The sequence below is a fragment of the Phodopus roborovskii genome, unplaced genomic scaffold (genome assembly GCF_943737965.1).
Source record: "Phodopus roborovskii unplaced genomic scaffold, PHOROB, whole genome shotgun sequence".
Classification (NCBI taxonomy): Eukaryota; Metazoa; Chordata; class Mammalia; order Rodentia; family Cricetidae; genus Phodopus; species Phodopus roborovskii.
Genome location: NW_026125326.1, coordinates 1 through 54,477, shown reverse-complemented (window position 1 = coordinate 54,477; position 54,477 = coordinate 1). Strand labels below are relative to the sequence as shown.

The 54,477-nt window shown below is 44.0% G+C and overlaps 2 protein-coding genes across 2 annotated transcripts; both read left to right on the top strand.

Annotated features, from left to right (window-relative positions):
* The first annotated feature begins 1,089 nt into the window (after positions 1-1,089).
* On the top strand, positions 1,090-11,292 carry LOC127213854 (acylcarnitine hydrolase-like). The gene is made up of 12 exons (XM_051174305.1): positions 1,090-1,295; positions 3,819-4,023; positions 4,684-4,825; positions 7,143-7,276; positions 7,362-7,620; positions 8,349-8,447; positions 8,723-8,863; positions 8,974-9,054; positions 9,224-9,368; positions 9,738-9,875; positions 10,639-10,711; positions 11,109-11,292. The coding sequence occupies exons 1-12, from the start codon at positions 1,217-1,219 to the stop codon at positions 11,290-11,292; spliced, it is 1,680 nt and encodes a 559-aa protein (XP_051030262.1). The 5' UTR covers positions 1,090-1,216.
* A 4,624-nt stretch (positions 11,293-15,916) lies between these two features.
* On the top strand, positions 15,917-31,733 carry LOC127213866 (pyrethroid hydrolase Ces2e). The gene is made up of 12 exons (XM_051174315.1): positions 15,917-16,013; positions 24,207-24,411; positions 25,660-25,801; positions 26,515-26,648; positions 26,735-26,993; positions 27,415-27,513; positions 27,784-27,924; positions 28,520-28,600; positions 28,820-28,964; positions 29,380-29,520; positions 30,150-30,222; positions 30,617-31,733. Exons 1-12 carry the CDS (start codon positions 15,941-15,943, stop codon positions 30,801-30,803), a joined length of 1,680 nt encoding a protein of 559 aa, XP_051030272.1. The 5' UTR covers positions 15,917-15,940; the 3' UTR covers positions 30,804-31,733.
* Positions 31,734-54,477: the final 22,744 nt, after the last annotated feature.

Below are 54,477 nucleotides of genomic sequence, written 5' to 3'. Positions count from 1 at the left end.
GTAGGAAGAGAAGAAGTGAAAGAGAGAGAGAACATGAAAGCAAAATTGGGGCTGGAGAGGTGCCTGTTCTTGCAGAGAAGCTGAGTTCCGTTCAGCTACATGGCAGCTAATAATCATTACTCTAGCTCCAGGAAATCCAAAATATTTTGGGCCTCTATAGCATGTAGGTAAAACCTTGAAAATAAATTTAAAAATTGAAAATATTTAAAAATCAATGTAGCATATGGAGAAGAAAGGGGATTCTGGGGATACATGAGAGTAAAAACATTGCATACATGTATCAAGTGTCATAAAAAACAATATTATGTAATAAAAAGAAAACAATAAATTGCCACAGTTGCAGTGAGTTTCACTGAATTAGCCATGGCTTCACAGGGAAGGTATGTGTGGACTTAGGATCACCACTGTTAGGGAGGAGGGACCTGAATGCAGACTCAGTGAACTATGACCAAAGAAAGCAAGGAGTTCTGGAGGAAAGGGTGTGCTCACAGCACCCTGTGCTCACTCAGGCATTATGCTGGCCTGCACCTGTCACCTGACAGAATGAACACGGGCAGTAACCTGGTCAGCATGCAGGTGCAAAGACCCCTCTAACAGAACGACCCTCACACACAAGTGAGCTATTTCCTGTTCTCTTTCCCCCTGTTCCCCTGGGGCAGACAGGACTTTTCCTGTATCCTTCTGTCCCCTCTCTGTCTCTCTGTCTCTTTTCTCTTTCCATCCCTTCCCTTTCTAATAAAACTTCTCACTTAATCTATGTCTGTCTGCCATGTTTCTCTCTCCACCTCGATCACCCTCACCTGCCATAGAATACACGAAGGTTCCTAAAGCTTTATCCTAACAGCCATGGCTTCCATGGCTTTATGTTCCTTCCTCTCTGCCCAATGCCCACACTGTGATTCCAAAGACAGCAAACATGGTGATTCCAGATTTGAAGTGAGGGCTGCAGGTATCCACAATGAACTTCTGAAGTCCTGCTGTGCCTTGCTATGAGGCCAAAAAAGGAATGCACAAGAGCATTGGCCCCACCTGCTGAACCCAGGCTCCTGTCAATTCTGTCTAGTCATCACAGCTCTCCTGCAACTTTGCCCTGCCCACGGAGCTCCCGCCTATAACCCTTAGGGTCCAAATATCTGTCTGGGCAAAGCCCACATGTTCGGTTTCCTGCTGATGCCACACAGTGCATCCCAAAGCAGCACAGACTCGGGCTTCAGAGATGATCACACCATGGGACAAACTTCCTGGTTGGCTGAATGTGGTGGCCTTTGGGCTTCTGTTTCTCCTCCGAGTGCAAGGTGAGGCTCCATATGTGGGTGGTGTGAACCAGAGTTGCCAATTTTGGCAGAGTCAGAGACTGAGACTGTGGTAGGGAAGGTAGCAAGTAGGGAGGAGCAGGTAGACATGACAGAGTGGGAAAGTAACCCCTGTAGCACAGAGTCAGTGATGCCTGAGGACTCTCAATAGTAAGGAGAGTCTCTGACAAGTACTGGGCATGAAAGTCAGAAGTACAGAGGGCTGGAGAGAGAGAGGCAGATATGGCATGCTCCCATCTGTGTGTGCTGATCCTGTGACTTTAGCTGCTACTGACCTGTGGATAATAATAAAATTAATCCACCTTTCTGCTGCCATTGAACTCCAATGTGTTACCCCACAAACAGAGAAGCATCCAGGTAGACTACTCCAAAAAGTCCTGGGAAAGTTTCCTGGCTCTCAGTCATAAAGTTTTCCTGCCCTACAACAGTTGCCCAACTGAGATCCCAAGCTTCCTGTCCCCATTTTTCAGACCTTTGAAAAAGACACAATTTGGCTTCCAAGGTAAAGGGAATGTGCTCTGTGCCTGACAGAAAATCTTCAGGCTTAGGAAAAGGTGAGCCACAGGGGACTGTGCCTGGAGTCTGTGTGCACCCCTGAGGCCTCTTCCCCACAGGCATTCAAGCCTGGGTCATGCTGACCTCCTGCCAGGCCTTCCCAATGAGATCTACCCTAAGGAGGCTACATTGACTTCACACTGTGACTCTTGCCTGTTGTTGTCCAGGTTCCAAGATTTAGTGGGGACTTCTGGGCAGGAAGATCTTCCCTACTCACACTTGGCTTATGTAACTCTTGAACATTCTTGTTTGGATCCTGGGTTCAGAATCACCAATAATTGTAAGAGGACACAGAATTTTATCCCATCCAGGCCAGGATCATCCATAGGGACCTCAAGATAATATATTCTGGGCAAGGCAGAGGGCTTCTCAACTGCAAGCCAGCCTGGGCTTTATAGCAAGAACCTATTGGAAGTGGGGAGTTAAATGTAGAAATGTGTTAAAACACAATGCCACAAATGCAGAATCATTACTAATCTAGAAGAGAGTACTTCTGGAAGTAAATTTGTATAGCATTTCTTACCACAGCAAAATCAGGAATTTAAAGTATCATATAAATGGTCAGATAGCAATCTAATTAATGGCATTTTGGTTTTAAATATGTCATAGATGATATTTGCTGAGATATAATTACAGGGTGATTTTCTACTACTTCTTTTTCACTTTTCATAGACCCCCTTTTTTTAATTTTCTGCTATTTTATTATTCTATGCAGGGAAATCTACTCTCACAGAAAAGTGTCTGATTGTCCATTGCAGAATTACATTGTACTGTATTTCCTTTCTTTCTTTTTCACCAATTTTACTTATTGTATCTACTTTTTTGTTTTTCTGGATGAGCCTGAAATGAATCATAAGATAAAGGCCTGAAATATAGCTTTATTTATGATCAGATCTATTGTTATCACAGAGGCAAATATAAAATACCATATCAACTACTTGGTCCTGTGTGAGAAAGTTGTCATTTTGTCCTAAAGACATAAGATAAAAGCTTCATGTATCAAACTCAATTTGTTGCTTAAAATATTCTTGCAAGGTTTTCTTTACCAGTCTGATGCCTAAGGGTTTTTCTTTCATTTATTACCTATACAAATTCCAATGACCATTCCAATGATATCTTCAGCTATAAGAGCTGAACGATATACTGAAGATTTTCATTCCTTTTGTTTGATGACTTATAATTCTTTCTGACTACATAGACCCCCCTTTTGTATATATGGCTGTTCCAAAGACACTGACTCTTGAGAAACCTACATGTATGATTAGAGTGGTGTATTCCTTTCCCCATGTGTCATTCTAAATCAGGATCTCTGTTTAATAAACTCCATGACCCATTTGAAACTGGAAAAGGAAAATGTGGGTGGATTTTTTTTATTTTTCACATACTGAGCTTTTCTTCTGCCTCCTGACTGGAAGTATACTTCACTTCAATATGTGGGATTGTGAGGAGAGCTTCTGTTGGTGGGTAAAACATCCTGGATGTAGCTTGACTCTTATCAGATCAAGTTCAGCAGGCTTTGTGTGTCACTGTAGCAGTGACAGGTATTAGTGACCCATGTCCTCAGTGAGCTATATGGACAGACATGTCATGTGGCATGGTATCCTGTAGACAGCATGTCAGCTGGTGACTGGGGGGAGTCTTCAACATTATAAAGACGTTGGCAAATTGACCCCTGGTCCCTAAGATTAGGTGCTGGCTTAGTTACCTGGTAGCATTTCAAGTAGAACCAAAGTGCAACCCAAGTTTATCAGGTGTGGAATATTCTCATTTCTTGTGGAAACAGGGCAGATCTGCCACATTCTGCTACACTGGAGCTTGATGCAGTGTAGACAAGTTTTCCAGAGGTACTTGGAAAATGCTGAGTTGAGGATAACAAGAAAGTAACAACATCCATAATGTGAAGGTAGATGATTGAGCAAACCCAACCTTGATACCATATATTATTTACAGGTGAAGACTCAGCCAGCCCCATTAGGACTACACACACAGGACTGGTGCAGGGAAGACTTGTCCACTTGAATGACACCAGAGAGGCTGTCCACACCTTCCTGGGAATCCCTTTTGCCAAGCCACCTCTAGGAAAGCTGAGATTTGCACCCCCTGAGGCTCCCGAACCATGGAGTGGTGTGAGAGATGGGACCTCCTACCCACCTAGGTATGTTCTCCTGAGACCCAGGAAACATCGGGCCCTAGACTGTGCAGTAGCTCAGACATCTGAGACAGACTGCAGTGCTATCTCCATCAGCTGCTTTCTCTCTGTGATGGGGATATGCTGCAGATGTCAGAGAAAAAGCCAAAATGATGATGGTTTCTTAGCAAATTCACCCTCCACAATCACTGTGCCAACCCATAAATGTCCAGGTACCATTGGCTAAGAAATAAGTATATATGTCTTCCAACTAGAGATTCTGCAAGAGAATTCAGTTCCTTAAGAGTGTGGCTATGAGGTGAAGGAAGTCCCACCACAACATTTACCCCAATAGCCAGGATGTAGAAAATACAAAGAGAAATGGTATAATTATACACAGCAATAGTTTTCACAGAAACTCATGGAAATGCCAACATCCCATCATCAGAAAGAGTGGGATTTAAGGCTCCTATCCATCTGGCAGCCTCACTGGAATTTAAACTCCATACCAGTTTTCCCAAAGCCTGGGACCTTACCTTGTTTGGAAGAGATTTTGCAGTAGAATCTCATGTTATCAGGACTTCATGGGACCACAGTGTGGGGATTTTGGTGGCTGAGAGCAAATATATACTCAGGGCCTGTTTTTACCTACTGAATATCTCATAAAATAATTGTCATTGTCCCCAGGTGCTTACAAAATTCTGAAACAGAGAATGTAAAGAGTCTGGCAATGATGAAACTCAGTGTGACTCCCATCTCTACATCGGAGGACTGCCTGTATCTCAACATCTACACACCAGCTCATGCCCTTGAGGGCTCTAACCTGCCTGTGAGTAGCAGACCATACTCAGTGCTGGGGAAGGGCATTTCTTCAGGATGATTAGAAGGGCCAAAATCAATCTGAGCTCCAAGAAGGATGGATCCTGTTTCTATATCCGTTCTGCTAATTTGTGTCTTTTTACTGGGGAATTGAGTCTGTTAACATTGCAAGATAGCAATGATGAATGATTGTTAATACCTATTATTTTGTTGGTGGTGGTAGTGATGGGAATGGTAGTGATAGCAGTGGTGGTGTTGGTGGTGGTGGTGGTGGTGGTGTGTGTGTGTGTGTGCAAGAGCCTGCGTGTACATGTGTGCATGTGTGTGTATGAGTGTGTGTGTGTGTTAGAGAGAGAGAGAGATTCTATTTGTTTACCAGTGTAAGATGATGTCCTGTGTTTTCATGTACCTAGTTCACCTCCTTGGTTTGGATTTTGCTTTCTAGAAACTTGTGTAGGGCAGATTTGTACATAGACACTGTTTATACTTGACTTCATCATGGAACATTTTAATTTCTCCATCTATGATTTTTACAAGTTTTGCTGGGTATAGTAATCTTGACTGGCATCTGTGACCTCTTAAGTCTGCAGCACATCTATCCAGGACCTTTAGTTTTTCCCAGTCCCCATTGAAAAATCAGGTGTAAGTCTCATAGATCTGCCTTTATATGTTACGTGGTCTTTTTCCCTGCAGCTTTTAATATTCCTTCTTTGTTCTGTATATTCAGTGTTTTGATTATTATGTGGCAAGGGGATTTTTTCTGGTCCAATATATTAGCTGTTCTGCATACTTCTAGTACCTTTATAGGCATTTCCTTCAAAATAGAAATTTTTCTTCTATGATTTTGTTGAAGATATTTTCTAGGCCTTTGAACTATTTGATATTCTCCTCCTTCCTGTACTCCTGTTATTCATAGATTTGTTCTTTGCATAATGTCCCAGATTTCTTGTTAGATTGAACATTTTCTTTGAACAATGTATCCATTTCTTCTATCATATCTTTCATGCCTGAGATTATCTCATCCATCTTTCGCATTCTGTTGGTGAAGTTTTCCTCTGTAGTTCCTATTCACATTCCAAATTTTTTCATTTCCAGGATTCCCTCAGCTTGTGCTTTCTTTAATGTTTTTATTTCCATTTTCAGGTTTTGAACAGTTTTATTTGTTTTCTTCAAATGCCCCCCATCACACACAGGCAGAGAGAGAGAGAGAGAGAGAGAGAGAGAGAGAGAGAGAGAGAGAGATAGGCTTTCTTTAAGGCATTTATTCATTTCCCCAATTGTTTGTTTTCCTGGATTTCTTTAATGGTTTATCCATTTCCTCTTTAGGATATCTATCATCTTCATATCATTGGTTTTAGAGTCTTTGTTTCAGCTATGTTGGAATATTCAGGACGTGCTGTGGTAGGATAGCTGGGCTCTGTTGGAGACATATTGCCCAGGCTGTTATTGGTTGGATCTACTCATCAGGGTTTAGGAGTGACCACAGGTCTCAGTATTGGTTTCTTTGTGTGGTGGGTGTTTTGTTTCTTTGTTTCTGTTTCCATTCTGGGTTTTCATAGTGTGTTGTCTCCTTTACTGACATGGTCAGCCAGTGTGTACACAGGGAATGATTGTTGGTGCTGGAGGCTGGGAAAGGGCCAGGAGGAAGATGATCTGTTGCAATGCTATGGGTGAACCTGAGAACTGGGGAACAGAGAGAGGGAAAATGGTCCACAGCAGTCTACCTGGTCACCTGCCAGGTATAGGCTACAGTTGAGGAGGGAATATCTGCACAAGATGGTGATTGGAATAGAGTAGTAAGTTTGGAAGGGAAAGCCAGTAGAGGGGCAGGGGTATGAGGGACTCACAGCAGTGGGAGACAGGTTGAGGGAAGCTTCAACTGGTATTCTGTTGCACTGCTGGGGAACCCTGAGAATCGGGGGGTAACAGAGAGTGGGGAAGATCCTTAGGCACCCTACCGGGTCCCACAGGTCTGGTATTAAAGGCTTACATCACAATGACCAGCTATGTGCCAATGAATTTTGTTAATAATAATGGAGAGTCACTGATGAAAACACCCCTCTTCATTTCAAAGGCTCTGAGAGTAAAGGTGTCATTATTCCATATTTAGAGACATTAATCTAGGCTTCAGTCTTTAGAGATGTAGAGGGGCTGGCAAGTATACTGATGATGTTAGGACCCTGTCTGTGGCCCAGGTGAGGATGTCCTGAGGAGTTTTGTCTGTGTGTCTATGTACACTGAGACAAAGCATGAGGTAAAGTAGAAGATACCCCAGGTGGAGTTTGAGCTGGGTGGGAAGTTCCTGTCATCTGACTTGATTTCCACAGGTGATGGTATGGATCCATGGTGGTGGACTAGTAACGGGCATGGCTTCTGTGTATAATGGATCCATGCTGGCAGCCCTTGAGGATGTGGTGGTGGTCACTATCCAGTACCGTCTGGGTATCCTAGGCTTCTTCAGGTGAGTCTAGGGCTGACCTGTGCTGTGCAATAGAGGATAAACAGAAATAAGACAGCCCTGTGATTCCTTCTCTGCCACTCCTCAGCACTGGAGATCAACATGCCAGAGGCAACTGGGGCTACCTTGACCAAGTGGCCGCCCTACGCTGGGTCAGGCAGAATATCGCCAATTTTGGAGGCAACCCTGACTGTGTCACCATTTTTGGACAGTCTGCAGGAGGCACAAGTGTGTCTTCACATGTTCTATCCCCCATGTCCCAAGGACTCTTCCACAGAGCCATCATGGAGAGTGGGGTGGCCCTGGTTCCTGTACTGATCTCCAACACTTCTGACATGGTCTACACAGTGAGTCTCTCCACCCATCCTACTGATGACCCTACAGCCTTAGTCCCCTCCCTCTGATGCTCTGGAAGTTTTATCAATCGGGAAAACAAGCAGCTTCTTTTGGGAGATTCTGAGAGACTCGTGGGTTAGAATCTACTTGTCTCTACGTTATACAGGCTGGGAGTAAGAACCATGCATAAGTACCTTGTAGTGTCCATCATTTTCAGAAACTAGTATGTGTGTGATGAAGATATGTCTAGATAGGTAAAAGCATTACCAATTTCCCCAGAAACCACAAAAATCTGCATGTAGTAACAAGTGTGTGTGTGATCTTATTATTCCAATGGTCAGATGGGAGGCAGAGACCAGTGAATTCCGGAAAGGTCACAAGTTAGATTGACTCTTGTAAGCAGGAAAAGGTAATAAATGTTCATATCTCGAACAAAATGGAAAATGAGGACTAAAGACCAAATGTTGTCCTCTGGTCTTCTCACACAAACCAAGGTATAGGTACTCCTAAAGTCACACACACTCATGGACATACACACATAGCTTATTTTTAAAGTGTTTAGGCAGAATGACCCCTCTAGCTGTCACATCTGAGCAACAAGAACATGGGAATTTCATACTAACTCTAATCTAACAGCACAAGGTATGATGTGGTATCAGGACACAATGCCATTCAACTAGGATTCAGAAAACTTCTCCTTGCATAAAAAGATGAATCAACTCCTGCTGGTCCCTTACAGACAGTAGCCAACTTATCTGATTGTGAGGCTGTGGACTCAGAGACCCTGGTGCACTGTCTGAGAAACAAGAGTGAAGAGGAGATTCTGACTATTAACAAGGTTGGTAGAATTGTGTGACTTAGAGGACCAGTTCAATGAGATGTGGGAGAATCAGCCCTTATTACTCTAAATAAATTATGGCTACACTATAATTTGGTATCCTTTATATCATGTGCATAAAATGAATACCAAAGTATCCTAATATATGTAGAAATTCTACCAAGGTGGAAAAGCATCTTGAGACAGTGAATGGGGTGGATAATGATTAGGATTTCTCAGTGGACAAATAATACGTATGGAATTGATCTTCACCATTGACCTTGGATGTCCCTCAGGTCTTCAAGGCGATCCCTGCTGTGGTGGACGGAGAGTTCCTACCCAAACATCCACAAGAGTTGTTGGCTTCTGTGGATTATTACCCTGTCCCCAGCATCATTGGTGTCAACAATGACGAATATGGCTGGATTATCCCCTTGGTGAAGCACACTTCCAATTCCTTGAAAGTCTAGGGACTCATAAGGTTGGTAGTGGAAACTTGATCCATATACATTCCACCTTACACTGAAAACTGCACCCTGTCTCCCAGACCACAGGGACTGCTCAAACAATAAAGAACATAACCAGAGAGACCTTGCAGGCTGTTCTGAAGAGCACAGCAGCAAAGTTGGTGAGACACCTTGGGTACTGCCTCCAATAAAAAGTACCCATACATATCCTTCTCAGACACCATGCCTAGAAACAAGCTTCCCAGCACTTTCCCTATTCTTCACACAGAGGCTGCTGCCTGTCAAAACAAACACCAGCCTAACTTCATTCTTCCTGATCCCCTGGTGTAGATGTTACCTCCTGAGTGTAGTGATCTGCTAATGGAAGAATACATGGGGGACACTGAAGACACCCAGACCCTCCAAATGCAGTTCAAGGAAATTATGGGGGATTTCCTTGTCATTATCCCTGCACTCCAAGTTGCAAATTTTCAAAGTGAGTACATCTGTAATGAGGCCAAGTTAGGAAAACTCAGATTTATGGGTCCAAGATGAGTTCTATAGTGTCCAGGTCCCTATCCATGTCTGGATCATGCCTCTGGAATCAAAACCAGTGTAAGAGACACCTTATCCAGATACAAATATGGAAATAGATTGGGAATACTCTATTGATTTACTAAAAATATTCACATTGCCATGGACATTGTTTAGCAAAGGCTTTGCCATAACTAGTACACCAGCCTGCAGTCACCCACTTAGAATTATGACATCAGATAACTTTATACCAACATATTTTGTCACCAAGGGTTATGCAGGAAAGCTCCAGGTAAGACAATACTATGTCACCATGTGTCCTTACTTCTAGATTCCCATGCCCCTATCTACTTTTATGAGTTCTGTCATGACACCAACTTCTTCAAAGAAGTCAGACCACCCCATGTGAAAGCTGACCATGGCGATGAAGTTCCCTTTGTTTTTGGGTCTTCCTTCTGGGGCATAAAATGTGAGTCTTCCTTGTTTTCCATGAGCTGCATGGGGCCCCAGATTGGTACCTGATGGGCAACTGAGGTCCCAGTCCAGTTGAGAAAATCAAGGCTCTCAGAGAGGATCATTTTCCCAGTTCATAAAGCTACGCCAAGAATAGACTCAGGACGCTTTGGAGTAAAATCTATTGTCTTAGTTACTTTTCTATTGCTGTGATGAGACACTATGACCAAGGTGGCTTATAGAAGAAAGAATTTATTGGGACTTACAGTTTCAAAGGGTTAGTCAGAGTCCATGACAATCATGGATGAAAGAATAGCAGCATGCAGGCAGGCATGACATTGGGAAAGTACCTAACTAAAAGCTTACATCCTGATTTACAAGGCATAGAGAGAGAGAGAGCTAACTGAAATAGACTGGAATTTTAAACCTCAAGCCAACTTCCACTAACACACCTCCTCCAACAAGGCCATACCTCCTAATCCTTCCCAAACAGTTTCCCTAACTGGGGACAAAGCATTCAAATAAATGAGTCTATACAAATCTTAACATTTGAGCCACCATGTCCATTCTAGATGGAATGAAGACACACTGGAACATAACTGAACCTGGAGGCATTCAGTTAGAGGTGTGGGTGGCTCTTGAATCTGAATCTTGACGGGGTAGGGAAAGAGGCCTAGAATTCAAAGTCAGGCTGTAGGAAGGGTGGTGAATATGGAGCGAAAATAGGCAGCTGCATCAGATGGATGGAACTTGGATCTTTGTCTTCCCCATGGTTACAGCTGACTTCAGCAAGGAAGAGGAACTGCTGAGTAGGAGGATGATGAAGTACTGGACTAACTTTGCACGACATGGGTGAGAGCATGCCCCTCCATTAAATCCCTGGGTCCTTATGTAAGGTTCCATTTGTGGTTAATGGCTTCATTAGCCTACATGGATAACTCATCACATGATAGAGTCCTCCTCTGCCAATGGCACACTTAGATACATTCTATTAGTTACTGGTCATATTGGAGTGACCTGGCTGGAGCTATGGTGTTATTCTTTAGATCTGACGTTTGAGAGAGAGACATGAAATTGGCCAGGTTGTCTAGCCCCACATGGAGCAGACACCAGTAAGTGACACTTGTGTCCCTATAGGAGGACACATGCCCCAACAGCGTCCTCAACCATTGGCCCAATTGGTCCACTGTCCTGACACTCACTGAGGGATTAGGCATTGGTTGAGAATGACCTTCACCATTCTCCACAGGAACCCCAACAGTGAGGGTCTACCCTACTGGCCTGTGTTTGATGACAATGAGCAATACCTGAAGCTGGATATCCTGCCCTCAGTGGACCAAGCCCTGAAGGCCAGAAGGCTACAGTTCTGGACCACTACTCTGCCAAAAATGGTCCAGGTAAAGAGGGCTCAGGAGAATCACTCAGAGTTGTAGTACTCTGTGAGTGGAATGGTGTGAAGGGTTGAGTAAACATGGGGTCAGCGTAACATTCTTAGAGTATCCTAGTTAAAGCCTAACAACCACATAACCAACCATCCCCTACACTTGCCCATTTGGCCAACATGTATGACAAACACTTGGTGTGTCACTCGTTACTCAATATGCTGGGACACCTTTTACAAGACCCACTATGTAAATGCTCCCATGACTGTGAAGATGTGTGGTCCCCTGAAGACCCACTATGTAAATGCTCCCATGACTGTGTAGATGTGTGATCCCCTAAGTGTTCCAATCTTCTTTCACAGTCTACTGGGACCCGGCTCCTCCCTTCCTTTCTTCTTCTGCTTTCATCTTCTCTCCTCTTCTCCAAGCCCCAGACATTCTTCATATGAAACAGAAGCCATGGGAGTGGGCTGTGTCAAAATCCTATGTTCTCTCAGCAAGTCTCATGTCTTTCTTATTTGTAAGAGTAACCAATAAAGAAACCTGATAACCCAACGTTCAATTATTTTGTTTCTTCCGGCTGTTATTCTGAGAGTTCACAGACTGCAAGCTGGGATCTATAGTAGGTATGTGTGGCCCCTGCTTTTCAGAGACTGAGACAGGAAGATTCATGATTCAAGCAGTTTCAGGTCAGCCTGAGCAACACAGTAAGAACATCTCATATATATCTGGAAAGCACATACATACCAAAAATTTGAAAGCATGTTTATGAACCAAAAAATTAAAAATCAATTGCCACCAGATTTGCATGTGGTGACAGTTAGGTCTCTGACTCAAAAGGTTTCATGTTACATCCTCATTGAATAGTATGAGAGAACAATGACACTCTTGATCTTCTCAGAGTCACAATTCTTAATAGCATTAATAGAAATTAGATTTCAGCAAATAAATTTGATTGCATGGCTTTCAGATATTAGCTCACACAGGTCTCTGACATATGCCACAAAGGATGCCAACTGGTGAAAAAATCCCTACATACTGTCCCTGTATATGAAATTTTACAGATGCCTGTAGAAACAGATCTAAGCATGTTCATGGCATTTTTCAAACTGCATCAAGAGTTAGAGTGTTGATCGGAACTACCTGGGTTTCTCAGAGTCCGTTTTCTGAAGTTTCTTCTTTGGTCAAGACTTCTGAAGACAGTATGGAGCACCACACTTGCCAATTCCACCACCTCTGTGAAAATGTTTGTCTATGGGGTGTGTCCTAGAAATGGGGTGGTGTCAGAAGAGATTCCTGTACCTGGCACCCTGAGCAAGCTTCTCATTTATAGAAATGTTTTCCTGCCCTTCAATGAATCCTCCCAAGCCTCTTAATTCCTTGTTCATCCCCTAATCTTTCTAATAGTCCATGTGATTGATTCCCTTAAATGTTTCAAATCCCAGCAGTACAAAGTCTCTTGCATTTTGTCCTTCTCAAAGGTGCCATATTCTGCTCTGTCTGTATTGTTGATCCTGCAAAGTGCATTCTCTGTCATTAAGGGGTATTGTCTTATGTCCTACAGGACCTAGGAACTCCCCATCCATCTACCACTCACAATATTGCCCTACTTGGGCCAGTTTTCCCAGAACAAAGTCCACCTTTCCCAACCATTCCACTGAAGACAAATCATAATGTACCATGACCTTTGATTGAAAACAAAAATTTCTGTGTTGACTACCCAGGACACCAGGGAATAGCTGAGGTTAATGTTGAGCCTTGTTTAAGAAGCTGAGCACAGGGATAGTCTAGCTGGGATCTTAATGCACTGTTGAGCCCCTGGTGAGACCAGTAGCTAGCAGAACCCCACCAGGCAGTCAGGTTGGGGCTTCAATCCTGGAGGCTTTCATTGCTGAAAGCATAGTGTCTGCTGACAAACACTGCCCAATGCAGCTGAAGACTTTCCTGGTTCCCGGTAGAAAAATGAGAAGTAGACAACTAACAGTGTGATGACTGACAGCTCATGCTGTTCCCCCTGTCTCCCCCTGCTCTTTGCAAAGCCTAAGCTAAAACATGACAATGCAAACCGATCTTTGGGCCCTTCCTGTCAGGTGGGGACCCTGTGGATCTTGATCAGTCAAAGTCATAGAACCTTTGCGCCATTCCCACTCTCAGACATTTCCCTGATGATAAACTGTAACTTTTACCCTCACTAGTGTCTGTGGGGTTTCATTGTCACATTTGTCAGACATGAACCAGCATTGGCCTCTGGTGTCGGAGCCTTTCAGACTGATTGTCCAGCACCCTTGCTCCAATACCAAGCCTTCAAAGTGTTTGACAGGACAGTGTTGCCATGCAGGGCTCACTGAGCTACACTAATGTAAACTCACTGCCATGGTTTCTATTTCTCTGAATACATAGGTCATTTCACCAACAGCTAATTCAGGGTATTTTTTATACTCTGTAGTGACTATGGTTTGAATTTAAAACATGACCCTCAGGCTCATGTTTTGAGTGCTTTGTCCATAGCTCAGTGTAAAAATAAAAGACCCACAGACAGTTATGGGAGTTCAAACTTCAAGCTGATGATCAGGAAAGCAAAGCAGCTTGCCAATAGTTCTCAGCTCAAACCCAGACCGAAAAGGATGATCCATCCACCCATGAGATCTTCACCAAACCTCAAACTGCCACCTCTCCTCATCATGGCTGGGGAATCCTGAGACTTCCACGTCTTCCCATCCTCTTGAATACTGTGCTTCCTATCTTCAGTGTGGCTGGAAAATGAAGGTCTGGTAATGAGGACTTGTTCATGTCTTATATGCATCCCTAATGCTGGGATTAAAGGTGGGTGATCCCAGGTGCTGAGGTCATCTTTGTGTAAGCTGTGTCTCTTTAGGGCTGGATCAATCTTGAGTTGATCTGGGTGGCCTTGGACTCACAGAGATCCATCTGTCTCTTTATCCTGAAGCCTATGATTAAAGGTATATACCACCACCTCCTAATGTCTGGCTGTTGGGATTAAAGCTGTGTGTCTGTCATTTATGATCTGTAGCTTACTGGTTTCTGAATCCTCAGAAATAATATATAAATAATATATCATAAATAATAAATAATAAAACCTAAATAATATATCACTACAATGGAAAACTATTTTAAAGACTGTGGATCTTATATGGGATAGGGTTCAACTGAAAGAACTATAAGAGGCATATATGCACCTATATCATATTGCATATATTTGCCTGGACTTTTGTTTGTATTATTGTTGTTAGCATTATTACCGCTATGATTTTCTCATTTGGATTGTGTTGAGTGACACACAACATTCCTGTGTAACCCCATGCTATGATCAAACTCGGGATCTACCTGCCTCAACCTCCCAAGTTCTGGGACTACTTATGATAGTCAACATAACTGTTCTCCATAGACTTCTTTTCTTTTTTCATTTTGTTCTCTATCCCTCTCCCATCCCTCTTACTCTTCCTCTCTCTCTCTCTCTCTCTCTCTCTCTCTCTCTCTCTCTCTCTGTGTGTGTCTCTCTCTCTCTCTCTCTCTTGCCCTCTCCCTCTCCATCTACCTCTTCTTTCCCTCCCTCTCCTTTCCTTTCCTTTACTCTCTCTCAGAGGGGGATATTTGCACCTGGGTATCTGTATGTGTCTGTGTATGTTTCTGTGAGGGGTGGGCACACACATACAAAAACACACATGCACACTTGTCAAACATACTGTGACACATAGGTAGAAGGCAGAGGAAACACTTTGGAAAGTCAGTTCTTCCTTCCTGCCATGTGGATTCTGGGGATCACACTCAGCTTATCAGCCTTGGTGACAGCATCCTTACCCACTGAGCCATCTCACTGGCCCTTTCCTTAGATTCTAACTTCTGATTCCATCTGCCTTTCCATCTCCATCACAGTCTTTCTATACTCTGACTCTGTGTGTTTCTATTTCTCTCTCATTCCTCCAGGTTTCTGTGGCAAGTTTCGCATCACCCTCCCAATATACAAAGAAATACCCTTGAGTTTCTTCTTCACTGAATAATATATTTTATAAATGTGTATATGAGTTCATGTATGTGTATGTGTGTAGACACACATACAGAAATGTCCCTGAAGCCAGGAAAGAATCCATACAGATTTTCAGACCAGGACTATGAAGATTAAGGGACTAGAGCAAAACCAAGTAAATCTTGATTCCAGAAACTGAACAGGAATTTCTGGGTTAAGAGGAAAATTGTAGCTTCACATATGAGCTCTTCCTGTTCCCTTCACCCCATAGTAAGTGTGTTCCTTCTCTAATGTGGGTAACTGAAGGTGTCACTTCAGAGAAGCCCTTGTGTCATCTCCACTTACAGCTTTCAGCTCTGTCCTTTCATCCCCAATGTTGTATTTGGACCTGTGACTATCACACCGGTAAACATACTAACTGCAGGTTTCAGGTGCTTCACTGTATTTAAGGGGCTACAGATGCCACATAGCACCTTCAGATGAGACCAAATGAAACACAGAAAGTGTGGAAGTGATCACAGTTCCTGTCTGCAGATAATGGCTGTCACAAACCCAGCCTGCTCAGCATTGCTCTCCTGCAGCTCAAACCTATCAGGCCCCACCCAGAGCACCACCCACACTCTGCTGGGTCCAAACTCCGGCTCTAGACCTCAGAAGCGTTCTGACAAAACCTAACTTGTCCTACATGATTCACACACACTCCGTGCATCAACCATGGGACTGAAACAAATTCTTGCTCAGCTGATCACCGTGGCCTGTGTGTTCCTGCTTCTCCTCCAAGTTCAGGGTGAGGCACTCAAGGGAGTGACTGGGATCCATGTCAGAGCTGCCAAATTGTGCAGAGACAGAATGAAAGGGGAATGGATGTCTGAAACGGTGGGGTTCATTGCTCAGAAACCCTGCACTTTTATTAGGCTTCCCCCATAGTCAGAGAGGGCATTCTAATTCATAGAGCAGAGAGGCTACCTAAAGATGCCAACCTTCAAGGAAGGAGCTCAGAATGAGAGTGTTTTGAAGAATGACAGATAAGCAAGACTGGACAACAAGCAGGGTGTAAATAGTAAGTCAGGACATTCCCTCCTGGCTTGAGGGGGGGGAGCTGGAGCTATGTGCACATACTAAACATCATGATGATACCCTCCATGGCCATTTCACTCTGATGTAGGATTTCTTTGGCCAGAGGAGTAGCATGGCTTTCTCGAAGATATTCAAGTAAAGCTCCTGACTCTTACAGATACCGGAGCTCAATCCTGCACGTGAAATGGGCTCTGAGAGGACCCAGGGTGATTTTTTACATCACCTCTCTGGCCTAGCATGGGGCAACTGTGTGACTTGGCTTACAGGAGAAAGATGATAGCACTCTGTGCCTGCCAAGCAGTATCCACCTAGTTTGGAGTTAAGTGGATAGAATTCCAGAACACGACCCTCAGTCTTTATACTCTCCTCTCTAGGGCTCCTGCTGAAGGCCCTATGTCTTGTCACCCCTATTCCAACTTTCCAATTTCCACATGCCTATTCTTCATGCCGTACCTCCAAAGGCCTTTCTCTCTTTCGCCTCATGTGACATTGCTCTCAAAAGTCACCAGGACCTTCCAGGTAAGAGATCTGCCTACCCTCTCTAATGGCCCCCATTTTATGAAGTGATTGAGTTGAGCCTATACCAGGAAGCACCATTAACAAGTCATAGGAGGGCACAAATGTGGATCCTTCTCTCTAATCGTGGTTCGTCTACAGGAAGCATCAATGTCCCTGGGCCTTATACAGAGGGCCCAGAAGTTTGTCTAAGAACACAGGAAGGCTTTGGCCCTTGATTTCAACAACACTCCATTTATGGCACCACAATTTAACTCCTCCTAACAGGGAGATCACCACACACTGCTACATTTTAGCGCTCCCAAAACCATTCAATGGAGGCTTCACTTCAAAAACAATCAGTTAATACAACAAATCTCAGATCATGTATATTATATCACATTCTTGTCCATTGCTAAAACAATGGACATGAGGCCTCAATAGCTGGTAACTGAAATGAACTCACATGAACAGAGATCTCATTCCACATGAAACAGTGTCAGCAGCATGTGAAAGAGGAGAAGGTGGATTTGACTTGGACATCCTAGTGGACTGGATAGCCCTGCCAAAACACCTGAAGCCACACAGTGATCAAAGGAAGTGCCTTTGTTCAGATTGCAATTTAGAGTTTGAATATCTGTGATCTCCTCGGGGCCTTCTAGCTATGCCAATGGCATTGCACAGTATGTCATATGAGAGAGATCACACGGTGAAAGAAGCAATACACCCTGGGAATGGTCACAGTCACTCTTGTCTGACACTCCTTCACTCTGAACACAAGAACTAACTTCTTTCAAAATCCAGCAGTAACCCCTGTATGAGGGCTCCCATGACTCAGTCACCTCCCACTGGGCCATAGTTCTTAAAGGTTCCATAATCTCAACAGCAGCACCCTACAGTAAGCATTGAGTACTTGAATCTTTGCAGGGGGAGAGGGAACAAAAACATATACAAATCAGTGCATTTCATTTTAGTCCCCAGATTCATGTCTGTCTGACACTGCAAAATATGTTCATTCCATGCTTTCAGTTCCAAAGACTTAACTCCTATGATCATGATTCCAAAGTCAAAGTCCCAAGTGCCATGTGAATTTCAAGGAAACCCTCTTATAGCTGAGAGATTTTCAATTAAAATCCAAGCTTGGTGGTTTTAAAAATGAATATTGTTCTGATTGGATTTTGTCAATCTGACACAATCCTATACTACTGAGAAATCAATTCCAGGAGAATTGACCTGTAAGAAAGTCTGTGGGAGCATTTTCTTCATTAATCATTAATGTGGGAGGGCCAGGGCCATCATGAGTAACAACCCCCTGGACTGGTGGTCCTTTGTCATGAGAAAGTAGACTAAGCAAGCCATGGAGAAAAAAAAAAACAGTAAACAGTATTCTTCCACGGCCTCTGCTTCAGTTGCTATCCTGCTTTTCCTTCAGGACTGTAATCTGTAAGATGAAATGAACCCTTCTCTCCTCTAAATTCCCTTCAGTCATGGTGTCTTCACAGCAATAGAAACCTGACTAGGACATTCCCAATGCAAAAAGGATCAACAGACAAATAGAAAAGAAAGTCAGGGCCCAAGCAAGAGAAATGAACTCTCAAACTACATGTCTGAAATGCTGCGGCATGAGAGCATACAGTGAGCTATGACAACTCAGGTGCACCCACCCCTGTCATGTGACACTTCTTGCAGTATTGGTTACTTTTTTCTTTCTGTGATGAAACACCTCAATCAAGGTAATTTGAGGAAGAAAGGTTTATTTGGTCTTATGGTTCCAGAAAGACACAAGTCCAGAATAGTGAGGACAGCACGGTAGTCACCCACACATACAGCACAGAGCTTACATCTCAAACTACAAGAAAGTGAAAATAGGAATGGTACATAGATTTGAAACCTCATATCTACCCTAAGTGACTTCCTCCATCAAGGCCAGGCCTTGCAAAAGTATTTGGATAGAACAATCAACTTGGGACAAAATATCCAAATATCAGAACCTATGGAGACTATTTTCATTCTAAACAGCCCTCTGGCTGCAGCCTACCTAGTTGCTCTCTCAAGGTGCATACGTTTGCCTCCTGCCTTTCATAGGCTGATGCTGCCAATAGCCTGTATTTGTACAATTCTGGAATCTCAATAGCCATGGTACCATATTCACAGCTCACAAAGTATTATGGTGTGAAGTGTTTGCAGTGCTACTGGGGTGGAGCCTCCCACATTCTTCTTAAAAATCCCAGTGGTATCTGCTATGTCCTTTGATTCTGTATCCAACACCTTAGTGCCATGTAAATCCCCCCCCCAAGACATGCTATTTGACCCCTTTAGATCAGTGTCAAGAGCCAACCCTAACCATGGCTAGAGCAGATGTACAGCATTGTACCAGAAAGCAAAAGCAGAATCCTAAAGCTACCCTGAACAAGAAGCTTGTGAAGTGCACTCATTCCTTCCCAAACCTTCAATCCTCTCTGCTTGTGATAAGTAAGTGATAGGAGAAAGCTGTTGGCAAAATGGAAGATTTCTATGAAGTCTCCAGAGTGTCTTTCCCATTATTCTGGGGCATTCTTCTGAGCCTGTCTTCCTTCCACCCATAGTATTTTCTTTTATGCCTTCAAATTCTTACCAAAGTCCTTTTTGCTCTTCCCATTGACATGATATGAATTTTCAGATTTATAAGCTCTGCCTCCCTCTCCAGGGATTATAGTGAATTTCACTGGATATGGCCCAGAAGACTCACACGGTTCCCTACATTGTTTACTTCAAATTTTCTTTCTCTAAACACTTTTGGGCATCATGCTTAAAGTTGACTACCTATGAGCTTTAGAGTATGGATGCTTTGCACTCAACTTCTTCATAATACTGTGACACAGGTGGCCTACACTCTATTTCACAGGGGGATGGTTCTCACTTTTTATGGAACTTTATTACTCTGTCTTTCCTTCAGCATTGCTATAAGCAACATTCTGGAAATGACCATGTAAACTATCTATGAAGTGCAAGATCCTAACTAGTCTTTTGTCATCAGAGCCCTCACCATAAAAACTTATAATGTTCACTGTACAGTAAAATAGGACACTTACAGATTGTCCCTCCACTTCCTTCAAATGTTTGGCCACTATTGTGCTCCAATCACATTTCCATATATTTAGGTATTGGTATGAACCAACCTCATACTTGTTTTGAATTGCTGTTACAAAATGACCAACACTAGATAATGTATTAAAAATGGCTTCTTTAATTCATAGAATTGAAGGCAGAAAATCCATGGTGAGTGGTACTCTCTGGAGAGCCTCTGGCAATGGACTTGGAGCCTTGTCACAACTCGTACCATTGACATTCTGTGGATGAACGATATAGCCAGGGATCAGCCAATAGGGCCAAGCTGACTCTGATTACAATATGCTGCCAATTTCAAAGAAAGTAGCCCATTGCTGTGAGTTTAAATAATTCCAAAAGACCAGCATAAAGCCTTTTCAAGGCCAACCACAATCCAACCATCCTCCACTATCCTGACTCTCAACAGATCTACCACCTCAGCGCTGCCACTTTCAGCAAATGAACCACATCCAAGTCACAACAGAGACACAGCACAAGCTTGCCCTCCCTAACATCCATGGGTGCCTGCCAATACTGGCCTTTCTTGTAGCAGGTGACTTGAAACTGGTTGATCCATGTGGAACTATAATGAGTGATGTAGCAATAGCTCCCAGGGTTCTTTGTTTCCCCCCAGTAAATTTTGGCTTAGATCAGCCAATTCTATACAAGTGAACCAGAAAAACTAGACAGAAGGTTCAAGAGAAGTGAGTAGTTAAGGAGGAAGCAATAGCAAGGGAAGGTGCCCTGCCAGAATACATCCCCACCCCCACCCTCAACACCACCCACCCTCCAGCAAAGCACATAGTGCGTGGGAGCTGCCTCAGGCCTGTACATAGAGGAATGAGGTGTCCTAAGACGGGAAGAAACAATTAATGAAGCAACAGTGCCCAAAATCCATCTTCAATCATTTCAGGTGTGGAACAACCTAGAGGTACTTGGATTGCAACATATTCTTTTTGCCATTATTTGATGCAAACCACAATTACCACATATGGTAATATTCTCTGTGAAGATAGGAAAGGAGAAGGAAAAACTGACAGATGATAGATTATAGTTACATAGATAGATAAGTAGACAGTTAGATGTTTCAACAGGTAATTCTCACTGTAATAAATTTTCTCTTCTAATTTTTTGTTTTGTGTCCATGCTTGCCTCACACTTTTTTTTATTTAATTTTTATTTTTATTTTACATATTGATCCCAGTTCCTTCTCCCTCCCTCCCTCCATCTTTCCCTCTCTCGCACCCTCTCATGCCCCCCGACCTCCCTCTCCTCCCATCCCACCCCCCACTCCAAGGTAGGGTGATGCCTTCCAGGATGGGTCATCTAAATCTGTCAAGTCATTTGGAGTAGGGACTAGGCCCTCTCTCCTGTCTCTAGGTTAAGAGAGTATCCCTCCATGGGGAATGTGCTCCCAAAGTCCTTTGTCCACCTGGGATACATCCTGGTTCCACGGCTCAGGCCCCCATGTTCACGGGGTCTAAAACAGTCCAATGCTGGTTTCCCAGCTGTGAATCTGGGGGCCCATTAGCTCCTCCTTGTTCAGGTCAGCTGTTTCTGTGGATTTCTGAACCCTGGTCTTGTCCTCCCTGTCTGCATCTGGATTCCAATTCGGCTCAGTCTTTAGTTGTGGGTGTCTGCTTCTGTTTCCATCAGCTACTAGATGAGGGCTCTATGATGGTAGATAAGGTAGTCATTGACCTCATAAATAGGGAAGGGCCTTTCCACTGTTGCTCAAATTGTTAAATGGGGTAAGTCTTGTAGGTCTCTGGACATTACGCTAGGTTCAGTTTTCTCTTCAAACCTATAATGGCTCCCTCTTTTATGCTCTCTCTCTCTCTCTCTCTCTCTCTCTCTCTCTCTTTTTCCCTTATCTATTCCTCCCCTGACTCAATCTTCCTAGTCCCACTTGCTTTTCTCTCCTCCCCTTCTCTTTCTCCTAGTTCCCTCTCCACTCACTGCCCCCACACTCCCAATATGCTCAGGAGATCTTGTTCCTTTCCCCTTCTGTGAGGGACCTTATATGAATCTCTTAGAATCCTCCTTGTATCCTAGTTTCTCTGGCAGTGTGAATTATTTGTCTCACACTTTTGAATCCTCCTTGGTCATCCCTCCAAGTGATGGAGTTATAAGCAGGTGCCATCTTGAACAGAACATATATGTTCTGTTGTTTGTTTTCTTGTTTGTTTGTTCTTTCTGTAGTCCTAAGGTTAAAAATCAAGACCTCGTGTATTATTGGCAAGCACTGGAACACTGATACACACTTCAAGCACTTGTGGTGCTTCATGGTTGGGGATGATTGATGTGGAGTCTGAGGAATGTAGCCCAGGTAGCCTCAAACTCTCCATCTTCTTTCTTCAGCCCCAGGACAGGTGCTGGGTTTAAAGGCTGTTTCTACATACTCACCTTAGTCAATTGGTGCTGTATACCCATTTCAAACAATATTAATACAAGGTGTTTTAATTATATTTGTGTAAGAGCAAGACTTTATAAATTACTAGATATGTTTATGGGTTTTTATTCTAATTTGCCCTTCTTAATTTTTTATTGAAAATGGATTTTTTCATGCAATATATTATGATTATAATTTCTGCTCCTTAAACTCCTCCCAGATCCTCCCCTACCCACCCAAACCCACACTCTTTGCTCTCTTTCTTTCTCATTAGAAAACAAACATCCATCTAATAATGATGATGATTTTGTTGTTGTTGTTGTTGTTGTTAAAACAAACATGAACAAGACAAAACAATCTAACAGGAAAAATGAGAGCCAAATAAAAAACCCTACACATATAACACAATGACACACATATTGAAACACACTGAAATCCCATAAAAACACAAAACTGAAAACTGTAATATATAAGCAAAAGACCCTTAAGGTTGAAACAGAGAGAGACAGAAAGCGTTATGAGAGGGAAAACTAGTACAAAAATTCCATTGCATTCATTTTGTGTTGGACATCTACTGCCAGGCATACAAAAGTGTGGTTTGTATGCCCAATAGGACTCCATTGAGAAAGCTATTTTTTCCTTTGTGAGTGATTACTAATTGGAGATATTTTCTGGGTTAGAGATAGGGGTTTGTGTCAACTTGCCCTCGCAGTGCCGGGGCCCCATCTGACTTAGACTTGAGAAGACCCTGTACCTGCTCCCACACTCTCTGTGAGTTCATGTGACTGTCAATCCTGTTGTGTCTAGATGGCCTTATTTCTTTTTTTTTTTAACTCTTATTTTACATATTGATCCCAGTTCCCTTTTCCTCCCTCTCTTCCACCCTCCCACACGCCCCTGAACACCCTCCCATCCCATTCCCCCTTCATTCCACATGTAGGGTGATGCCTTCCAGGAGGGGACATCTAAATCTGGCAAGTCATTTGGAGTAGGGACTAAGCCCTCCCTCCTGTCTCTAGGTTAAGGGAGTATCCCTCCATGGGGAATGTGCTCCCAAAGTCCTTTTGTGCACCAGGGATACGTCCTGGTTCCACTGTCAGTGGTTCCTTAGACTGTCCAGGCCTTCTTTCATCCCCATTGGACTTGATATCTTATTGCTTTCTCTCCTGCAGAGTTTCCTGAGCCATGAGGGGAGATTATTTGATGGAGACATATTATTTAGGACAGAGTGCTCCAAGGTGTCTCTCTCTCTCTCTCTCTCTCTCTCTCTCTCTCTCTCTCTCTCTCTCTCTCTCTCTCTCTCTCTCTCTCCCCCTGTCTGCACACTGTACAGTTGTGGTTCAATTCATTTATTCCCATACTGCAGAAGGAAACTTCTCTAATGATATGTACAGTTGAATGAAATTAGGATCATTTTATTGCTATTTCCTGAAGAATAGAATTTGGTTTTCCACTAGGTACATAGGCTATCTACTCTCAGGTTCTAGGCTACCCAAACAGTTTCTGGCATGGGTTCCATCTCATGGACTGGGCCTTAAATCCAATCACACAGTAATAGTTGGGTATTCACACAACTGTTGAGCTACTACTGCAACACTGTATCTTGAAAGCAGGTCACCATTGTATCACAACCTTAGAGATACAGTTAAAATATCAAAACTACCCACATCAGGGTTCACTTCAGTGGTTTTTCATTAATCAAAATTCTCCCAATGTATCCCCAAATCTTGGCACTCAATACTGAAGAGTCATGAAGAATGGTGACATGAGGCCACTGTGACAAACAGGAAGTGTATGAAAGTAATGTTTGCTGTCCTTGGTCCTTGGAAAAGGCTATGATGTGGGTGACAAGGAAATGAAGAAAGAAACTCTTACTGTGGTGGCAGCTGATTGTGTGGGCCAGTCCTGAGGTTACTTCTCCATCCACAGGACAAGACTCAGCCAGACCCATCAGGACCACACACACAGGACAGATACAAGGCAGCCTTGTCCACATGAAGGGCCTAGAAGGGGGTGTCCATACTTTCCTGGGAATTCCCTTTGCCAAACCACCTGTAGGACCACTGCGTTTTGGACCCCCTGAGCCACCTGACCCGTGGAGTGGTGTGAAGAATGGGACCTCCTATCCAGCCATGTAAGTTCTCCTGAGGCCCTGGGATTGGTGAGGACTCTGAACCCTGGAACAGATAGCAGTGGTTCCTCATCTCAAGCTCACAGCATTTTCCCACTATTCAGGGGGATTCCCAAGAGTGTTTTCAGGAATACTGACTAATATTAAATGGGTAAGATGACTCTGCCAACCTCTTAGTTCAGGGCTTGTCATCCGGATGGCATTGATCAGACTATTTCTACTGTTCTCTAACATCCAAGGAAGGGTCTCTGGGAGAGGGTTAGGTTGACTCTTAGAACCTGTAAGAACTCCAACTAACAGCATCGGAAACTAGGTCTTTGGAGAGGACAATGGTAGCTCCTTGCTAATTCCACCTTCCATCGCCACTGTGCAATACTGGGCTACATGTCACTGGGCAAGAAATAAGTATGTATGTATATAAGGTACTTTTCTTATTGCTGGGGGAAAATACACAGCAAAAGCAACTCAACAAGGAAGAGTTTACTTTGGAATTTAATTCAAGGGGAATGCTGATATGGTGGCAAAGTCATGGGTGACTTGCCACATCACATTACACCAATAGTGAGGAGCAGAGAGAGAGAAATGGTTGCTGATGCTCAACTTACGATCTGTTTTCCATTCAGTTCAAGGCACCAGGCAACAGAGCAGTACAGTCCACTTCTAGGCCATATCTTCCTGTCTCAAATAATGTAATCTAGAAAGACCCTCACAAACAAGCCTAGAGGTGTGTTTCCATGGTGATTCTAAATCACATCAAGTTGGTATTCAAGATGTCACAATAGGTTCTAACTGGAGATTATGGAAGAGATGGGGATCCCAAGAACAGGACTTGGAATGACAAAGGTCCCCACTATCCTATGGGAACCTAGCCTCCACTCATTCATGAACTCCAGTGTAAGACAGCTGTCCTGTTTAAGAACTGGTTGGCTAGTGGGATAAATGGTAAATGTCAATGCCTTCAGTCAAAGGTTGTCTAAAGGAATCCTACAGGTCATGATTTCCTACCCTCAGGAGGAGTAGGATCCAAGCCCCTCAGCAAACTTGAGACCTCACTGGAAGCCTGGACTACATCTCAGCTTATCCAGAGCCCATAATCTGGCCTGGATGGGCAGGAACTTATAGAATGATGTGTGTAATCAAGATATCAGGAAGGAAGTGTGTAGGGATATTTGGAAGCATTTTTCCCTGAGGATCTGTTTCTGGGTACTCTAATGTCCGTGGGGCTGACTGTCTGCCATGGTGGTTCACCAGGTGTCTACAGGACATCACTGCAATGAACATGCAGGCTCGTAAGCTGTTGAAGCTGACCTTGCCTCCCATACCCATGTCTGAGGACTGCCTGTACCTTAACATCTATACACCAGATCATGCCCATGAAGGTTCCAACCTGCCTGTGAGTGTCAAGTCATGCTCATTTTGGGGATAAGAGTACATTTGTTTAGAGAAAGATTCAATCACCTGGGCCATGCTGCAGTGAACCCTGTTGAGAACTCTCTTCCTAAAATCTATCCAACTACCAATTGTGTCTAGATATTGAACTCACCTCCAGCACATTGAACTCACCAAAGACATAGCCACAAATTTTCATAGAATTGATGAGACTTAAGAGCACTTCTGAGAACTGGAGAGAAGTCTCAGTGGTTAAGAGCACTGGCTGCTCTTCCAGAGGACCCAGGTTCAATTGCCAGCACCCACATGGCAGCCCACACCTGTCTGTAACTCCACTTCCAGGGCTTCTGACACCCTACCACAGACAAATATGCAGGAAAATCACCACTTAAACTTAAAATAAAAACAATTCTTAAAAAAAGAAACATGTTTGATTAATTTTCATGGGACATAGTAAAAGAAATAATCCCTATTATTCCCCCATAAAACTTTCTGTGAATATTGCAGTCAGGCTTTGATGCTGGAGTGGACTCCAAATAGAGAGGAAGGCATGTGTCCATGACTATAGTTGAACCCCTCACCCACAGAAATACCAATATGTCCCACTGGGCATTTGTCTATGTGGACTGCTGCTCAAAGAAGAAGTTGTAGTAGCTCTGAAGGGAGGCCCAGCAGAGCTATATGGCAGACCCATGGCACCTATCTTGACTTCTCCAGGTGATGGTATGGATCCATGGTGGTGCACTGGTTATAGGCATGGCTTCCTTGTATGATGGATCCATGCTGGCAGCCATTGAGGATGTGGTAGTGGTCACTATCCAGTACCGCTTGGGTATCCTAGGCTTCTTCAGGTGAGTCTGGGGCTGGGCTGGGCTGAGCAATGGGGACAGAGAAGAATAAATACGGCCCTATGATTCCTGTCCCTTCCACTTTTCAGCACTGGAGACCGTCATGCTAGAGGCAACTGGGGATACCTGGACCAAGTAGCTGCCCTACGCTGGGTCCAGCAGAATATTGCTCACTTTGGAGGCAACCCTGACCAGGTCACCATTTTTGGCGAGTCTGCAGGAGGCACTAGTGTGTCATCCCATGTAGTATCCCCCATGTCCCAAGGACTCTTCCACAGAGCCATCATGGAGAGTGGAGTGGCCCTGATGTCAAGCCTCATCTCAAAATCCTATGAAGTAGTATACAGAGTGAGTGCCCCCAACTACTCCAACCCTGAGCTGCCGCCTCAGCTTTCACCCTCAGAATCCCCGTTCTCTGTGTGACCAATGTGGACAGGGACCATGGACATACCCAGGCAGCTGCCTCTTGAACTTGAATTTATGGAGAGCTAAAAGTTAAATTCTACTCTCTTCTGTCACACGCTGGCTTTGTATGCCATAAAGCAATGGGGATTCCTGATGTCATAAGCAAAGCATGTCATCAGGTGTGATAGCTCCTCTGGCTGTCATATCTAAACATTAAGTAAAACAGAAATAATTTCACACCTGCTTTAATCTACCTACCTATGTACCTTATGAGATTTGAGGGACACCACAACTCATGTGGGACCTTGAAAAAATCTTTCCCTGCCTGGAATTCTGGGCCATCCCATGCCTGATGCCTTTATAGATGGTTGCCAACCTGTCTGGATGTGAGCAGGTGGACTCAGAAGCTGTGGTGAGCTGTCTACGAGACAAGAGTGAAGAGGAGATTATGGCTATAAACAAGGTTGGAGTGAATGGTAGATGGAGGGGCAACAGGGAATAAGGTAGCCTATCCTAGGTAGCCTTCAACTCTCTGGACACTGACTTCACTCCTTCCTTCATAACCTAGCACCCAGGAAGAGATCTGAACAGCAGGATATGGTAAACCAGCTGTAGGATCTCATACACCAAATGTGTCAATCCTGGATGAGACAGGCAGGAGTAGGCAACTATACCCTAACATCAGAATTGTCAAGGACCTGACCTTCCTCCTTAACAGCCAATGTCCCTTCAGGCCTTCAAGATCATTCCTGGCATAGTGGATGGTATCTTCCTGCCCAAGCATCCCAAGGAGTTGCTGGCCTCTGCTGACTTCCAGTTTGTCCCCAGCATTATTGGTGTCAATAATGATGAGTATGGCTGGATCATCCCCTCGGTAAGACCCAGGCCCATGGCACTTGGTCTCTGATAATCCTACCCTGTTGTGATATATTGTTAATGGTTTATTAAAGCTTGCCTGAGGGTACAGAAAGCATAGCTAGCCACAAGCCATAGATCCAGGCAACAGTGATACATACCTTTAATACCAGCAGCCATACTAGTAAGCCATAGAGCCAGGCAGTGGTGGCACACACCTTTAATCCTAGGACTCAGGAGATGGAGGGATCTGTCTGAGTTCAAGGCCACCATGACCTACACAAGAGTGAAGAGTAACAGAGCTCATGCATTTTGTCCCTGAACTTGGGATCACACACCTTTAATCCCAGCACTAGGAAGGTGGAGACAGGAGTGATATCACTGGGCAAAGCAAGAAATATTAGGCAGGAGGAGACAGGAATTGAGATGTTTTGCCTCTGATGATTCATGGAGATGGGATTGCCATTTCATCTTGGTAGAGGTAAGATCTACTGACTTGGCTGCTTTGTTTCTCTGATCTTCAGGCAAGCTTTAATAAATCATAAATATCACCAACCCACCCTATAGCTCCATGTGAACTTGACCACAACCCAGACTCTCCTCTTACCACTTAGAGCATGAGCACTACTGACTCCCAAAAGGAAATAGACAGACAGACCGTGCAAGCTATCCTGCAGAGAAGGGCAGCACAGATGGTGAGACTTCTGGGGTACTGTAAGTAAAGCAAAGGGTACTTCCATTGTATCGTGCTCATGCAGCAAACTGCAGGAACAAACTTAACCATGATGGCACTGGTGGTTTGAGTGTCCCCAGATCTGGACCTTTCTTGATTTCACCTACTCTCCATGTTGAGGCTACGGCCTCACTGCCCCAGGGCCTGTCTAACATGACTATTCCTTATCCCTCCGGGCTAGATGTGGCCTCCTGAATTTAGTGACCTGCTGATGGAGGAATACATGGGGAACAATGAGGACCCTCAGCTTCTCCAAATGCAGTTCAAGGAGATGATGGAAGACTTCATCTTTGTGATCCCTGCATTGCAAGTAGCACATTTTCAGCGTGAGTACATCTGGAACTGAGGCCTGATGCCTAGAAGCAACTCAAAACTATGGTGCACAGTTTGAACCCTGGGGTGTCCAGATCCCCATCCATGTCTATATTGGACCTCTGATAACTGACATTTAATAATCCTCATCTAAGTAAAATCTTGGGAATTGACTAATATATGGGAATCTTCCAGATTTTACTTATGAGAAGCTAACTGGCAACAATATTAAAACGCTGTATAGCAAAGATTTCCAAGACCATGATTTAACCAAGTCTCTCCCTCTGCCTCTGCTTAAGCATGGGGTTGCATACACTATCCAAGCTCTACCAGTTTTATCCCTCAATCCAACTAGCTATCTTATCATCACAGTTGAGGAAGGACATCCTGAGGCAAGGATCCTCTTTCTCAGCCTGTCTTTGCCTCCAGGTTCCCATGCCCCTGTATACTTCTATGAGTTCCAGCATCGGCCCAACTTCTTCAAGGACTCCAAGCCATCCAATGTGAAGGCTGACCATGGTGATGAGATACTCTTCGTCTTCAGATCATTTTGGGGGGCACCCAAGGTGAGTCTTTTTTATTCCCCAGGCTGCAGGCCCCTCAGGCATATTCAGATGGGGAAACTGAGGTTCAGAGTAAACACAACATAGCTTGTGTACCATGATGTATCTCAAAAGGCTGATGTGAGATTAGAAACCCAACCCCTTCCCATTCTAGGCTGTGTTTCCTCCAGCTGTCCCTACATGCAAGGGCCATTGAATCAGGCAATGTGATTGAATGGGTTGTTTTATACTATTTGTTTATTTGCTTGTTTTGACTTTTTGAGGCAAGGTCTCCCTGTGTAGCCCATAATTCATGACAATTCTCCTGTCCCAATATTCTAAGTGCTGACATTAGAGGCAAGCACTACAACTCCTACTATGAGAAGGGTATTCTAAAGGTGTGATTATCCCCAACTTCCTTTGATCAAAAGGAAGGAGGACATTCTGAAGCATGAATGAACCCAAGGGAGTAGAAATCAGAGTCTGGGTTAAGTAAGACAGAACGTGCAGGTACAGGAAGTGGATTATGGGTGGCAGGAAAGGAAGGAAGGGACTAGGCCCAAGAGTAGACTACAGCTGAGATGGTGAGTGTAGAGCATGAGTGAGCAGCTGCATCAAAAGCAGGAGTCCAGACCCTTACATGCCATCTCTCTGCAGTTGACCTCACTGAGGAAGAGGAGTTGCTGAGCAGGATGATGATGAAGTACTGGGCCAACTTTGCACGACATGGGTGAGAACACGCCCCCTCCCTTAACCTCTAAGGTTGTTAGTGGTCAGTGGTTTCATTGGCAGTCATGGGTCTTTCATAACATCCCCTCCTCATCCCCACCTCAGAATCCACTTAGACAAAATTGTAGGTGCTGTTTGCTGATCATCACTCAGTGACATAGATGCCGAGTCATAGTGTTGTGGTACTATTCTTTAGAGCATGTCTCTGAAAGAAGAGAGAGAATCAGGCCAGGTATCTTTGTTCCTCATGGAACAGACAAAATAGTAAGATCTTGTTTCCCTACATCAGTACACCTACCTCTAGATTCTCATAATTCCAAATCAGAGGCTATGGTTCAAGTTCAGCAGAGCCTAAAGTAACCTTTGCTCTCCCTACTGGGAGGATTTGTCCACAGGAACCCCAACAGTAAAGGCCTGCCTACCTGGCCCATGTTTGACCATGATGAGAAATACCTGAAGCTGGACATCCAGCCTTCTGTGGGCCGGGCCCCGAAGGCTGGAAAGCTGCAGTTCTGGACCAGGACTCTGCCCCAGAAGATCCAGGAGCTAAAAGAGGTTGAGGGCAGGAATGGAGAATTGTAGCACCTTGAGTCAAGTTGCAGCTTGTCCTGAGTTCAAGTGGGTTTATTCTGAGGTTTCCAAACACCTTAAGAAGAGATATAAGGGATCCACACTTTTATGTAGTCATCAGGTTCATACACCCAACAATTGTGAAGTATCCTCTACATGACATATGTTCCCTACTAAGACTGATATGAGTCACTTCTGTTACACACAGCAAGCATACAGGAGGCTATTGATGGGGGAATCCCAGTAGACAATACCTTCTTCCATGCTGCAGTAGGCACATGTCCCTCCCTCTCTTACCTTACCTCTGCCCACCTCCTTTCCTCTCCTTTCACATCTCAGTGTTGTACCTTGGTGAGGATTCCAATATGAGTGACTGAATTCCTTTTTCACATCTCAGCAAGATCTTGTTCTCTAATATATAGGGACAAACTTTAAAAGAACATAGTAAAAGCCCCAAGAGTTCATTATGGAGCAATCACACTATTATCACAGTGAGGTGGCTTCAACACAACAGAAATTCATTGCTATCTGGAAGCTGAAAGTTCTGGTGGTGGTGACACCAATTTGATATCAAACAAGGAATTACTCTCTGAATTGTGGGTAGTACTTTGCCCTTCCACCCTGAGCCAGAAAACAAGTTCCCATAGGCTCCATTCATATTAAAATATTCCTTTAGGCTCTATTCCTAAAAACAAGTTTCTACAGGCCCAATTCATATAAGCCCCATATTAGCTCATCCTCTATTGTTATAACAGAAGATCTTAGCCAATAACATACAAGAAGAAGAGTTTCTGAGCTAAGATGGCTCAGAGTTAAGGGTACAAGCCATCAAGCATAACAACATGAATTTGATTCCCAGGACCCACACAATAGGAGAGAACTGACTTCCCACATTGTCCTCTGACCTTCACATATGTTTTGTGGTTCTATGGTGCACACACACACACAAATAAATGTTTAAAAAAAAGACAATAAAATACTTTTTAAAAAGAAAGACTTTCTCTAAATTCCGTTTTAAGACAGAAAACTCTAAGATTGGATACCTCCACTTAATATGACACTGATGAGAACACACTGGACTGCCTCACAACAAAGCAGAGTGCAGAAAGGGAAATGGCCAAAAAGGGGAACATGTGAGCTGTTCGCACTATTTAACAGCGGGACCACTGAGGCTTATTGAAACTGCACTAATCCAAGTAAGAGCAGTGAATCCAGGACCTAATTACATACCATCAGGCCCCACCTCATAGAGATTCCATCACTTATCACTGTTTCCACGATGCCGGTAAAGCGGTTAGCACATGGAACTTGACCGGACCGGTATTATCTAATAATAAGTCATAACACAGGGCTAGTGGGAATACACCCACCGCAACCCCCACCCACACCTGATCAAGTTCCACTCAAATAGGGATTAGCCAGCTGGCATCCCAAGCCCTTACTGGCAGGGAAGACACCCATCAGTCCACCCATGAGCCTCATTATGATAAGCGAATGTGATGAAGAATGGGAGAGAAAATGAAGGGGAATGGTTCATGTGGTTCATGCACTGTGCAAAGAGTCAGAAAAGAAATGAAGACAGTAAGGAGTGGGCTGGTGTTGGAGGTCTGCATGCCACCTGGGGCCATGGTGAAGGTGGAGAGGAGTAGGATGATGGAGGAGGTCTGCTTGACACCTGGGGCCAGATGATGATGTCAGGGCTGATCTGCTGCCAAGGGCCATGTCTTGGTCCTGGTCCCACAGCAACCAGGATCTGTGTTGATGTCCATGGCTCCTGTTGCCATCAAGGGCCATGCTGATTCCAGTGGTCTTGGCTGCCGCATGGGGCAGGGTTTGCATCCAGGGGGCCAAGCTACTTCAGCGGACCATGTCTGGGTTCATGGTCCTACTGCAGCCTAGAGGTCTCTGTTGATGTCCATGGCCCCTGTTCTCAACAAAGACCATAAGAAGTCTGGGGTCTGGCTCAAACCTGTGGCCTTGTAGGCATTCAGGGGGCCACGCTGCTGCAGAGCCATCCTGATCTGAGTGGCCTAGGCTACCACCTAGAACTAGGACATGGACAAAGCCTAGCTGCTACCTGGGGCCATGTCTGGGTCCATGACCAAGCAGCAGCTGGAGTCTGTAAGATCCCACTAGTTGGATCTGCTAGGCCACACAGAGGCACTGGTTATAGGCCAGAGCCTGCAGCCTGGTTGGAGTCTGGAAGCAATGCCACACCAGGGGCCAAACACACCTGGGTTTGCTGCCACCTGGGGCTATGGTGTTATCTGGGCCCAAGACACTGCTGAGGGTCATGTCTGGGTCTGTTGGCCCTACTGCAGCCAGGGTATGTACTGATGTCTGGGGCTCCTGTTAACACTGAAGACTGTGAAGACACCTGAGATCAGGAGTCGAATCTGTTTGTGTCTGAGGGCCATACTGCTGCTGGGGCCTGAGCAGATCTGAGTGGCCTTCACTGTCACCTGGGACATCCAGACCCTGCTGCTGCCTGAGGACAATGTCTGGTCTATGGTCCTGCCACATCTGGGTTCTTTGCTGAAATCTAGGTTCTGTATTGTCACTGAGGTCACACAGAAGGTCAGGGTTGGGGTCACAACCTGAGGCCTTGGTGGTGTCTGGATCAGATAGAACCATCCCTACCTGCACGGCCACTGTTTCCACCCAGAACCAGGATTTTGTCCAGCCCAAGCTGCTATCGAGGGTCATATCTCAGTCCCTGGTCCAGCCACAGTGGGGGGGGGTCTGTGTGGATGTCTGTGGCCTGTGTCATTTCAGGGGGCCTTAGGAACCATATGAGATGGAATCAGAGGGCCATGCTGAGTCTGCCTCGATCCTTTGCTGACTATGGGAAAGTTGGCCTTGCTTCTTACTACTATAGCAAGAGAGCTGGCCCTGATCTGATGAGAGAGCTGGTCCCTGCATTTGGGAGAGATGATCCCACCCCTCACCACAGGCAAGGTGGAACTAAGAGCATAGGGGAACTGACTTTGCCTCCTCACCAGAGGTAGGAAGCCCTAGTGGACCAGGCTGACCAGCCCAGCTACCACTCAGGCCCACTGCCAGACCTTAGATTGGCCCACCCAAACATCTACCCCATCTAGGACTGCTAAAGTTTGTGAAGGGACTGGTCCTGTGGAACAATACACACAGAATCTCCAAGAGTCGGGGTGGCCACAGGATATTTATTCCAGAGGAGTTCTGGTGAGGATCCGCTGATGATGGTGTACCAAAACCAAAGGCCTTGAACCAGACCAGTGGACTCATTGCAATGAACGTTTGCTAGTAAGGCTGATAGGACAAAAGGGTATACTGTATGACACGCCAAGGCCTCCAGTGTCACCAGGATGAATGAGGAGGTGCTGGAGAGGCAGGAAAGAAGGAGAAGCAAAGAGGTTTTTGGTTGTTGTTGGGTATATTTTGTGGTTGCTTGGGGGGGGTTGTTGTTTGTTCCTATTTCATTTGCTTGCTTGCTTGCTTGCTTGCTTGCTTGCTTGCTTGCTTGCTTGCTTGCTTGGTTTTGTATTCTTTTCTGGGGTGTTACTGGGTTGAAGGGAGGATATGGGGAAACCGGGAAGTAAGCATAATTGGAGTGTGTGATGTGAAACTCCCAAATAACCAATAAAGAAGTTAAATTTTTTAAAATATTAAAGAAAAATAAGTCATAGCACCAATTCCACCAATTCCATTCCCCAGGATTTTGCACTTATGGCGAGGCTCACCTCAACACACTCTTCTATGCTGGCTTCACCCAAGCTAGGAGTTATCTGAAAGGAGGGAATCTCAACTGAGATCATGCTTCCAGAAGATCCTGCCTAGGGGCTATAAGGCATTTTCTTAATTAGTGATTGATCAAGGAAGGCACAGCCCATTGTGGGTGAGGCCATCCCTGGGCTGGTGATCCTGGATTCTATAAGAAAGCAGATTGAGCAAGTCGTATAGAGCAGGCTAGTAAACAACTCTCTTCCATGGCCTCTGCATCAGCTCCTGCCTCCAAGTTCCTGCCCTGTTTGAATTCCTGTCCTGACCTCCTTAGATGATGAACAGTAATGTGGATGTAAAAGTGAAATAAACTCTTTGCTCCCCAAGTTGCTTTGATCATGGTATTTGATCACAACACAATAACCCTAAGACACCCTCCCCCCATGACATAATGGTGGAGACTGAGTTTGCACATGGTAATGGGGGCAGGAAACAAACCCAAAGAATGTAGAACTTAGAGCTCCCAGGTTAGGCCACCATGGACATTAATTATAGGAAACATGAAGGCCCCAGGCCTTAGCAATTGACCCTGAAAATAGTATTTTACCACCTTTGACATTTAAAACAATCTACCCTCCATTTTCAATGTGACACAACCCTGTAGCCTGGAATCCCTGCTCCAAGTCCTCTAGGCAGGAAGATCACAGCCCCAGGTCATTCTGCTGACATTTCCTGAATAGAAACAGGAACAGAGGATGGGGAACACAGAGAGGAGGTGGAGGAAGAATGGGAGGAGAGGAGGGAAGGGAAACTGTGGTCAGGATGAAAAATAGGTAAGTATTTTTTAAAAGAGAAGTTAAGCAAAATGCACTCTACAGCCAAAGAGAGAAAAGTGAATTCAAATTAATGAATAGGAAAATATATCCTTTTCTATTTCTGTTCAAAGTGGAAATTAGAATCATTTTTGTGAGATGAAGGACTGGGTACACACACAGGATGCTGCTCCCTGAATCACCCTGCAGATAGGTGGACAGTGCCCAGGCAGATTTCTTGTGCCCTGTCTTCTGCCATTACTTCAGTGTCGTTTGGTCTGCAGACACACTGAGGGTCACACTTACATGACCATTGCACATCTCCTAAAAAGGGCATCTATGAAATTCTCCCTGGATGTGGGATTGTGGTGAGAAACAGTAGATCCAGACATGTGGAGGAGCAGAGGTCCTAACTCACTAGCTCTGTGGGGATTGATAGCTCATGCAGGGAGTTATCTTCCTGCCCTTCACAGCCCCCTGCAACCTCAGGACCCCATGACCACCTCCTTGTCAGGGCATCCCTGTGGGTAATTGTGTCATCAACTGTTGTCCCTAAATATTCTCTATTTCCCCCATGCCTCTCTTGCTTGACTAATCCCCCAAGTATGACTAACTCCCCCATGTATGTCTAATCCCACCATGTATGGATGAGCAAGTGTGCTAGCTATTACAAATATGAGTTAAGACCAAACACTGGTGTTAGCATAGATTTCTGAGTTATTTCCCCATTTATTTTTTAAGACAGGCTCTCTGACTGAACCTGAGTCTCACAGATTTAGCTAGACTGGCTATCAAGTTAGCACCCAGGATCTCCCTGCCCCCCACTTCTCAGCTTGAGTTTATGGATGCACACCACCATGCCTGGCTTATGTCTGGCTTTTGTATGTGCAAGGGATTTGAGCTCAGGTACTCATGCTTGTACAGCAAGTTAACTCTACCCCCAGATCTGGCTACTTTTTAAGACTTATTTATTTTCTGCGAACAAATGTTTTGCCTGCACATGTGTTAATAAGTTTGGCTACTTTTAATAAAGCTTTATTTACACACAAAACTTTATATGGTCACAAGCTTTCAAATTTTGCAATTCATACCTAGAACAGAATCACTGAGTCATGTGGAAAGTATGTTGAACATTTAGAGAAACTGCAGAGGTTTCTAGAAGTCAGCTCAATGGTAGAGAGCTTACCTAGTGTGTACAAAGCCCTGGATCCAGTGCCCAACACCACCAAAAAAGGGAGAGAAAGGCCAAATTAGGTGGCACAGGCCCATAATCCTAACTACTCAGAGGTCTGAGGCAAAATATCACAAGTTGAGACCTACCAGAGTGGCAGCAAACTCCACACCATAAGATAAACTCAGTGAGACCCTGTCTCAAAATAAAAAGCCAAGAAAGGGGGAGAGAACGGTGTTGAAACGAGATCTCACAGTGTAGCACATGTCTAGCATGCCAAAGACCTTAGACCCGGTCCCCACAATCAGAAACACATTTTTTTAAAAGGCGAATAGGGAAAGAAATGATAATGTTGAATTCCCTTCAAAATGATCGTCTCACACTAGCTGAGTGTGAAGATGCCCATTGCTTTGTGTCCTCAGGGCCTAAAACATTATTATTTTAGATAGATATGCTTTAGGTGTCTCCCTAAATTTTCAGTGTCTGCTTGTAGAAGGGAGGGGCAGAGAGAGAGAGAGAGAGAGAGAGAGAGAGAGAGAGAGAGAGAGAGAGTTATGTTACTTTGGTTCAGTTAACTTTGGGAAGAGATTAATTTTGTCACACTTTGGACCTTTCAGTCCATTCTAGTATGAAAGACAGGATGTTCCACCCATGCAGCAGGAGCATGTGATGACAAGTGCTCACTTGGCAGCAGATCAGAAAGCAGGAGATCCAGAACTCAAGAGAATTGTCCTCTGACCTCCACACCTACAACAATGAGAATCTGCATGCATGCACACATACATGTGCCATCACACACACATATATACCATAACACATAATAATAAATAAACAAAATGTCCCTGTGACTCCTTCAGTTATGTTTTTCAACTTAGAATTCCATTACATTAAGGGATTAATTTCTGGATACATATAGCCTACAAAAAAAATCTCAAAATGGAAACATTAAAAAAAAACTCAGAATAACCCCAACAATATTCAACAATAAAAACACTGCTATACATTATCATCATACTTGGAATAGAGAGTTATACCAACAAAAACAGCATGGTACTAGTGTAAAAATAGACACACTGATCAGTAGACTATAAATGAGGACCCAGACACAGCACACACTGACAGAGCCCCCAGAGTTTTGACAAAGAGAACAAAACACACATTGCAGAAAAGACGGTATCTTCAGTAAATGCTGCTGGACCTCGACATGAGACCTAATACCCTGAATCCAATAGAGAAACACACTTGAACTTATAGACACAGGATCTGGTAGTGCAGGCTTGAGACCAACAATTGCCAAATGGTATCTCAGCAAACTAAGCCTTCTGTACAGCAAAGGACATCATCATTCCAGCCTACAGAATGGGAAAAAATCTTTGCTGGCTGTACATCTGACAGAGGGCTGGTATCTAGACCATACAATGAACTCAAAAGAAAGAAAGAAAGAGAGAGAGAGAGAGAGAGAGGAAGGAAGAAAGGAAGGATAGAAAGAAAAAACTAAACACCAAGAAAATAAACAACTCAATTAAAAAGTGGAGCATCTTCCCCCACAAGACCTGGGTCAATTCCCAAACTCACATGTTTATTCACAATTGTCTGTAACTACAGGATCCAACACCCTCAAACAGACATACATATAAGCAAAACACCAATAAATTCAATAAAATAAAAATAAATAAATAAAAACTAGAGCTTGGGATTAAACAGAGAGAAACAAAAAGAAATACAAATCACTAAGAAATATTTTTTTTAATGTTCAACATCCTTAGCCATCAGCTAAATTTAAATTAAAAGTACCTTGAGATTTTGTCTTACTATAGTGAGAATGATGAAGATAAGAAGAAAGAGAAGGAGAAGGTGGAGGATGAGGAGGAAAAGGAGGAGGAGAAAGAAGACAAATACAGTATTTATGGAAGTGCAAAGTGTAAATGGGTACATACACTATGAAAACCCAGTGTAGAAATTCCTCAGAAATGATGACTACCTTAAAAGCCATCCCAGAGCCTTCATCCAGTACCTGATAGGGAAAAAAAAAGCAGAGATCCATAGCTAAGCACTGAGCCAAACTCCTGCAAATCCATTGCAGGAAGGGAGGAGTGGTGAACAATGGGGTCAAGAGCCACGCTGAGAAAACCCACAGAAACAGCTGACCTGAGGCAAGCCGAACTCATGGACCTCAGCCTGAAAGCTGGGGAACCAGCATAGGACCAAACCAGACCCCATGAGCCTGGGTATCAGCAGCAAGGAGGTCTGGAGAGTCTATGGGGCCTCTGGCAGTGGAACCATGATGTATCCATAGTGCACCAATGGACTTCAGGAGTCCATTCCCTATGGAGGGATACTCTTTCAGCTTAGATACACAGGGGAGGGCCTAGGCCTTATCCCAAATAACTTCACAGATTTTGATGATCCCTCATGGAAGGTCTCACCCTCCCCTGAGGAGTAGATGGGGAATGGGATGAGGGGGGGGGGGGTCAGTGGAGTCCATGGGAAGATGGGAGAGAGAGGGAACTGGGATTGATATGTAAAATATGATGATTTATAATAATATGCATACATACATACATACAAGAAAAAGAAAGAAATTCCTCAAAATGTGAAACATGGATACTGCACCAATGACTCAGCAGCTGGAAGCACTGGGCTGCTCTCCTACAGGACTGAAGTTTGAACTAGTACCCACATGACAGTTCACAAACTGTTTGTAGTTACAGGCCCAAGGGTTACAATGCCCTCTTCTGGCTTCCAGGGGCACTGCATGCATTGGTACACAGCTATGGAGGCAACACATACATGCAGACTAATAAATATTTGATTAATTTTTAAAGCTAGTAGTAAGGACTGGAAAGATGGCTCAAGGGTTTAGAGCTCTGGCTGGTCTTGTCGACTATGTCCTTTGTCTTGAAGAAGCTTCTCAATTTAAGGAGGTCCAATTTATTAATTGTTGATCTCACTGACTGTGATACTGGTGTTATGTTCAGGAAGCAGTCTCCTGCACCAATTTGTTTCAGGGTACCTCCCATTTTCTCTTCTAAGAGGTTCAGTGTGGCTGGATTTATGTTGAGAGTCTTTGATCCATTAAGTTTGGCGACAGACATGGTCTATCTGCATACCATCATCCAGTTGTGCCAGTACCATTTATTGAAGATACTGTTCTCCTTCCATTGTATACTTTTAGCTGTTTTGTCAAAAAAACAGGTGTTCGTAGGTATGTGGGTTAATATCAGGATTTTCAATTTGATTCCATTCGCCTCACGTGTCTATTTTTGTGCCATTGTCAAGATGTTTTCAGGACTGTAGCTCCATAGTAGAGCATGGAGTCAGGGATGTTGATGCCTCAGGAAATTCCTTTATTGTACAGGGTTGTTTTGGCTGTCCTGGGTCTTTTGTTTTTCCATAAAGTTGAGTATTATCCTTTCAAGGTATCTTTTTTATTTTCTTTCTTTAACGACATAAAGTTCTTGCTATATAGGTCTTTCACTTGTTTGGTGAGTGATGGGAGATATCATTTTGTAAATATGTTTCTCATACTGGTTAATGAATAAAGCACTGTTGGCCAATAGGAAAGCAAGATAGGCGGGACTATGAGACAAGGAGCATTTGAGGAAGTAGTAAGGAGGAGTCAAGATGGAGAGACTGGGGCACAGACACTGAGAGCAACAATTAATAAATGGGACCTCTTCAAACTTAGAAGCTTCTGTAAGGCAAAGGACATGGTGGTCAAGACCAAACCAAAGGCAGCCCACAGACTGGGAAAAGATTTTCACCAACCCTATATCCGACAAACGGCTGATCTCCAAAATATACAAAGAACTCAAGAAACTAGTCAACAAAACACCAAACAACCCTATTTAAAAATGGGGTACAGAACTGAAGAAAGAACTCTCAATAGAGGAAATCAAAAAGGCTGAAAGACACTTAAGAAAGGGCTCAACATCCTTAGCTATCAGGAAAATGCGAATCAAAACAACTTTGAGATACCATCTTACTCCTGTCAGAATGGCTAAAATTAGAAAACACCAATGACAACTCATGCTGGAGAGGATGTGGAGAAAGGGGAACACTCCTCCACTGCTGGTGGGAGTGCAAACTCATACAGCCATTTTAGAGATCAGTATGGCGGTTCCTCAGGAAAATGGGAATTAGTTTACCACAGGACCCAGCAATCCCCCTCTTAGGCATATACCCAAATGATCCACATCCATGCAACAACTATGTTCATAGCAGCATTATTTGTAATAGCAAGAACCTGGAAGCAACCTAGATGTCCCTCAATTAAAGAATAGATAAAGAAGATGTGGCTCATCTACACTGGAATACTACTCTGCAGAAAAAAATTAATGGAATCTTGAGATTCGCAGGCAAGTGGATGGAACTTGAAGAAACCATCCTGAATGAGGTAACCCAGTCACAAAAAGAGGTACATAGTATGTATTCGCTCACATATGGGTTTTAGACCTAAAGCAAAGGATCACCAGCCTATAATTCATACCACCAGAGGAACTAGGATACAAGGTGTATTCTAAGAGATTCATATAAAGTCCCTCACAGAAGTGGGTAGGGACAAGTCCCCCAGAGCACAGGGGAATTGTGGAGGCGGTGAATGGAGAGAGAAGTAGGAGAAAGAGAGGGGGAGGAGAGGAAAACACGTGCAACTAGGAAGATTGAGTCAGGGTAGGAATACAAGACAGGAGACAGAGAGAGAGAGAGAGAGAGAGAGAGAGAGAGAGAGAGAGAGAACATAAAAGAGGGAGCCAATATTGATTTGAAGAGAAAATTGAACCCAAAGAAAGGTCTAGAGACCTACAAGACTGCCTCCAACTAACAATTTGAGCATCCGTGGAAAGGCCACCAAAAATGCCCTTCCCGGAGGTGAGATCAACAACTAATTTATCCATGGAGCCCTCACCTAATACCTGTTGGAAACAGAAGCAAACACCAATACCTAAACACTGAGTCGAACTAGAACACAGATGCAGATGGAGAGGACAAGACCAGGTGGCAGAAACACATAGAGACAGCTGTCCTAAACAAGGAGGAGCTAACGGGCCCCCCAGACTGATAGCTGGGAATCCAGCATGGGGACTGACTCAGGCCCCCCTGAATATGGGTCTCAGCCAGAAGGACTGAGCAGCCTAAGGGACCTCAGACAGTGGAACCAGGACCTTGCGAACACATCCTGCATGGAGTGATACTGCCTTAACCTAGAGACAAAAGAGAAGTCCTAGTCCCTACTTCAAATGACCTGTCAGATCTACATGACCCCACCTGGATGGCATTGCCCTACATGTGGAATTGGGGTGAGGTAATGGGAGGGGAGGGTGGTCAGAGTACATGTGAGGGGGCAGAGAGGGTAGAGGGGGGTGAGGAAGGGGAGGGAGGGGAGGGAGGGAGACAGGGAGAGAGGGGAGGGAGGGAGGGAGGGAGGAACTGGGGAGGTTGACATGCAAAATAATGAATTAGACAAAAGAAATTTTTTTAAAAATGGAGAGACTGGAGAGGAGAACACCAGCCGAACTCTCCGGTAAGGTAAGACCACGTGGAATATACTTAGATTAATAAAAATGGGTTAATAATCAAGACAGAGCTAGCTGATAGGAAACAAGTAACTGCCAACAGCAATTATACCTAATACAGGATCTCTGTGTGTTATTTGGAGCTGGTGCCGCGTGGGTCCAGGCCGGCAGGAAAAACCAAGTACGCCTTACAGGTGAGTGTTACTCCAAGATACTTTTATGTTATTTGTGGCTATTGTAAAGGGTGTTGTTTCTTTGAGTTCTTCCTCAGCAACTTTATCATCTGTATATAGTAGAGCTACTGATTTTTTTTAAGTTAATCTTGTATCCTGATAATTTGCTGAAGGTGTTTATCAGCTGTGGGAGATCCCCTGGTAGAGTTTTTTGGGTCATTTATGTACTATCATATTATCTGCAAATAGTGACAGTTTGACTTCTTCCTTTCCAATTCGTATTTCCCTTGATCTCCTTTTTTGTTGTCTTATTGCTTTAGCTTCAGAACTTCAAGCACAATATTGAAGAGATATGGAGAGAGTTGGCAGCCTTGTGTTCCTACTTTTAGAGGAATTGCCTTAAGCTTCTTTCCATTCAGTTTGATGTTGGCCTGTCGGTTTACTTATATATTGCTTTTATTATGTTAAGGTATGTTCCTGTTATCCCTGATCTCTCCAAGACCTTTTTATCATGGAAAAGGTGTTGGATTTTGTCAAAGGCTTTTTCAGCATCTAGGGAGATGATCGTGTGGAATTTCTTTTTCCGTTTGTTTATATGGTGGATCACTTTAATAGATTTTCATGTGTTAAACCATCCCTGCATCCCTGAGATGAGGCCTACTTGGTCATGGTGGATGATTTCTCTCATGTTTTCTTGGATTTGATGTGCCAGTATTTTATTGAGTATTTCTTTTGCATCCATGTTCATGAGAGATATTGGTCTGTAATTCTCTTTCTTAGTTGTGTCTTTGTGTGGCTTGAGTACCAGGTAATTGTAGCCTCATAAAAAGAATTTGGTAATGAGCCTTCTGCTTCTATTGTGTCAAACAATTTGAGGAGTATTGATATTAGCTCTTCTTTGAATTTCTGGTAGAATTCTGCACTGAAGCCATCTGGCCCTGGGATTTTATTGGTTAGGGAGGCTTTTGATGACTGCTTCTATTTTATTAGGGATTATATGTCTATTTAAGTTGCTTCTCTGTTCTTGATTTAATTTTGGTATGTGATATCCAGAAATTTGTTCATTTCCTTTGAATTTTTTAATTTCTGTGGAGTACAGGTTTTCAAAAATATGACCTGAAAAATTCCTGGGATTTCCTCAGTGTCCACTGTTATGCCCTGTCCCCTCTTCATTTCTGATTTTGTTGATTTGCATGTTCTCTCTCTCTCTCTCTCTCTCTCTCTCTCTCTCTCTCTCTCTCTCTCTCTCTGCTTTTTGGTTAGTTTGGATAAGGGTTTGTCTAGTTGATTTTCTCAAAAAACCAACTCTTTATTTGCTTGTTATATTGATTCTTTGTGTTGTTTTCCTAGTTTCTACTTTATTGATTTCAGCTCTCAAATTGATAATCTCCCTGGTGTCTACTCCTCCAGGGTGAGTTTGCTTCTTTTTGTTCTAGGGCTTTCAGTTGTGCTGTTAATTCTCTGATGTGACTACCCTCTGTTTTCTTCATGTGGGCACTTAGTGCAATGAACTTTCCTCGTATCACTGCTTTCAAAGTGTCCCTTAAGTTCAGGTATGTTGTGACTTCATTCTCATTGAATTCTAGGGAAATCTTCTATTTCTTTCTTTATTTCTTCCTTGACTCAGGAATGGTACAAGTGTGCATTGTTTGGTTTCCATGAGTTTGTAGGGTTTCTGCAATTTGTGTTGTTGTTGAAGTTCAACTTTAAAGCATGGTGGTCTGATAAGATATGGGGGGGTATTCCAATTTTTTTGTATCTGTTGAGGTTTGTAATGTTGCCTAGTATGTGGTCAATTTTAGAGAAGGTTCCATGTGGAGCTGAGAAGAAGGTATATTCTTTTATGTTTGGATGGAATGTTCTATAGATGTCTGTTAAATCCAACTGGGACATAACTTCTGTTAATTCTTTTGTTTCCTTGTTAAGTTTCTGACTGGCGGTCCTGTCTAGTGGTGAGAGTGGGGATGTGGGGAAGTCCCCCACTATGAGTGTGTGGGAGGTTTTATGTGAGCTTTGAGTTTTAGTGGCATTTCCTTTATGAATGTGGGTGCCTTTGTATTGGGGGCATAGATTTTCCAGAATTGAGACTTTGTACTGATGGACTTCTCCCTGTGGTGAATATGAAATGACCTTCTTTATCTCTTTTGACTGATTCTGGTTTGAAGTCTAACTTGTTAGATATTAGGATAGCTATGCCTGCTTGCTTCTTGGTTCCATTGATTGGAAGATCTTTTCCCAACCTTTTTGCCCTGAGGTAATGTCTGTCTTTGAAGCTTAGATGTGTTTCTTGTATGCAGTAGAAGGATGAATTCTGTCTTTGTATGCATTCTGTTGGGCCTGTGTCTTTTTTATAGGCGAGTTAAGACCATTAATGTTGAGGGAAAGTAAAGGACCACTGATTGTTAATTCTTTTTTTATTTTAGATTTGACATTGGGTATTGTGAGTGGTATTGTGAGTATATTTGCCCCACTTTTTCTTTTTGAGTTCTGGTGAAGTGGGATTATCCATTGCTTGTGTCTTTGTGAGCATAGTTAACTTTCTTGGGTTGGAGTTTTCCTCCAGAACTTTGTAGGGGCTGGATTTGTGGATATGTATTACAAATATCTGGCTTTATTAGGGTTAAATATCGTCTTTTTCGTTCTTTCTTTGTCTATACTGATTGAGAGTTTTGCTGGGTATAGTATCCTGGGCTGGCATCCATGGACTCTTAGTATTTGTAAAACATCTATCCAGGATCTATCCAGGACCTTCTGGTCTTGAGAGTTTCCATGGAGAAGTCAGTGTAAATTTTGATAGGTCTGCCTTTATATGTTACCTGACCTTTTTTCCTGTGCTGCCCTTAATATTCTTTCTTTATTCTATATGTTAAGTGTTTTGATTGTTATGTGGTGAGGGCCTTTCTTTTTTTTTTTTTTTTTTTTTTTTTTTTTTTTTTGGTCCAGTCTATTTGGTGTTTGGTATGCTTCATGTACTTTCATGGGCAACTCCTTCAGTTTGGGAATGTTTTCTCAATGATTTTGTTGAATTTCTGTACCTTTGAGCTGGGCTTCTTCACCCTCTTCTATGCCTATTATTCTTAGGTTTGGCCTTTTCACTGTGTCCCACATTTCCTGACTTTTTGTGTTAAGGATTTGTTGAGTTTAAGATTTTCTTTGGTACGATGAATCTATTTCCTCTAGTTTATCTTCAGTGCCTGAAAATCTCTCTTCACTCTCTTTTTATCCTGTTGGTTATGCTTCCATCTGTAGTTCCTGATCGTTTTTGGGTTTTTGGGGTTTTTTTTTGTTTGTTTGTTTGTTTTGTTTTTGTTTTTTGTTTTGTTTGTTTTGTTTTTTTGTTTTTGTTTTTTGTTTGTTTGTTTGTTTTGTTTGTTTGTTTTTTTGGTTTTCCTTACTTTTTAAAGAGATTTGTTCATTTCTTGCATTTTTTGCTTGGTCTTTTCTTCTATTTCTTCCCATTTTTTGTTTGTTTGGTTGGTTTTTCTTCTCCTTTTCTTTAAGGATTTTCTCATCTCATCTTTGAGGGCCTCCATCATTTTTATGACGTTATTTTTAAGTCATTATCTTCTGCCTCATCTGCTTTGGTGTGTTCAGGTCTAGTTGGTGTAGAGTCCTAGATTCTAGTTATACTGGTCCTTCTATTGTTGATTGTTTTGTATTGCCATCTTCCCCACGCTTCTTCCAGTGGATGCAGGTGGAGCCTATCTCTCTCTCACCCTGCTCTCCTGGTGGGGTGTGAAGGTGGGTCAGCAGTTTGATGTCTGTAACTCTGGATGATCCAAGCTCTCTTGAAGGTCTCTCCCTCCGGCAGAGAGCAGGCAATGGGGCCCAAAGATCAGGTGAGTGTGGGCCTGAAGGTGGTCCCTTGTGGATAGGAGGGTTCAGTGTGTTCAGAGCAGACCCAGGAGTTCCAAGAATGTGGAGGGGTTGTTGGACCCGTGCTCTGGCCCAATGCTCACCCCGAGCAGCAGTGGGCCCAGCAGGGTAAAGCTGAATAATATTTCTATAAATACAATATTTTTAAATTTTCATTATCCATTCATCAGGTGTTAGAAATCTAGGCTCTTACCTTTTAGAAGAGAAAGTGGGACAAATTGGTACAGGAGACTACTTTCTCAATATAACTCCAGTAGCACAGACACTGAGATCCACAATTAATAAATGGGAACCTCCCTAAACTGCAGAAGCTTCTGTAAGACAAAGGACACTGTTGACAAGACCAAATGGCAGCCCACAGACTGGGAAAAGATCCTTTACCAACCCTACATCTGACAGAGAGGGCTGATCTCCAAAATATACAAAGAACTCAAGAAACTAGTCAACAGAACACCAAATAACCCTATTAAAAATGGGGTACAGAACTGAAGAGAGAATTCTCAATAGAGGAAATCAAAAAGGCTGAAAGACACTAAGAAGGTGCTCAACATCCTTGAGACACCAGGGAAATGCAAATCAAAACAACTCTGAGATACCATCTTATTCCTATCAGAATGGCTAAAATTAGAAACACCAATGACAGCTTATGCTGGAAAGGATGTGGAGAAAGGGGACAGTCCTCCACTACTGGTAGGAGGGGCAAACTCGTACAGCCATTTTGGAGATCAGTATGGTTGTTCCTCAGAAAAATGGGAATCAGTCTACGACAGGACCCAGCAATTCTGCTCGTAGGCGTATACCCAAATGATCCACATCTATGCAACAATGACATCTGTTCAACTATGTTCATAGCAGCATTATTTGTAATAGCAATAACCTGGAAGCAACCCTCAACTGAAGAATGGATAGAGAAGATGAGGCACATTTATACAATGGAATAATACTCTGCAGGAAAAAAAATGGAATCTTGAAATTCACAGGCAAATGGATGGAACTTGGGAAGAAACCATCCTGAATGAGGTAACCCCAGTCACAAAAAAAAGGTACATGGTATGTACTCACTCATATATGGATTTTAGACATAGAGCAGAGGATCACCAGCCTATAATTCATACCCACCAGAGAATCTAGGATACAAAGAGAAACCTAAGAGTTTCATACAAGTTCCCTCACAGAAGGAGAAAGGAACATATTGAGTTGGGGGGCAGTAGTAGAGAGGGAGTTGGGAGAAAGAAAAGGGGAGGAGATGAGTACATGTGGGGCAAGGGAAGATTGAGTCAGGGGGAAGAATAGACGAGAGAGAGAAAAAAAGAGATACCATAAAAAAAGGGAGCCAGTAGAGGTTTGCATAGAAAACTGACTCTAGAGAAATGTTCAGATACCTACAAGGATGACCCAAACTAACAATCTGAGCAACAGTGGAAAGGCTACCTTAAATCTCTTCCCTGATAATGAGATTGATACCTAACTTATATGCTATCATAGAGCCCTCATTTAGTAGCTGATGGGAAACAGAAGCAGACACCCACACCTAAACACTGAGCCAAACTCCCCTGGAATCCAGTTGCAGAGAGGGAGGAGTGATAAGAAAATGGGGTCAAGACCAGGCTACAGAAACCCACAGAAACAGCTGACCTGAACAAGGGGGGAGCTCATGGACCTCCAGAGTGATAGCTAGGAAACCAGCATTGAACCAACTCAGACCTTCTGAACATGGATCTCAGTTAGAAGGCCTGAGCTGTCTCTGACAGTGGAACCAGGATGTATCACTGAAGCAGGAATGGACTTTGGGAGCACATTCCCCATGGAGGGGATACTCCCCTTAGCCTAGAGGCAGGAGGGGGGGGCCTAGACCCTACTCCAAATGACTTGACAGATTTTGATAATCCCTCCTGGAAGGCATTATCCTCCCTGTGAAGTGGAGGGGGGCATGGGAGGGAGGGAGAGAGGGAGGGAGAGGGATCAATATGTAAAATAAGGGGAAAATATATATATATATATATATATATATATATATATATATATATTGGGAGCTTCTAAAGGTTGCAATTCAAAGTCACCAAATAGCCATCGTGGAGTGTAGAGTGGTTCTAATACCCATTCTGGTCTTCACCTCTGAGATGTTTAGTGCCTTCAACCACCAAGTCCTGGCCTGCTGTCTTAGCTCTTGTTCTCAGAGTCTCCAGCTCTAAATCATATGTGTGTGTGTGTGTGTGTGTGTGTGTGCCTTTTTATTGAAATTACTGAGAACCACAAGGGTCATTGTAAAGGAATATTCCACATTTCCTCCTTTTTTTCCTAATTAAAAAAGAAGAGAAAAGACCCCTGTGGGTCGTGGTGCATATCTCTCTACCTACAAGTGCTGAAGATTTTCCTTAGCAACAAGGTTGCACCCAGGGCAACCCCTCATGTGAACAGGTGGGATTGTTCCTCTATCACTTCTCAGCCTTGGGGAGATGGGAACTGTTCCAAACATATTACAATCCACACAGATCATAAGATTTGAGGGAGAGCATCTGAGCCCAGCGAAGTGTTGGGAAACACTCATCTACCTGCCTGAAAAGAGGAGCCAGGCCCTGTCTAGTTCCTTATAGATAGCCAACTTGCCTGCATGCCGCCAGGTAGATTCAAAGGTCCTGGTAAATTGCTTATAGGGCAGGAGTGAAGAGGAAGTACTGGCCTTCTATGAAGTCAGGCCCAGTCATCATAGGTGTGAGAGAGGAATGGCAATAGCATATGGAGCAGAAGGGTCACAAGGCCTTCAGCTTCTCAGGGCACAAATACATCATCTCCAGACCATGCTGTCTGGTGGGTATTGAGTGTAAAATTGATGGCCCTGGCATATGGAACCATATATGGGACCATTCAGGGTGGGATTTAAGGATAAGCCAAGGAATGAGTAGTAAGGTACCCCAAGGATATCATAGATGTTCCAAGACACGCTAATGATGTTTGACCTTGCCCTGTCCCCACAGACCTTAAGGTCATAGCTGGTATTGTAGGTAAAGTCTTTTTGTCCAGACACCCACAAAGGCTGATAGTCTGTCCTGGTTCTCAGCCTGTCGCTATCATCATTGGTGTCAACAGTGAAGTCTAAGAGCAAGAGAGATGACTCAGCATAGAGTATTTACTGCTCTTCTGGAGGGTCAATTCCCAGAACCCACATCAGGCAACGCACAACTTCTTGTAGTTCCAGCTCCAGGAGGATCTGACACCTTTAGTCTCTGAGGGCACATGTGCTGACCTAGACATACCCACCCAGAGACATAAAACACAGACACATATACATAATTTAAAAAAAGACCAAAAATTAGGTCTATGTCTTTACCTCTGGTGTCTTGGAAGCCCCCCAACTTGAAACTCTCTCCTTGCCACCTAGGGTGTGGGACACCACTGACAGCCAGAAATAAAAAAGACAGAGAGACCTGTGATAGACAGCACCCTCACTTTACAGATGAGGGACTGGGGTTAGTGATGCCCAGTGGTTTTCCCAAGTCACTCAACTAGGGAAGGCCAAGGTTACAATTTTACCAAAACTATAGCCACAGCCACTTCTCAAGGCTGGGGCTCACCTACACACAACATAAATCCCAGCCTGCTAATGGTCCAGCTATCCTGTTACCACAGTTGAGGTGAGAAGCTTCAGATAAGGTCATTATGTTACAGTAAGTTCTCAGCCCCAGGTTCCCATGCCCCCATCTATGTCTGTTGAGTTCCAGAATGGTCCCAACTTCTTCAAGGATGACAAATCATCCCATGGAAAGTTTGGCCATAGCAATGAACTTACTCCCTCTTGGATCAACCTTCAGAGCAATAAGGATGAGTCTTCCTCCTTGCCCGAGAGTTGGGCCCCTAAGGATGATTACCTTCACTGTGCATATTGGCACACTGAGTTTTAGAGAAAGGACAAGATCAGATGTCTACCATCCTGCAGTTCAAAGTTACTGGTTAGAACCCAACCCTTTACCAATTCAGCCTGTCTTTCTACTTGTCTCCACCCCAACCATGATGTTAGCCATAAAAGTCATAATTATTCCCTAAATGACACTCCAGTGTCAGAGAAAGGGCCACTGAGCAAAAGAATAGCCTGGGCAGATTCACTTGGAGGTTGGGAAATGTAACACATAATGAGCAAGGGCGGCCTGGATCCTGGTGATAGAAAAGAAACCAGGTCCAGGACTCAGTGAACAAGGCTACAACTAGGATGGTAAGTGTAGCACATGAATGGGGCAGCTGTCTGGGTAACTGGGACATGAATCCTTGTCCTCCTCTTGTCTGTAATTGACCTCACTGAGAAGGAGTGAGGGGCTGAACAGAGGTCAGGGATGAGATACTGGACCGGACTGCAATCCGGAGAGGCTTGTAGCCTCTGAGTGTCTAAGTGGAAGGCTCCCTGGTGAGGGACACTCCTCCCTAGCCTCCCAGGGGCAGATCTCCAACCAGGGTGGCCCCCATAGCATGCAAGAGTCCTTTACCACATGATAGCCACATCCCCAATGGCAGAATGCATACTGAGATCTCTTGTGAGTGCCAGTCATTAGTTATTCCCCAAGTGATCTGGACAGTGGGCTGTGGGTGTACTAATACAATTCTTTATAGCTTACCTCTGAGAAGAGGGACAAAACAGTCTTATAGCCCTCTATCCTACATGGAGGTAGATACTGGTAAGTAGTCCTTTTTCCCCCTAAGAGACAGGGTTTCTCTGTGTAGCCCTGGCTGTCCTGGAACTGTGTAGACCAAGCTGGCCTCAAATCCAGAGATCCTTCTGACTCTCCCTCCTGAGTTCTGGAATTAAAGATGTGTGTCACCATCACCCACCTACTCCACCCATCCTTTGTAAATATTTCTTAAATTCTTCCCCCATCAGAAACTTGCCACCAAGTCCCCACAATGTCCTTCATTTGCTTAGTTCACAGTCGATCCAAATTAAGTGGATATGATCCAAGTTCAACAAGGTCCCTGACCCCCGATATTGAGGGCCTACCTTGGCCTGTTCTGGGCCAAGGAGGAGCCATAACTGGACATCCAGCCTGCTGTGGGCCATTCCTGATGGCCCCCAGGTTCAAGTTCTGAACCAAGATCCTATCTTCAGTATATCCAGAAAATCATGGCTGCATAATTATAGTGGTCTGTGTCATTAGGAGTGTAGACTTGAATGCAAGTGGGGTCAGCCTGGAAGTGACCAAAGGCACTGACACTGCTCATTAGTATGTCCCTTGGTCTGCAGATGCTGTATGTACCACTCTCAGAAACTGCACATCGACAAGGAAGTTATCTGTAATATTCACCTTAGATATAGAATTGGAGGTTTGGAATCCAGGAGCAGATTCCTATGGCTTTGACGCCCTGGAGCCTCTGGGTACTAGGAGATGGCTTCCTGCCTTCATAATCCCTACAACCTCCTGTGACATTAAACTTTCCTCTCTCCTTCCCACCCCAGAAAGTGGCAAGCACCACTCACTAACCTTGTCTTATGTTTCTTCACGTGTGAAAATAACAAATTCTGTTCACTTTGCCACTTCAGTCCCCTTAAAGCATTTTCTCTCTTTTAGGGTTGTAACCCCTCAACATAGACTGTGGGACTATCCTGTCCACCAACTTCTGACTAACCCACCTTTTGAGCATCATGAAGTTCTTCTATACTGGTGCTCAGTGTTAGCACTGGAGCTGAACACTGAGCACCACAACCTTTGTGTTGAAAAAGGAGTGCTGAACCCAATTGCCAGGGCTATTCTAATCCTTTGGCCAGCCATCGCACTCCAGAAATCCCCCCACCCCCTCGCCATGAGGCTGCAATGGGTAGAACCCTCCAGGAGGTTGGGCACTACAATGATTTGTTTGTGATGAGGCAACATGGCCTGGCACAGCACAGGGTGACCTGAGTTTCAAGGAGAACTACATGCAGGCCTGGGGCTATCCACTTCAGGCTCCAAGAAGAAACCACGTGGGTCCACCTGGTACCTTGCAGCACCAGCCAGATGGACACTATTAGTGTGAGCAGAGGTATAGTATGGTGGTTCATGGGAGAGAGGAGGGAGGGGCATTCAGGTCCCCTGGACAGAGGCATACCTGAAGAGACCAGAGAGGAAGGGAGTGGGCTAAGATGGTGAGGGAGCTGGACCCTTGACCAGTGGCAACACACAGGAAAGTTTGCCCTGCACTTTGTCTGGACAACACAGCAGAGATCACCATCTGTTGAGACTGTAAGCATGTAGGCCTAGCCTCCCACCCCTCACCTCTCACACATGGCTACATGGGCTGGGGAGAGATACCTTGCCCATCGATGTCTAAGACAGGTGGGAGAGTTGACCCTGGGTAACAAGAGTGGGAGAGCCTGTCCCTAATCCCTTCCAGCCCAACACTTGGGAGACCAAGCCTGCACCATGCCAGGACAAGCACAATAGAGCCACCCTATTAGCAGAGGAGGGGCAAGCTCTCCCCATTTCAATCTGTCTTGTGGAGGCATGGGCATGGATGGGTTGGGGAAATTCTGGATAATCTCCCTTGCCTACCCATCAATGCCTGAGGTGGGGGAGAGTTGGCCTGTTAGTGCAGGTGTGGCTGAGGCATCCCCAAAGCTGGAAAGCATGGGAGAGCTGTCCCAATTTTACACATGAAACCAACCCCACAGCTACCCAGGCCCAGGCCCAAGGTTATGACTTGGCTGGCCCCATCATCCACCCCATCTATGATCTGTTGAAGCACAGAAGCTACTGGCGACCTACAGACCCAAAGCTGCAGGATCTCCTACAACACAGGGCAACAGGATATCCAGTGGAAGAGTCCTAGGCCCAACTTCAATCATATAATAGAAAACAGAGGCCTCGAATCAGACCAATGACTATTTGCAATGAAACATTCATAATTAAAGATAAATGGACAAAGGGTCTACAATGTGACTCACTGTGTCACACTGCAGCTCTATGACAAGGTTTTTTCCATTCTTTTTATTTTTTTTTTTGTTTACTCTACATACCAACCAGAGTTTTTCTTCCTCTCCTCTTCCTGTTCCCTTCCCTACCTCCCATCTACCCACTCCCCCATCTACTCTCCCTTCATTCAGAAAGAGGCGCCCTCCATAGAGTCAGCAGCATGGCAGGAATTGCCCTCCCCTGCATCAAGGCTAGGCAAGACATCCCAGCATGGGGAATAGGTTCCAAAGCCAGCCCATGCACTAGGGACAGGTCCTGATCCTGCTAGATCAGGAACAGGTCCTGCTAGGGGCCCCACAACAGAGATCAAGCTACACAACTGTCACCCACATGCAGAGGGCCTAGGCTGGTCTCATGCACCCCCCTAGCTGTCAGTCCAGAGTCCATGAGCCCCCACTAGCTCAGGTCCAACTGCCATGATAAAATCTTTTAAGTTTTTCCCTTTTTTATTTATTTTTCTTCCTTTTCTCTCTTAAATTTTATTTTATTTGGGGAATGTGCAGGGGTGAAGGCAGATGCAAAGGGACAGGGAAGTGAGTGGATCAAGACACATGATATAAGCTGGGTGGTGATGGTGCACGCCTTTACTCCCAGTACTTGGGAGGCAGAGGCAGGTGGATCTCTGTGAGTCTTCTCGAGGCCATCCTGGTCTACAGAGTGAGTTCCAGGACAGCCAGGATCACTTCACAGAGAAACACTGTCTCAAAACAAAAGCAAAAAAAAAAAAATACATGAAGAAAAAAAAAAACACATAGAATTATCTGACTTTTTTAAGAAGAAAATGAAGCACCTGCATTGCTTCCACCCTGAACACCAAAGGACAGGCATTCATCATTCAGCCTGGGTTCAGGCTCTGAGCTCTTTCTGCCTTCTGCCTGCTGCAGTGCTTGCTGCAAATGCACCTGTGTGGGCTTCATTTCTACTAATGTGCAGGACACTTCACCAAAGACAGGGCACATTTTAGACTTTTTGGTAGCCTTATTTTGTAAGAGCTTTGTTGTGTAATGTTTATTAACACATTTGACTTCAACTATTTTAACATTTTAATTTGAATAATTGAGAAGTGCAACAACCCCACATAAGGATCATGTTCCTTTCTCCTCAAAAAGTTCCCCATACACCTTTATGTTAATCATGCTCCCCTGGTAACCACCTCACCATTTTCCTTTGTTGTAAGTTTACCTTATCTGTCATCATACAAAAAGAACCACTTGTGACTGGCTATCTTAGGCTATGTTTTTTTGAGATTTAAGGAGTAGCTCACTCCTTTTATTACAGAGTGGGTTTCCACATATGTTCACACCACACTCTATCTTCTACAAATGACATACATACATATGAGTGGATGGGGGTGAGATTATTAATGACTTTGCGTAGGTAAATTCAAATGTCCCATTTTCTTTTGAATAAACTTAAGAGGATCTGTTAAACCATATAATGAGTGTGTGTTCATTAAACTTGTTTAAAGATTGTCCAACTGCCTTCAAGACTCTTTCCATCCCCTGCCAGC

Bases quoted from the DNA above. Each gene is read 5' to 3' on its own strand.
- LOC127213854 (XM_051174305.1), top strand. From the start codon at position 1,217: ATGATCACACCATGGGACAAACTTCCTGGTTGGCTGAATGTGGTGGCC. The intron at 4,826-7,142 runs GTGAGTAGCAGA...TGATTTCCACAG, and splicing joins TTGAGGGCTCTAACCTGCCT to GTGATGGTATGGATCCATGG. The intron at 9,369-9,737 runs GTGAGTACATCT...CCTTACTTCTAG, and splicing joins CCAAGTTGCAAATTTTCAAA to ATTCCCATGCCCCTATCTAC.
- LOC127213866 (XM_051174315.1), top strand. From the start codon at position 15,941: ATGGGACTGAAACAAATTCTTGCTCAGCTGATCACCGTGGCCTGTGTG. The intron at 25,802-26,514 runs GTGAGTGTCAAG...TGACTTCTCCAG, and splicing joins ATGAAGGTTCCAACCTGCCT to GTGATGGTATGGATCCATGG. The intron at 26,994-27,414 runs GTGAGTGCCCCC...ATGCCTTTATAG, and splicing joins CCTATGAAGTAGTATACAGA to ATGGTTGCCAACCTGTCTGG.